At 42.6% G+C, this 72,089-nt stretch overlaps 1 protein-coding gene across 2 annotated transcripts; it reads left to right on the forward strand.

Moving 5' to 3' along the window:
- The first annotated feature begins 15,173 nt into the window (after nucleotides 1-15,173).
- Nucleotides 15,174-45,767, forward strand: LOC148030697 (uncharacterized). Of its 2 annotated transcripts, none has more exons than XM_087687044.1 (9): nucleotides 15,174-15,319; nucleotides 15,397-15,531; nucleotides 15,629-15,685; nucleotides 44,456-44,581; nucleotides 44,681-44,759; nucleotides 44,849-44,941; nucleotides 45,031-45,144; nucleotides 45,234-45,293; nucleotides 45,389-45,767. In XM_087687044.1, exons 1-8 carry the CDS (start codon nucleotides 15,306-15,308, stop codon nucleotides 45,282-45,284), a joined length of 669 nt encoding a protein of 222 aa, XP_087543170.1. In that variant the 5' UTR covers nucleotides 15,174-15,305; the 3' UTR covers nucleotides 45,285-45,293; nucleotides 45,389-45,767. The 2 variants fall into 2 exon arrangements, with proteins under 2 accessions (XP_087543170.1, XP_087543171.1); XM_087687045.1 differs by having other exon boundaries at nucleotides 45,396-45,767.
- Nucleotides 45,768-72,089: the final 26,322 nt, after the last annotated feature.

Raw genomic sequence — 72,089 nt, forward strand, 5'->3', positions numbered from 1 at the left:
TAGGGTATCACAGTCTTCATTGTGTCACCTTCATCAACATTTAAAGCTTGGCGAACTTCTACCGGAGTGTCCATCTCTTCATTCTTTAATCCAAGCTCTTTAGCTAATTGCAAGGAAATAATATTTTCATTCGCCCCAAGATCTATCAAGAATAGTGCTTGCTTACCTTGCAACTGTCCCCAAGCTTTTAATAATTTGCGCGTCTCTGGAGTGTGAGTTGTGTTTGCAACCACATCACTGATAGCATTGATTTTCACTGGTGACTTAGGCTTGTTGTCAGAAACCTTGCTTTGTCCCTTGTTTGGACATTGCTTCGCTATGTGGCCTGTTTGTCCACATTTAAAGCACTTCCCTTTTTTCATGAAGCGTTGCTTTTCTTCTTCAGAAAATTGCTTTGCTTGTGGGTATAGATTGGAGCGAAATTGAGGAGCATTAGGAGGTGCATAAGGCTTCATCTTCTTTTGATTTGATGGCTGCTTTTGCCACTGTTTTTGTCCTTCATTTGGGGCTGAATACTCCTCATCATCAGCTACTCTCTTCTTATCATTCTTTTGGAATGATTTGTTGCCATTGTGCTCCATTTCCCATGTCTCAGCATGGTCAATGAGTTCCCTGAGACTAGAACAATGATAATGATTAAGAGCAGTACGAAGTTTAAAATGCAAACCTCCTTGAAACTTCCTAAGCTTTTCCGAACTGCTGATCTTCTTGAAATGTTGGACCTTCAAAAGTAGCTCCCAAAATCTCTTGGTATAGTCACCAAGTGACTAATTTTTCCTTTGCCAAAGCCGATCCCATTCCATTTTTACATCTCTTTTGAAATGAATAGGAAGAAATTGGCTTTGTATCAGGCGAACAAAGGACCGCCATGATTTTGGGGCAGCATGATCATATTCCAACCCCGTCCACCAAGTATGGGCTAAGTCGGTTAAATGTAAAGCTGCAAACTTAATCTTTTCTTTTTCTTTATACTTGTCACGACCATACAAAATTTGAAGTTGACGAATAAACTTCAGAAGAAGATCAGGATTTCGGGAACCATCATACATACTGAACTTGATCTTCTTTTCAAGTTGAGATAGTGACTTAGTCTTCTTCTTCTTCTTATTCCTTCGTCCATGCTCGGATCTTGAGGTTGAAGATGATGAAGTGCTTGATGGGGATGAAGATGGAGACGAGGGTGAAGAATGTCGACGCCTTTGACGATGATGAGGTCTTCCACGAGAAGGGTGTGACTCTTCATTACTAGAAGAGGATCCATCAGAATAGGCGCCAAATGACTTTGAAGAAGAGGATGAGCTTCGACGCGATCTCTTTCTTTGTCTTGAAGTAGAATGGGACTGCCTCTTAGAAGTAGTTGGACTTCTTGATCGGCTCCTTTCATTGGTATGGCTTTGTCTCCTTGAAGTAGATGGGCTCCTTTCCTTGAATTCTTTGGGATTCTCAACTTTTTCTAGTTTGAGAAGTTGCTCACGAATTTGCTGATTCTCCTCTCTAAGACTTTGAATGGCTTGAAGGATAGCACTCGATTGATCCATTGAGACTAAAGAAAAAAATATGCTCAAGCACTCAATGCAAGGGCTGAAACAAACAAACTTATAGTTGTAAGCACTACCAGTGTTGGGGGTGAGGACCGAGCCAAAGCTCTGATACCACTGTAAACGCCCCGAACAACGTAGTATGCTTAACAATTATGATATTTGCTTGTTTTCGAGATTTAATAGAAAAGAGAATGAACACTTAAAGCTGAAAATGAAAATTACTCACAAAATTACAGCCATAAAAATGTAAAAGTAATGGAGACAAGATTGAGGGTTGAAGATGGACAACCCCCCCCCCCCCCCCCCCCCCCGGAAGGAATGTATTTCTGCTCAATCCAAGTCCCTTAGGGAAGAGCTCAGTTACAATCAACCTGAGAGTGAGAAGAAGTAATTCTCACTCTCACAAGATCATGCAAAGATGTACAAACACACATGCATTATCTATTATGCAATGATAAGAACTGATTTCTTTACAATATGAGAGAAGAAAAAGGGGAATTCAGTCTTTCTGCATCGTTGATCAGCAGTACAGGGATAGAGCTTGCTTCTTATAGCTAAAATGGAAGAAAGAGCTCAAGAAGGAGGTGCTGTAATGAATTTACAGGCTTGTTGTCTTGTAAAACAGCAGTGATAGAAGAGGGAATATGGAGGAATTTGATAATGGAGAAGTGGGGGATGATGATGGGGATGGATGGGGCCAGTTTCTGGCTATCTGTGGGTGCTGTACATGAGTTTACAGCAAAGAAAAATGATACTCAATGAAGAAAAACGAGCTCTTATTTATAGGAGAGGGGAGAGGTAGTACAAAAGGGGAAAGTGGAGTAGCACAAGACAAGTGTCCAGCCACATGTCATGAGATGTGACAAGTGGTGGGACACTTGGAAACTTGTGTGACAAGTGTCTTGACACTTGTCTCTTCTTTATGGCCTTCCTTTTTGGGTTGAATACTGTCAAGAATAGAAACAACCAAATTTAGTAAGCACAGTCAGAGTACAGAACTTACTATTTTTAGAATGACATCCCTATTTTTTAGGACTAGCATTTTTAGGCTAATTCGAGGCTCCTAAAATTTAGGGACCTCCTAAAATTTAGGAATCTCCTAGAATTTAGGGACCCCCCCAATATGGGTATCATATGAAAGCTTTTTCCGTGTACATCGCAAAAATGGTATCCGAATCTTCATGTGACTTTCCTATGCAAAGAAATGTGCATTTCAAGCTTTCAGCCCACACATGCACATTATACAAGCATTTCATGATCATGCCATCTTGTTGATTGTAACTGTCTGTTCTGGTGGATCTAGCCCACACTTCAAGGCATCAATCCTTTCTGTGTGCGAGTCTAACCCTGATATGCGTGAGTTCTAGTCATAGGCGCCCAATCGGGTCATATAGGTGGAAGTGTGAACTATCTTTTCTCTAACCCACCGTGTGGGTCCACCATAACCTGTGACCACTCATCAGTGGCCAACTCCAATGCACTTTTCTTTATATCTAATTAGGGTAGTTAGATGAGATGTGCCGTAGGTTACCATAAGTCCAGTATGCAATGAGTTCTTAGTTTTTTTCTCCTAGACCTCTACCTCTTCCCCTACCTAATGCCATCACCAACATTGGTCTAAAATCCATCAAGATGGGGTTACCATTTTCATCATATGAGACATAAAGGTTTATGTATGCTTCATCCTCATTCGGCTCCTCTATATAACGTATCAGAGTTTCGCTTAGTGGATGGGTCACAATAGGTCCAAGTGGTCTGGGCATCCCTATAGGGTTGATATCCATCCTAGGAATGACTTGCTTTGAGTCACTAGGTGCTAGGAGAGCTAATGGATCTCCCCTTCCAAAGTTTGATAGCCTATTTCCTAAGTAATACGATTGATTGTGCGTCTACAAGTATGGGAATCATCTCGACAATCTGCAATGCATCACATCATGACCAAACCTACCGTAGTTAGCACATGGTCTCGATCTAGGATCCAAACACTGGATTAGAAGGTGATTTCCTCCACAATACACACATTGCATATGAGGTCATGTAAGCCTTCTCATCATCTCTTGAAGCTTAGCCAACTCTCTGCCAACTCCTGGCTCTGATCAATACTCTTTCCCTTGTCTTGTGTGCTCTCGCTGGATCTTTCACTAATGGTCATAGCTCTCTCTAAGGATATAGAGGCAATGATATCTCGAGTTGTGACTCTTAAGCTTCTCTCCTTGAGCAGATCATCCACATGTATGGGTTCTTTGAAGACCCTAGCTAGTACGTCCCTTTGTAGGTTCAAGTTACTCACCAAGGCCTTGTAAAGCTCTTCGCTTCGGATTCTGTTTATGAATATAATGGATACCACTTGTTCGTTAGGTCATTTTACATGCCTGGGATTCTCTTAAAGAAACTCCGTACATAAGTGATGTAGTCTCGGATATCCTCCTTGTCCCTTTGGGTGACATTCATCAACCTGAGGTTGTCAGAATATCACACTTTAGAGAATCTCTTGATGAATAGATTCTGGAGGTTATTTACATTTTGCATTATCTAAACTAATATACCACATCCGCCATCCTTTGTCTCCTAGGTAAAGTCTAAAAGCTTGTGCGTGTTGAGCAAGGTCTGTGAGGCCATTTGCCTTGCATACTTACTCAAACTGCTCTACGAAGTTGTACGGATAATTGTTGGGTTGATACTTGTCGAGTTGCTTAGTAACCGCAAGTACCTTGCATACTTACTCAAATTTCTCTACAAATCTATACAGATCATTGCTGGGTTGATACTTGTCGAGTTGCTTAGCAACGACAAGTGAATCGGATATCTATTCTTGAAAGTAATCTTGTTTAGGGCACGATAATCAATACATGAATCGGATATCTATTCTTGAAAGCAATCTTGTTTAGGGCACGATAATCAATACGCATCCTATAGGTGTTACTTTTCTTTTTAACTAATAGGACAGGTGCACCAAAAGGAGAACTACTGGGCCGGCCTAATGAGTCCTCGGGTTAACAATTCTTTAACTTGGGTTTGAATTTCTTTCTATTCAATTTGATTATGTCGATAAGGTTCTTTACATGGTGGTTGAGAGCCTGGAATTAAGACTATTTTATGATCTTCAGGATGTGTAGGTGGTAAGCCATGTGGTAAGTCAGTAGCAAAACAATCTTTAAATTGTGAAAGAAATTGTGCGTGCCTAGAATGCATCTGATTTTCATTAGCTTCAATTTCATTCACCCATACTAAGTGTGATTTGCTATCTTTTCTTAATGCACGTTTAGCTTATGTGTGACTAAGCAATGAAAAATTATCTAAGGTGTGTGTACCATGCAATGTGATTTGTTTCCCATTAGAATGAATCTTCATTGAATGCATGGAATAATCTATATCAAGATTATATTTATGACGCCAAGGCATTTCTAAAATAATGTCACTAGATTGCAAAGGCACAACCAAGAAATTTCTGCGCTCAACATAATCGCCAATTTTAATTTCTAAGTCATAAACTTATTGTGTACCATTGTATCTAGTACCTAAGAATGTAGCCTTGATGCGATAATGAGTTGAAACAGTATGTAAATTCAATCCTTTGACCAATTTTGCATAAATAAAATCGTGTGTGCTCCCATCATCATGTAAAACAATATTTTCTTTACCGTGCACAAGACATTTCATCGTTAATAAAGAATGAGGATTTGGCATACTTGGTAAAGTATCTGAAGTAGTACCGATATCGTCATCGTCTTCCATAAATCTAGAATTTGTTCATGGCCTTCATCTTCAGTTTCTCCCAGTAGTTGATGTGAACAATTGGCTTTTTGGATTGACAATTCACTGCTAGATGTCCAAGTTCATGGCACTTGAGCAGACTATGGGTTTGGCTTTGGAAACATTATTGGTAATAGCTAGGAGTTTAGGTATGTTGGGATTTGGTTGGAAAGATGGCTTAGGATTTGGATTTGTGTTTGATGGTAAAGCAGGGGGTCGCATCCAGGATTTACGAAAAGAAGATAATAAGATAAAACAAAGCGATTTTGATTGAATCTTTGAAAGTTAGAATTGAATTGCTTTGTACCAAAGTTACTGTTAGTTGGGAATTGTTGTGGTCACTTCTCTCATCCTCGAATTTTGTCTTCAACGTCATGGGCCAAAGAAATCGCATCCTCGAGAGTCGTTGGCTTGAACATATTCACCTCAGTATAAAAGTGACCAAGTAAACTAGACATAAACTTGTGCTTGTGGATTGCCTCAAGTACATCTTCGAGCATTCGAAGTTGCAATAAGGCATTCCAGAAATGCTTACTGTATTGCGAAATAGGCTCACAATCTCTTTGTTGCAGAAGATCCCACTATTTGATTGCTTTTTCATGGAATTGAGGTCAAAGAAAATTTTGCAAAAAATTCTTTTGAAAAGCATCCCAAGTAGTAGGACAATCAATACTTTTGCGAACAACAATCCACCATAGCGATGCTCTATCCACTAAATGGTTAGTGACACACTTGAGTTTATCTTTTTCAACATGTTGTTCTTCATGGAAATAATCATCAAACTGATTGATGAAAGTGAGAACAGTCTTTCCATCACATAACCCATTAAAAGTACGAAATTTGAATTTTTTTAAACTTATCTTGGCTTCTTTCCTTATAGATTGTGCTTCGAGTGTCGCATTGATCGTACATCATATAACATTTTCGGGTTGCGGTCCATCTTGTTCGACAGCAGATCGTTGAAGAATGGCTAATTGAGCGTGCAAAATTTGATGTGCTCTTTGTTCCTCTTGAACCTGCATCATAATTAGGTCCAGTTTTTGCTCCACCGTTCGTTTCGGTAAATCACCTTCGGCCATAAAATCTTCCATATTTTGATCGGACATTCTGCAAAATTTCAAACAACCTCACACACTCGAAATCTTATTAGCGGGATGAGTGTAGCTCAAGGTTGGATTTACAAGGCTTGCTTTTTTTTTAAAAATTGCTTTTTGTAGTCTTTCTTCTTTTTGCGGGTACTGAAATTGATGAAGGTCTTCTTCCAATGAATACTTTGTCCGTGTAGACTGCATATAGCAATCTATTTGTTGGAAATTGGCTCTGTTAGAGTGCAGGTACGAACAGGAGCTTGCTAAAGGTTGAAGGCCGGTTTGAAAACATGGCAATAGGAACAACTGTTATGTAGGAGGTTATTAATGAAACTTCTAAGCTTTAATAAAGCTTAGTATTAAGCTTTTTGATTAAAAGCTTATATAAATTGTCAACAAACGTGGAAGACGAGAGGACGTTGATGCCAGATTCGACGCCATCCAAAACGTGCTGTCGCCATGGTTGCTTGAAATTATAGGCTTAAGCTTCTTTTTAAAAGCTCATTAAGCTTTTAAGCTTCAATTAACTTATCTCTCTTCTTTGCTACTCTAAGGAAAAAACGTGTTGATGAATGAGCTTTGGAAGTGGTCCTCTGCCATCTGGAAGTGGTCCTTTGCAATCTGATAGCACAGCAGGGGTTTCTTCACCGCCAGGAACACGCTGGTATTGATGGTTTGATTGTAGAGCCCGTTCGTTCCAAGAGCTTCGCCTTCGCGCGAGATGGTAAGCAATTGGAAGCCCTTGATCTCAGCTTTGCTTTGATACCACTAATGCACAAATCGGATGCTGGATGCATACGTAGTGAGCGTGGGAAGGTCTCCAAAGAACTCTACTTAAGCTCAAAAAGCAAGAAGATAGACTTGCATGACATGAAGAAAAGTGACAAATTGGGTATAATCTCCCCCCATGTCTTGTGTGAGTGCTTCACAAGGCATGTATTTATACATTTATTCATCTCAAAGCTAAAAAATAGCCCAAATTTTACAATAAGGATGCTTTAGCTTTTGTATTTGCTTTTGTCCAAATAAAGAATAAAGCGGTTGGGTGGCCCAAAAGTCGGGCTGTCCCCAAATACAATGTCCAATAATGAAATATTTAAATCATGCGTCCATGCACATACAAAATAATAAATATTTATCAAGTGCTTCAATAAATAAGTGTGTCTAAATAAATATTAGCGCCACTCCTTTAATAATAAGATGCACGTCCATCAAAAATGATAATTTGTTCTAGATAATTTGAATACACGCTATCGCCCAGTGCTTCCCAACACCATCGTTGCCTGCTCTACACATCAACTGAATTACTAGAAAATAATAAATTAAACTAACAAAAGTAAATACCTAGCAATCTTTAGCTACAAAATAAATAAGTAGGTTGGAACTCTGTCCTAACCTTAATTTAATATGAGTGCACTCTAAACTCATAAACGTCCATTAATTTAAATATGCATTTTGCAAAATCACCCGCTGTGGAGTCACCCATGTGCACATTAAATTAACATGACACTTGAAAAGGGCAAGCGTCCCCGTTAACTTCTTGCACAAGGAATCCACCTTGTGTACGAGCCCTGACAAATAAATATAGTTTTACGAAATCCATCGCAAAAACTCACGGAATCCACCATGGAATAAAAACTCGTGGAATCCACCGTGGAATATGCCTCCTTCCATCACATCCAACGTTGCACAATGGTACATGCTTAGAATGGAATCTCTCAAACTATAGGTCCCATTCAATTGGTTGATCACTAAACTGTGAGTCAACTTTCACCAATAACCAACAAATACCACCACATCTGGCTAGATTTAACCCCATAAACAAGGCATTGATTCTTCCGTGTTATTTGTAAACATTGTGCCTAAATACACTCCCATTTTTAAAACCACTTGATGACGGGGATCTTTTATGGCAACCCCTCCACTCGCATGCTTGGCAGTTCCTTGAGAAGCTCCATCAAGATATAATGTATAAGCCCAAGCTTCATTGATGTACCTTGCCATAATGATCAATCTACTCATACTTATGATAATCAAAGTCTAATCAAGAGAGAGGACATAGGACAAGTACAATCTCTCTTTCTTTACCGAACTCAATAGGGATGCCAGTAAGAACTTGATGGCAGTGGTGGCAATAGACTAGAATATCCCACGTAAAAGTCTTGGTACCCTTGCAAATTTAAGTTAGATCATAAAGGACCTACAAAGGCACCAAGTCCAACGTTAGCCTCTATACATAATATGACTTCAGTTTATTGAAATTTACTTTAGTTTTGAACTCTACCCCCTGCAAGTTTGCTAACATGGCTGTAGAGCCATTCTTTCCTATACAAACAATATTATAATAAGGACCATTCCATTTGGGTTTTAATTTGCCTAGAAATAGCTCATGACATGCATCATAATATAGGATCAATTGACCCTCGGCAAATTTATACTTCTCAACTTGAAGGTCATTAAGTATTTCATTTGCTTCTTCCCTACTTCTTGATGTAATAAGGCTTGTAATCTAATCTTGTCAAGATGTGTAAGGGAAATTAACCTTTCTTATAACTCTTCCTCTTCACCCAAAGAATGGTTTAGAGCAAACCTTACTGTAGACAGCTCAATCTCCAAAGGTAAAACTTATTATCGCAATCATGCTTACCTTCAGATACAATTTTGGATAAAATCCCCACAAGCTACTTATTAGTACTTGCTACTTGCCCATTAGTTTGGCGGTTGTAAGGTGAGGTATTATTATGTTTAATCTTTAGAGCTTCCGTCAAAGCCTTAATCACTTTCAAAAAATGTGTTCCATGGTCAAACACAAGGTTCTTAGGTGGACCACAATGGTAAACAATCTACTTCAAAATAAAACTAGTCGTTTCCTTAGTATTATCCTTCATCCTATCGCCCAGACCACTTCGTGAAATAGTCTATCGCCACAATGATATAATGCTTTTGTGTAGTTGATGAAGGATGTATGATCCAATAAAATCAATACCCCACTTTTCAAATGGTAGTATAGCTATGATATCGACCCCCTGTCAATATTGTATTCATACAAAATCAAAGCAAATTTCAAGGCTTGCTACCTAATTTTTCTCTTTTCATCCTTCGACAAAGCAGCTCTAGCCTCTCTTGTGGATCGATAGTGCATTATGACAGTATACCAAGATGGAATGTAAGTCGTATCCATTTTGAATAGACCCTCAAAGTCATTACCTCCAATCAAGTCAACTCCTTGAAATCCAAAAGGCATTCAATGATGCCCTGCAACTTTGAAAGCTTACTCCTAATTTCGTAATCAAACTCTTGCAAAGTGATCAGACACTTTGCTCGCGGTTAGGTGGCTACAACTTATTCAACAATAGCCTTAGCCCTTCTACCTTCGTAAAAAATACTACCTTTTCACACTCTGTGTGTGTGTGTGTGTGTGTGTGTGTGTGTGTGTGTGTGATTAATTTGTCTCACATGTACCTAATAGAGGAGAGAGAATTAAGCCATACATGATTTCTGGAAAGACAATTAGAATGAATGCCATGTCAACTTGTGTCAAGTTTGGTATTTTCCTTGATAGATATCAAAATGAGAAGTAGTAGAGATATAATTTATTTCCTCTCATACTCCTCTCTCTCTCTCTCTTTCTCTCTCTCTCTCTCTCTATCTCTCTCTCTCTCTCTCTATGTATGTATGAATGTATGTTTGCCTATTTCCTAACCCCTCACACACCCTGACTTCTATTTCTATTGCCACCATCATTACTATCAGGTTGCCACCCACCACCATACCAACCACTACCATTGCTGCCACCTCTCACTCTTACCTTATCATTATCCCCAGGGCAAACCTTGATGTCCCATTTGTCAACCTGCTCACACACACACACACACACACACACACACACACACACACACACACACACACACACACACACACACACACACACACACACACACACACACACACACACACACACACACACACACACACACACACACACACACACACACACACACACACACACACACACATTTTTGTTATAGGGAGAGAGATAGAGCTATTCACATCTTATCTTGTTCCTCAAACCATGACATCTTGTTTACTGGCCTACTCTTAATAAGAGAGAGAGAGAAAGAATGAGAGAAAGAAAGTTACATTAATTTCTACAAAATGCCAAATCAGCCTATGAGACCAAAACATTACAATTGAAAGTCATGGAATTTTCCCAAGTCCCAAAATAGCCGTCACCTAATGCTATGACAATGTAGAATAAGCAATACATAATTGATGAGTACAAAATAATGTCAAAAGTAGATGGATTGTGGAACTACTTTGGAGGTACTCTCATCCCAAGATATCTCTCAAGGGTCTATCTAACATAGAGAGGCTAAAGCAGTAAGGCGAGTTCCCCATAATGATGTAAAATCCTCTATATTTGTAGATGATACCTCTTGTGGGAGCATGGACTAGTTGGGCATGGACAGTGGGCTCTGTATCTCTTAGCGATTGTGTCTAGGGTGACTCCTTGGGTTGGGGCCACCAGTTGGTCCGTCAACGGGGCCTATATGGTAGAGGGAGCAATTGATGATTTATAGAACTCTATGAGTATATAATGGTGTGTTTCCATGTGCCTACTCCTGAGTCTGTAAGAGATGTCCTCTATGTCAATGCAGCTCCAATTAGAAGAGTTCAAGACATCTTTGATCCCAAAAATCCATCACCTTGGATAATGGCATAGATCCCTCTCTAAATAGGAAATGGAAGGGTCCTCTAATCTCATAATACACTAGGCATCCACATCTGTGGTGCTCCTTTGTCTTTGACTCGAGCTGACAGAGCTAGCAAATCCTGTCCTCTAGGGGGAGGGAGTCTGCACCGTATCTACTTGTCTCGATCCGTAGTTGGTGTGAGAATGTATGTCCCTATCCAATAGAGCATCGTAAACCATGAGATAAGTGTGCATCCATGTGTATCGAATCGGTAGCATGTGAGATATGTGCAAAAGATGTTTTCGGTAGAAAGCCATCTTTGTCCCCAAATCCTTAGTAGGTGTCACCTATATCTTAACTATGTGTAGCTAAATAATATCCATCCTGATGATGCAGTCCAACTCCTCTCAATTGAGATCTAAGTGAGGGCATTCCAAGATTATTGTAGGGGTGGGAGGTGATCCATGTGTAATCCATGTAATCGTAACCATGCCTTTGTTCGAGCATACTAGCACTTAGTATCCCCTATAATGCTAGCTATCTAGATGACTCTAATATAAGCCAGGAGTATCTTTATCTCGAAAAGCTCCAAAGTCTATGCAAGAAAGCCATGGTTTGGAAAAGGGCCTCTACCACTATGGGTGGTGCTCCCATCTCCGATCTAACAATCTCACGTGGTACTACTATAGGGGGCTTGCTTCAGATCATTTGTGAAATCATCATCAGTCCTAGATGTCTCTCCATTTGCTTCCATCCCTCATATAAGTGGTTGATCCTATGTGGCTCTCCTTGTATGATAGAGGCTCAATCCCCATATGGGGAGTTGATACATAGGTGCTCATATGATCAAAGTGTCCAAGAGCTAGAGCTTCATCCGCGCTCATGAACTTGTACATGTGCACACTAGCTCTCCATCGACCCTAGGGCTACATAGCCTTGTGTCAAGCTATCCTCTACTAGTCTCCTCAAAGCGAGTCTCGGCCTTTAGAATGTAATCCCCAAGCAAACATATCTATGGACCACCTCCACTTTCTCCTCTCCATATGTGAATGGGGGCATTGATCATCGATCCTCTACTACCCTCCTCAAAGTGAATCTCAACCCTAAAAATGTAATCCCCAAGTAAACATATGTGTGGATCACCTCTATTGTCTCCTCTTCATATGTGAAAGGGAACACTAATGATCATTGAATCCACTAGTGGAGGTATTAAACACATAACCATGGTCCTCCCAAGGTTCACTCTGAAGGCATATAGTGCATCTAGATGGCACTACAATCCCTCTGCTATGTTGGAGATGAGGAGAATATCATTTGCATACAATAATATAGGCATTAGTGCCTCTCCTAGGCTAAATCCCTCCCCTCAAAATCTATTTATGTAATTTGATATCTCATCAATATAAAGCCTAAACACAGTAGGTGAGAGTGGAATCCCTGTTTCACTCTAATGGTATTGGTGACTTCGTCCTGACAACCCTCCTAGTGCTCATATCTGTCTTGTGATGTGACAAACCCATATAGTGCTAGTATCTCCCATCTCATCCTAGTCCACACGCGCGCGCGCGCGCACACACACACACACACACACACACTCTCTCTCTCTCTCTCTCTCTCTCTCTCTCTCTCTCTCTCTTAGAGTGAGAGAGAAAGGTGTTTTAATTCATATCACTTCTTGTAGATATTAGAGAAGAGAGAATTAAGTCATACATACTTTTGGAAAGACCACTCTTGGAATGCATGCCATATTAGCTTGTGTCAACTTTGGTATTTGCCTTGATAGATGTGAAAATAAGTAGTAGTATATATGATTGTCGCTTCCACCATAGCTAACGACTACCACAGTCACCACCTTGCATGTCCCACCTTGTCATTATTATCCCTAAGGTGAACCTTGATGTTCCATTTGCTGACCCACTCTTAGAGAGAGAGAGAGAGAGAGAGAGAGAGAGAGAGAGAGAGAGAGAGAGTCTTTTGAGAGGTGATTTGATTCATATGACTTGTAGTTGACAATGGAGAGAGAATTAAATCGTACACGCTTTTTGAAAAGACTCTTGGAAATAATGCCATGTAAGGTTGTGTTAAGTTTGAAAGTAGTATAGATATAGATTATTTTCTCTCATACTCTTTTTCTCACTCTTTTATTCTCTCTATGCATGTGTGTATATGCATGTGCACATGCCCACCCATTGCTCGCCAGCTCATATCGCTGTCGGAGCATGTAGGGTTCCATAGGGGTATGAAACAAAAGGGTGTGGGGAGATTCAAGGATGGAATGAGAAGAAAGAGAAGTGATTTAGAAGAAAGAAAGAATCACATGAAACAAATAGAGGTGAATCCCAATCATTCCATTTCATATGTTCAGTAAAACAGACATCTTGCAATACATCTGATACATCTCATAAAACTACCATGACAAGTGCAAATTTATACACTTGGGATGATGGCCCAACACATTTGAGACTATAGCTCAGAATCCACATTGATAAATACCAATGAACATAATCCATATAAAATAGGAAACACCTCATAAGCTCACATACACTTAGTATTGTAGGTAGTCCTGTCAAAACCATGAAGGGGCCTTCAAATGTACTTTAGCCATGTTATTCTAGTTTATTACATCAGTGAATAATGAGGCATATGCATCCCCAAATCCAAGACCTTGTTGGAGCTTCCAAATCCTCTACTATAGCAATCTACCTTGTTTATGATAGTCTTTCATAGTTGACATCAACCCACAAGATGAGCTTAATCACACAAAACTCTCCTTCAATGAGATCAATAGTGGTTTCTATGATGGTAGATGGCAAGAAATCAAGCCCAAAAGCAAGTAGAATCCTCTATAAGAGAAGCCAAAGAGTCGAAGAATCCTTGCTGCCTTGAAATTCCCTATTTCAGACCTATGTATACAACAACACAAAATGAAGAAAATGTTGCTCAATGTCACTCAAAACGATCTCTTCCAAGTCCTGCCTATGTCTAACATCAATGGAAGTCAAGAATCAAGCTTGAATCCACTTGGAAAGTTGAAAAAGAGAGCAAGAACATCTATTACAACATTCAGCCCTATTTTCCCTATTCTGAACAATCCAAGACAACCACACCCTTCCCTTTTGATAGTTGAGAGCTTGCCCACTTGAGTTGCATGATCTCCTAGCCTCTCCTTTCTCCCCTTCAATGCCACATTTCTAATTAGGTAGATCAGCCTGTGTTGCGCCTGAAATTGCACTGAAACAACCCCTTTGTCTTCATGTTTTTTTTCCCTCACCACAAGCTACAACCTAAGTCACTTAGTTGACTATCAAGTCCTGTACAAGATCCTATGAGAATTATCTTTCATAACTCCAATAGTGTCATTGTAACTAATATGAGTTCTCATGATAATGATACGTGAATTGTAGATGCAACTTGTCACTCTATCACTGAGTAGTCAAATCATGAATCCCATCACATGCTAGGACAACTCCCACTTTCACACTCTAAGCCATTAATCCCATGACATCGCTATCATTATCACCATGATTACCTTGTAGCCATATGCCGCCATAGCTGCTACCAACACTACCACCTCACATGCTCCTACCTTTAAGTCATACATGCTTATTGGAAAAACTCTTGGAATTAGTGCCATGTCAACTTGTGTCAAGTTTGGTATTTGCCTTGGTAGATGAGAAAACTAGTATACATAATTGCTGTGTAGTCACTCGCCACCATAGGCAGCTATATACTACCATTGTCACCACCTCACGTGTTCGCACCTTGTCATTGTTATCCCCAAGGCGAATCACGATGCCCTACTTGCCAACCTTTTCTGAGAGAGAGAGAGAGAGAGAGAGAGAGAGAGAGAGAGAGAGAGAGAGAGAGAGAGAGAGAGAGAGAGAGAGAGAGAGAGAGAGAGAGAATCTTTTGAGAGGCAACTTAATTCATATCCCTGGTAGTATAGCAAATAGAGGAGAGAGAATGAAGTCATACATACTTTTTGGAATGAGTGCCATGTTAGCTTGTGTCAAGTTTGGTATTTGACTTGGTAGATGTGAAAATAAGGAGTAGAGATATATCTTTTAAGAAGTTGTGAACTTTGAAAGAACGCTTAAAGGATGCCTTGGGGCTACAACCCCATTGGCAACAGGCCATATCTTGGCATTCAAATCTTGCACATGCAAAGATCTACATTTCGGGAGTCTTATCAATAGAAGGCAATACCACCACGTAATAGTATCACATCCATGGCTTCGAGGAGGTGATGCATCTTCATTTTGGTTTCCTGCACAACTGAAAGACTTCTTTCTCATTCACTAATTTGTTTTGTGCGAGCAGCTTCTTCTTCGCCCCTTCACACCCCGCATTGTTGGGCGTTTCTGCCTCGAAAGTCTCTTCCAGAGAAGGCTCCCGCGTCATCTTGTGCCAGCAGCAAAGGGACGAGGACAGACAAGGCCCGATAGCCACACGCAGGTAGACCTTATCTTCACCTTCCCAAGTGGACTTATCTTTTTGCCATCTCTGCCTTATCCGCCGGAATCCGTGACATTTCAAAGCACTCCCTTTGCAGGGAAATTGTTCTTAGAAGCAGCAGTGCAGCTGTTCTGATAGCCATCTTCCAATTCAGGTAACCTATGGGCTTTTCAAATTATAAATCATCTCTCGACTTTACTGTGTGTGCTTGCATTATTCATATATGATTGCGAACACTCTTCCAATTCAAACCCTACAAGGCCGTGTTGTTAAAGCAATGGCAATGCACATTAGATCGTAATGATGTGATGATGGATCAACTTCGACGTTGTATTGGCTGTGAATAAGAGGATCGGATTCGAATGTAGCTAGCATAGCACCTGGCTAGTGCCTGTCACCAGTTGATGCCAGTGCCATGCCAACATGGTGTGTCCGCATGCTGGAACCTGGCAGCCATCAGCTTTCCCATCATATTTTTAAAGATTGGCTTCGGCTATTTGGCCCGGCACAACATCAATAGTTCTGATTGCTGCATGTTGCTGCTGAGCGTCTCTCTACTGCCTCTTGCTCTGCTGCAGTACTCTGACTTGCGGGCAAGCATTGTCTGCATTCTGTTGTCCATGTTCAATAGGGTGAATGTGGCAGGATCCAGACTCCTTCAAAACTGGGCTGCTCAGGTTTTTGAGGCTGTAGGCAGCTCACATGCAATGCTCTTGGTGCATGCAAGGTTGATAATTTTATCTGAACATGAAAACTGTTACAAGCCTGCCAAGGAGATGTTTCCTGATTTAGGGCATTGTTTTGCTCCCATCGATTCCATTACAAAGAATTTCAGTGTGCAGAAGCTTCTCTATGTCCAAGCTGCTTCTCACTAAGTAGTTTCAGACATCCTTCTTTTAGTGCAGCAGTCCATTTGCCCACCTTGAATCTAACATGGCTGCTGGTTTTGTCCACACCAATTATAAACTCCTCTCTAGGTGCTGGTATAGTAGTTGAGGGCTTCACCTTAGGCCACAGACTAATGGGCAAATTTATTCCTTTGAGACTAGCCCCATAAAGGCCAAATCATTAACTTTAAAAGTTCTCGTAGGGTATTCTCATGACTGCTGTGGAAACATTATGCACTGCTGGGTGCTGTCAAAAACACAGCTCCTACTACCCCTACCTGCTGCAAATGCAGTAATGACTGCAAACACAATCATTACTGCCTGGAATTCTGTTTCTACATGAAGTGCAGCAGCCTGCACCATGGTTGAGTGAAACTTTGGAACGGGAATAGGGATGGGAATAGGAACAGGAATTTTCAAAAGGGGTGAAACGGGAATAGGAACGCCAGATCATCAAGGGAAGATGACGATTACATGATATCCTAGTTAATAAGATCTAAAGACTTACTTTAAAAACTTAAATTTATCAATATGCAAGGACTTACACTTCTAAGTTGAAAGATGTTAATGAAGCTATCAGTTGGAAGAAGTTATGAGAGAGAGAGAGAGAGAGAGAGAGAGAGAGAGAGAGAGAGAGAGAGAGAGAGAGAGAGAGAGAGAGAGAGAGAAACATGAGCTTCGACCAAAATTTAACCGCATGGCCCGTCTGGGGGTGACTTCCGTTGCGGACGCCACCCTTGCCAGTCGTAATGTCTTCGCATCGTTTCGTACGGCCAGGAGACTTTTCAGAATCCCGCGTGGCTACCATGACTTATGGGAGTAGCTTTTGCTGGTACTTCAGGCCAGGCAACCTTTTCCTGCCCTTGCGGTGGATCGTCCTTGGCAGGACTGGGACCTTGCCGGCCGGTTGAGTCTGGAAAAAGCCTCTGCTAATCAGGTGTATCATTTTCTGATGAAAGATCATCAATGGCTGGCTGTTGAAGCTAATTCTATATGGGGTTTGCGGAAATCTCAGTCATGGTGGAAGGCAACGGTGATGGAGGGCTGGTTGAATAAGACACCGTTTAAATGCAAGGTCTTTCTTTGGCGGGTGATGATTGGTGGTCTTCCTCTTGCCTCAGCCCTCTCCAAGCGTCGAATCTCGAATGGAAATTGTTTCTTCTGTACTACTACTGTGGAATCGGCCCGGCATCGATTTATTTCTTGCCCACTGGCCAAAAGGATCTGGTCGCTCTTGTCACAGGTTTGGCGTACAGTGGTGGGGTCCTCGCTCACCCCGTTCGATTGGGTTTTTGTGCGACCAAAATACCCCACACCGCCACAGTTGCATATGAAGATCTTGTTTCACTTCTTCAGATTCTGGGGATGCTGGCACAATTGGACCACTCGGAATGCCTTTCTTTTTGATTCCGCCTCTAATGTTCCGAAATACATTGCCCGGCTTAAAGGTCTCTTGCATTGGCAGATAGATCTCATTCGACACTCAGACTTGCTCCCTCGGGAGGACTTGCTTACCTGGCATATGGCAATTTCCTCTGCGTCTTTGCCATCGCTTGTGTGACTTTTGTGTGGCTTAGTACTGGGATCTTACACGTCGGCTTAGAGCCCTCGTGTATCTTGTAATCATGAAAACTTGTACTCTTTTTTCGTAATTAATCCAATTACCTTTTACGAAGAGAGAGAGAGAGAGAGAGAGAGAGAGAGAGAGAGAGAGAGAGAGAGAGAGAGAGAGAGAGAGAGAGAGAGAGAGAGAGAGAGAGAGAGAGAGAGAGAGAGAGAGAGAGAGAGAGAGAGAGAGGGGTCGCCCTGGTTCGCAAGCGAGAGAGAGTGCGAGCTTGCGCTTGCGCGTGTGCTGCTCGTGTGACGAAGGCCTGCGTGCGTAACGCTGCGCCCTTGTGGGACTGTGACCTGTGAGCCACCCGTTTGCATCTCAGCTGCCTGCCGCCTATTTCTGCAGCGATTGGCAGAGAGAGTTCTTGGTGCGCACAGAGAGAGAGAGAGAGAGAGAGAGAGAGAGAGAGAGAGAGAGAGAGAGAGAGAGAGAGAGAGAGAGAGAGAGAGAGAGAGAGAGAGAACCTGGCAGCACCCTGCACAGCTCAGAGAGCTGACCTGCTCCGAGAGAGAGAGAGAGAGAGAGAGAGAGAGAGAGAGAGAGAGAGAGAGAGAGAGAGAGAGAGAGAGAGAGAGAGAGAGAAGCGATGCTGCTCCTGCTCCGTGCCGCCCTGCCATCGCTAGGTCAGGCCCGCCCTGCGGTTGCTTTCATCAGCGCCGTTGCTGCCTGAAGCCCTACCTGGTGGCACTCCCTGTTCGCCTCAGCCTCGTTCGTCGGGCGTTTGCGTGCCGTCACCATAGTCGAGGGAGAGCGCGACCCTGTTACCTGTCCGCCATCGCCATCGCCTGCGCCCCGCCGCCCTCGCCTGCAGGCCCCGCTGCCGTCGCCTGCAGGCCCCGCCGAAAACTCCTCGCCCGCGTACCCTCCCTGCCCCAGTCCCGCCCGCACATCCTGCAGAGGTGCGCCTTGCCAGATTCCAGCCCCTTCACAAGTCGCGTCGGTCCGCCATCGTCGAGGGCTGCATCGACGCCTGTTGCTGACTGTCGCGCCTGCTCCCGGAGTTGTCTTGACGCCCTGTTTCTGCCGCCCTACCCACGCCGCCCTGTCAACTTCACCTCTGCCGCGGTTCGAGGCGCCGCCTGCGTGTGCCCCTCCTTTCGTGCAGAGGCGCCCAGCTCCTGTGAAACCCTAAACTTGACCTTCGTCAGAGAGGCAGCGTCCGGGATCGCGTGCCCTCTGCTCTGTACACAGAAAGAGAGAGAGAGAGAGAGAGTGTGTCGGTCAGTCCTTCTGTGAGATCAGTTCGTCACACACGATGGCTGGTTTGGATCTGGATTTCCTAGACCAAACGGTGGCAGCACTTGGCCCAGACTCTGATGCTGAGGAACCCGAGGATATGGTTCCGTGCACGGAAGAATTGCCCCCGGGTCCTGATATCCAGCCTGCGGGCAAACGTACCAAGCACACCCCGGAAGAGACAGGCATTACTCCGGATCGTTTCTATGCGCAGGTTGCTTCGGATCCGGTGGACTCTCAGGAGGTGGATTGGGAGCATCTGTTGGAATTTGCCAACACTCTGCTTGGTGAATATGTTCAACACAACCAGGAAGCCTTCTCTGCCTCTGCTCCAGACGATGTTCTGGAAGCTACCGTTGAGCCAAAAACTGTCCTACGCTCCTTTTCGGTATTTTATGATCGCGCGGTCATACTCTTCTTCACTGGTCGCATCCCGCTGCTTTCCTGTATTCGCCAATGGCTGCAGAGTCTGCTACAAGGGGAATGTGTTGAAGAGATTTTTGTTGGCTCCCAGGGTTTTTTTGAGGTTCTTTTGAAAATAGAGACGCACCGTGCTGCTATTCTGGCTAACTGCCTTTGTTTTTTGATCGTCGGCTGGTTCATGTGGTTCCATGGCGCCCGATGGCAGATTTCCAGCGCCTCCTGCAACGTGAATGCCCTGTGTGGGTAGAAGTGGAAAATTGTCCGGCTGTTTATTGGCCGCTATTAAAGGATGCTATGGCCGCTGTGGGCACGGTTCTGGTCCCTCCCAGTCTCAGGGCTGTGAATCGCAACCGCTTGTGCATGTTATGGGATACTGCACGGAAACGGCCTGCATGGTTACGCCTCAATTGCGCCGGCATGCATCCGTTACACTTTCGTTTGAAATGGGGCAATTTTGCTGGCCATTGTTTTTCTTGTAGACAGTTGGGGCACTTTATGGCTGAATGCCCCGAGCAACAACACGTTTCAGATACAGCCCATGTTGCTCCGCCCATGGAAGATATGGTGTGTGATGCTCCGTCGCTGGATCCTACCCACCCGCCCCAAGTTCTGGCTAAAGGTAAACAACAGGTTTCGGGTATGGATTCCCGTGCTACTGATTGGGTTGAAGTACGCGCCAAAAAAGGCAACAGGATTGGTGCTGGCATGGAGAGTACTGGGCCTTCTACCTCACACGATTCCATGCGAACATATATGCGCAGGAAGGAAATGATGTCGTCAGAGCGCTCTGCTCCTGCTATGGTTTCTTCAGCTCCTCGCCATCAGCCCGCTAGGAAAATGTATTCGGATCGTCTCAAGGGTCCACCTGCACAGCTGGCTTTTGATACCAGAGGCAACGTCATTACTCCGTGGGACCGTCGTTACCACGTTCCAACCTCAAGCAAGCCAATATGCCGTCAACTTCCAAATCTGGTCCTCAGAACTCTTTTGCGGTGTTGGCAGATTTCTTGGATGAGGGAGTCCTGGACATTCTCGCCGACAAAGTCAAATCGAGGCAAGCTGTGCCTCGTACCTGATTGTGTTTTGTATACACATGAAAATTGCCACGTGGAATGTGCGAGGAAATTGTTCTCGTCACAAGCAACATGCCATGTGGACGGCATTGTATGAGAATCAGTGGGATGTCCTGTGTGCTCTTGAGCACAAGAGTCACAGTGACGCCGGTAAAGTTGTGGATTGCCATGGCTTTCGTTTGTTCTATGCAGGAACACAGGCCATGCGTTATTCGGGTGTGCTCATGATTGTACATGCCAAATATCAGCCGGTTCTTATTAAAAATGATGTTCATGGCCGGTTTTTGGTGGTTGAAATCTTATTCGAAGGGGAAATCCTATGGTTACTTGGCCTCTATGCTCCGAATGATTCGTTATCTCGCCGGGAGCTTTGGCAGACTTTACAGACCTCCTTGTCACTTGGCAGACGCGGCTTCTTCATGGGGGATTTCAATATGTGTGTTGATTCTTCTCAGTCTACATCGGAGCACTCGGTCATGGATGCGCCGGAAAGTCGTATGTGGTACGACTTGGCTCTTGCTGTTCTTAAGCAAGATCTTTGGTCCTGGCTACACCCGTCTTCTCCAGGCTTTACTTTCCATTCGGCTCAGTATGCCACAACATGGTCGCGGTTGGACCGCATATATATCATGCAGAATGATGATTTTCTGCCTGAGATGCTCGAAATAAAAGTGTTGCAGCAATATGTCTTGTCGGACCATTTCCCTCTGCAGTTTGAGTTGCTTGCACAACCCATTGCCCCCTTCAAGCAATTTCTGGAGAGACTCCCTTTGCGTTTCAACTCCTCCTACTTAAAGCATACAATTTTTCAGGGCTATATGCAGCAAATGCTTGACAGATTCTCCTTGGACTTTTCCTCTCAGGGCACTGCGTCATTTGACCGATTGCTCTCTAATGTGCAGCGGGTTGCTCGGCAATATGGGATCTATCATGCCTCTCTTTGTCGGCGCCGTCGACAGGCAGCGGAGGACTTGCTGCTTTTGGTTCGCTCCTTGCTGATGGACACTCCGGATGATGCATTTCTGCTTGCACTGGCCTTGCGGGTGGCCGATCTTATTAAAGAATTCCAGTTAAAATCGTATCAGCAGGCCAAATTGCAACATCTAACAGAGACCTTGCAAGATAGTGCATGTCAGACCCATAAGTTCTTTCGAGCTCTCCATGCCTCTCTTGCTCGAGAGAATTTGACCAGACTCGAGGATACACAAGGCCACCTTATCCTGGATCCACAGACTATTGTGCATATGTGCAGGAATAATTTCCGTGACCTTCTCGGTTCTGCTTCTCCTCCCTCAGCCCAAATTACTCAGGCCCGTTCGGTCTTTTATGACCTGGTCCGCAATCAGTTACCGCAGGACATGCAAGCTACTCTGGAGTCAGATATTGGTGAAGCAGAGGTTATGGATGTCTTGTTACACTTGCCCAAAGATAAAAGTCCGGGTTGGGATGGTCTCACCAATGAGTTCTTTGAAGCTTTCGCTACCCAACTGGCGAAACCATTGCAGGCTCTGTTTCAGCAGGTGTGGGAAACGGGGATCATGCCTCCCTCTTGGAAACAAGGTCTTATTAAACTGCTTCCAAAAGTTCCTTCGCCATCTAAGTTGACACACTGGCGCCCCATTTCTTTGATGGGTTCCATGTACAAAATCTTTTCCAAAGTAATGGCGAATCAGCTCCATAAGCATCTCCCTGCCCTTGTGCACCCTCTCCAGTACGGTTTCATTAAGGGCCGAAATATTCTACACAATGTCTTGAATGCCCAATTGGCCATTGATTATGCCTGGCATTCTAATCAGGAGGTGGTGTTGGTTCAACTGGACCTGGAAAAGGCTTTTGACTATCTGGACTGGTCTTTTGTTGCTGACCTTATGTCCGCTATGGGCTTTGGTGCTCGGATGTCTCGTCTGATCTACACCATTAGTGCTGCGGCGTCTTCGCGAGTCATGCTGAACGGAGGTGTTACTGAGCCTTTTGTCCTTGCCCGTTCTGTCAGACAGGGGTGCCCTTTGAGCCCTTTATTCTTTGCCCTTGCGACACATCCAGTTCTTTCCATGTTATCACATATGGCCGCCTCTTCCCAGTTGGCCGGACTGTCGCTTCCTACAGGGCAACATTTCATTAGCCAATCCCTGGCGGATGATACTTTTATGATTTTGCGTGCGGACAAGGATAACCTTCGAAAAGCATTGGATGTTTGGGGTCTCTTTGGCCAGGCGTCAGGCCTTCGTATCAATCCGCTCAAATCAGCCATTCTAAGCTGCACGGAGTCGGATTTGCAGTCCTTGGACTGGCAAGGTCTGGTTGTTCCTCGAGGTTCCATTGTCAGGCATCTTGGATACCCATTGGGGGTTGATGTTCCCCCAAAGCAGTTCCTGCAGTGGATTTCTCAGAAGATGATGGCCAAGTTTATGTACTGGAAGTCTCAGGCCTGGCCTTTTCATGTTCGCCTCAAAGTAGCCCAGATAATTATGTTGCCAATGATCACATATTTCTTGCCATTGTTGCCCTGGACTCCTACGACTCTGAATGCTCTCACTCAGTCTATTCGCTTCATGCTCTGGAAGAAGGACTCATTGAATGCAGGTATTTCCTGGATCTCGTGGTCGCATGCGTGCACCCCCAAAAGCATGGGTGGCGGAGCTATATTAGATGCCCAAACTCACATGCAGGCACTCCGTTGGTCCCTTTTCCGCGCCATGTGCTCGGATGATCAGCATCCCTGGGTCGCTATCGCCCGTTCTTTCCTTGAGGGTCATGGGCTTCGGCATGGCAATACCCGACTCCGGAGTTCTTGGTGGCACGTTCTTAATGCGGATTCGCGGTTTTCCAGTTCTTCTTCATCGTTGCTTACTCATTTGATGTGTTCCTGGAAACACGTCCTTCGAAAGGCTCAGTGGCACCCAACGGAGGATCGCCTGGCTGCTAACTCTTTTCAATTGGAATTACTGGCAGTCTCGCGTCTACTTTCGTGGAAAGGTAAACATGAGCTTAGACCACAATTCAACCGGATGGCACGGTTGGGCTTGTCTTCAGTTGCGGATGCCACCCTTGCCAGTCGCAATGTGCTTATCTCGTTTCGTACTGCTAGGAGGATTTTCCGGATCCCCCGTGGATATAGGCCTTTATGGGAACAGCTCGTGACGGTGCTCCAAAACAGACAACCCTTTCCTGCTCTTGCTTTGGATCATCCCTGGCAGGATTGGGACCTACAAGGCCGGCTGCCTTTCAGCAAAGCTTCTGCTAATCAAGTGTATCATCTCTTGATTAAAGATAATCAATGGCTAGTTACTAAAGCGAATGCTTTATGGGGATTGCGTAAATCCCGCTCGTGGTGGAGGGTCACTGTGATGGAGGGCTGGGTCAACAAGACACCCTTTAAATACAAAGTCTTTCTTTGGAGAGTGATAATTGGGGGTCTTCCGCTTGCTTCGGCTCTTTCCAAGCGACGAATCTCCAATGGCACCTGTTTCTTTTGCACCACTACAATGGAATCCGCCCGCCACCGATTTATTTCCTGCCCCGTCGCTAAGAAGGTCTGGTTATTTTTGTCGGCCGTTTGGCGAGGGGTGGTTGGTATCACACTGCGCCCCTTTGATTGGGTTTTGGGCCAGCCCAAATACCCTTCTCCCGCATAGCCACATATGAAGCTCATGTATCACTTTCTTCGATACTGGGGCTGTTGGCATAACTGGACCATTCGGAATGCTTTTCTGTTTGACTCCGCCCATAATGTTCAGCGACATATTGTGAGGCTTAAGGGCCTCTTGTATTGGCAGTTAGCTCTTCTCCATCGTTCTGATTTGCTCTCTACGGAGGACTTCCGTCCTTGGCATATGGCAATTTCCTCCGCATCCTTGCCATGAAATTGTAACTTGTAGTACTTAGCACCTCTTCGCATGATGACTTGTATTGTCGTCATGTATCTTGTAATCAAGTAATCTTGTATTTTTTTCGTAATTAATACAATTACCTTTTACGAAAAAAAAAAGAGAGAGCAGAGGTGCAGATTTCTATCACAGCAGACAGTGAGCTGTGATACAGCAGACACAGAGAGAGAGAGAGAGACAGAGAGAGAGATGCCGGTGCTGTTTCTGTCCTCTGTGAGCTCCTGGTTCAGCATCCAACCTGCACAAGTGGTGATACAATATGGCCGGTTTGGATATGGCCTTTCTCGACCAAACGGTGGTAGCCCTTGGCCTGGATTCTGATACAGAGGAACTAGAGGATATGGTTCCTTGTACAGAGGAGATGCCCCCTGGTTTTGACTTCCAGCCTGCGGGCAAACGCACCAAGCATACTTCAGAAGAGACAATGGATCATCAAGAACGTTCTTATGCGCAGGTTGCTTCTGATTCTGTGGATTCTCGGGATGTTGATTGGGAGCATTTCTTGGAGTTTGCCAACACTCTGCTTGGCGATTATGTTCAACATAATCATGAAGCGTTTTCCGACTTTGGAATTGAAGATGTTTTGGAAGCCACTGTGGACCCGAAAAATGTCCTGCGCTCCTTCTCGGTGTTTTATGAACGCGCTGTTATACTCTTCTTCACTGGCAGGATTCCAGTGCTTTCTCATATTTGCCAGTGGCTGCAAAGTCTACTACAAGGGGAGTGTGTTGAAGAGATTTTTGTTGGGCCCCGAGGCTTTTATGAGGTGCTGTTGAAATCCGAGAAGCATCGTGCTGATCTGTTGTCTAAACTGCCATTGTTCTTTGATCGCCGTTTGGTCCATGTTGTGCCATGGCGCCCAATGGTAGATTTTCAGCGCTTGCTTCTACAGGAATGCCCAGTGTGGGTTGAGGTGGAAAACTGTCCGGCTGTCTATTGGCCACTGTTAAAGGATGCCATGGCCGTTGTGGGCACTGTTTTGGTCCCTCTGAGCCTAAGGGCCACAAACTGTAACCGTTTGTGTATGTTATGGGACACTGCTCGGAAAAGGCCTGCTTGGTTACGTCTTAACTGCTCTGGCATGCATCCTTTGCACTTTCGTCTAAAATGGGGTAACTTTGCAGGTCATTGTTTTTCGTGTGGTAAATTGGGGCATTTTATGGCCGAATGCCCAGCAAAGCAACCGACTTCAGAAGCGGAGCATGTTTTGCCTCCCAGGGAAGATATGGTGCTTGATGCTCCGTCGCAAGATGCGACCCAGCCCCCTAAAGTTTTGGATAAAGGCAAACAATATGTTTTGGGCTTGGATTCTCGTGACAATGATTGGGTGGATGTACGTGCCAAAAAAGATAAAAGGTTTGATGCTGGCATGGCAGATACTGTGCCTAATGCTTCACAAGATTCCTTGCGTATTTATACGCGCAGGAAAGACATGTTGTCGTCAGGGCACCCTTCTCAGGCTATGGTTTCGTCTGTTCCTCACAATCAGCCCATGAGGAAAGTATATTCGGATGGTCTGAAGGGCCCACCTGCTAAGTTGGCTTTTGATGCTAGAGGTAATGTGATTAACCCATGGGATTGGCGTTATCCCCGTTCCATCCCCAAGTCAGTGGACATACCGTCTACCTCTAAATCTGCCCGTCGGAACTCTTTTGCCGTGTTGGCTGATTTTTTGGATGAGGGGGTCCTTGACATTCTAGCAGAGAAGGTTAAATCGAGGCAAGTGTTGCCTTGTTCCTGATCCTCTTTTTGAATATACATGAAGATCGCCACGTGGAATGTGAGAGGCATTTGCTCTCGCAATAAGCAGCATGCCATGTGGAGTTTATTGCATGAGAATCAGTGGGATGTCTTGTGTGCTATTGAGCACAAGAGTCACAACGAAGCAGGAAAAGTTGTGGATTGCCATGGCTTTCGCTTGTTTTATGCAGGGACCCATGCCATGCATTATTCTGGTGTGCTTATGATTGTCCATGAGAAATATCAACCTGTTCTTATAAAGAATGATGTACATGGTCGTTTTGTGGTGATTGAAGTTTTATTTGAAGGAGAGATCTTATGGTTACTTGGGCTCTATGCTCCAAATGACCCTTCATCCGGCCGGGATCTTTGGAATACTTTGCAGACCTCCTTGTCACTTGGCAGACGTGGTTTCTTGATGGGGGATTTTAATGTGTGTTGATCCTTCGCAGTCCACATTAGAGCATTCGGTGATGGATACTCCGGAAAGCCGTGTGTGGAATGCCTTTGCTCTTGCTGTACTTAAGCAAGATCTCTAGTCATGGCTACACTCTTCTTCTACAAGATTTACGTTTCATTCTGCGCAGTATACATCTACATGGTCACGGTTGGACCGCATGTACATAATGCAGGATGATGCTTTTCTGCCTGAGATGTTGGAAATGAAAGTGTTGTAGCACTACGCCTTGTCGGACCATTTTCCTCTACAGCTTGAAATGCTTGCTCAACCCATTGAACCTTTTAAGCAATTTCTGGATAGACTCCCTTTGCGTTTCAACTCGTCTTATTTGAAGCATTCCATCTTTCAGGGTTATATACAGCAATTGATTGATAGATTTTTATTGGATTTCCCTTCTGAGGGCAATGCTTCTTTTGAACGATTGCTCTCTAACGTGCAGCGGGTTGCATGGCAGTATGGGATCCATCATGCCTCTCTTTGTCAGCAACGTCGACACGCAGCGGAGGAATTACTAGTTTTGGTTCGTTCTCTACTGATGGAGACTCCAGATGATGTATTTCTGCTGCCATTGGCTATGCGTTTGGTTGATCTTCTTAAATAGTTTCAGTTGAAATCTTATCAACAGGCCAAATTGCAAAATTTGACAGAGAATTTGCAAGATAGTGCTTGTCAGACTCATAAGTTCTTTTGTGCTCTTCATGCATCTCCCGCTCGAGAGAATATGACTAGACTCCAGGATGCAGAAGGTCAAATGGTCACTGATCCTCAGACTATTGTGAATATGTGTAGGAATTATTTTCTAGACCTTCTTGGTTCTACTCCTCCACCTTCGGACCAAACTACTCATGCTCGCTTAGTTTTCTATGATTTGGTTCGCAATCAGGTTCCACAGGACATGCAAACTACTTTGGAGACGATATTTGTGAGACAGAGATTATGGATGTCTTGTTACACTTGCCCAAGGATAAAAGTCCCGGTTGGGATGGTCTCACCAATGAATTCTTTGAGGTTTTTGCTACAAGTCTAGTGAAACCATTGACGGCTATGTTTCAGCAGGTTTGTGACACGGGGTTTATGCCTTCCTCATGGAAAGAAGGACTTATCAAACTGCTTCCAAAACTTCCGTCGCTGTCTATGTTGACACATTGGCGACCAATTTCTTTGATGGGTTCAATGTACAAAATCTTTTCCAAAGTAATGGCGAATCGGCTTCATAAGCATCTCCCTGCCATTATACATCCTCTTCAATATGGTTTCATTAAGGGCCGAAACATTTTTCATAATGTCTTGAATGTACAACTGGCTATTGACTATGCAAGGCACTCTAATTAGGAGGTGGTATTGATTCAATTGGACCTGGAAAAGGCTTTTGATTAGTTGGACTGGTTCTTCATTGCAGACCTTATGTCTACTATGGGCTTTGGTACTCGGATGGCTTGTTTGATTTACATCATTAGTGTTGCGGCGTCTTCGCGAGTTATGCTGAATGGTGGTGTCACCGAGCCTTTTGTCCTTGCACGCTCTATGAGACAGGGTTGCCCTTTGAGTCCTCTCTTTTTTGCCCTTGCGACTCATCCGGTTCTCTCGATGTTATCTCAGATGGCAGCTTCTACTCAGTTGGCTGGATTGTCTCTTCTTTTTGGATAGCACTTTATTACTCAATCCTTGGCTGATGACAGCTTTATGATTTTGCGTGCGGATAAGGATAATCTTCACAAAGCATTAGATGTTTGGACTCTCTTTGGTCAAGCTTTTGGTCTTCATATCAATGCTTTGAAATCAGCCATTCTCAGTTCCATGGAGTCAGATTTGTAGTCACTGGACTGGCAGGGAATGGTTGTTCCTCGTGGTTCCATTGTCAGGCATCTTGGGTACCCTTTGGGTGTTGATGTTCGGCCGAAACAACTACTAGAGTGGATTTCACAGAAATTGACAGCTAAGTTTTTGTATTGGAAGTCACAGGCTTGGCCTTTCCATGTTCGCCTCAAAGTCGCTTAGTCAATTATGTTGCCAATCCTCACATATTTCTTGCCATTGCTGCCTTGGACTACCACTACATTGAATGCTCTTACTCAGTGCATTCGTTTCATGTTATGGAAGACTCCTTACATGCAGGTATTTCATGGATCTCTTGGTCGCATGCATACACTCCTAAACGCATGGGTGGTGGGGCTATTTTGGATGCCGAAACTCATATGCTGGCACTCCGTTGGTCTCTTTTTCGTGCCATGTGCTTGGATCATCACCCGTGGGTCTTGATAGCCCGTTTTTTTCTTGAGAATCACGGACTAGTGCATGGTAATACTCAAATTCGAAGCTCTTGGTGGCATGTTCTTAATGCAGACTCTCGGTTTTCTAGTCTTGCATCATCCCTGCTTGCTCACTTGGTAGGTTCTTGGAAATTGGTTCTCAAGAAGGCTCAATGGCATCCAGCCAAGGATCGCTTAGCCACTAACTCTTTTCAACAGGAACTGTTGGCAGCCTCGCGACTACTTTCTTGGGAAGGCAAACATGAGCTTAGACCAAAATTTAATCGTATGGCACGTTTGGGCTTGACTTCAGTTTTGCAGATGCCACCCTTGCTAGTCGCAACGTGTTTGTATCGTTTCGTACAGCCAGAAGGCTTTTCAGGATCCCTCGTGGATATCGTGATTTATGGGGACAGATTTTGATGGTGCTCCAGAGCAGACAACCCTTTCCTACCCTTGCTATGGATCGTCCCTGGCAGGACTGGGACTTTGCAGGCCGCCTGAATTTGGAAAAGGCCTGAGCTAACCAGGTGTATCATCTTCTAACTAAAGATCATCAATGGCTGGTTACTAAAGCCAATACTGTATGGGGATTGTGTAAATCTCGGTCATGGTGGAAGGCAACTGTGATGGAGGGTTGGATGAACAAGACACCTTTCAAATGCAAGGTCTTTCTATGGAAGGTGATGATCGGTGGCCTTCCTCTTGCTTCAGTCCTTTCCAAGCGTCGAATCTCCAACGGCAATTGTTTCTTTTGCACCACCAGTGTGGAATCGGCCCGTCATCGATTCATTTCTTGCCCTCTTGCTAAGAAAATTTGGTCACTCTTGTCGGCAGTTTGGCGAGCAATGGTTGGTTTCTCGCTAAGCCCTTTGGACTGGGTCTTTGCGCGGCCCAAATACCCCACATCAGCGTAGTCGCATATGAAGATATTGTTTCACTTTCTTAGATACTGGGCTGTTGGCACAATTGGACCATTCGGAATGCTTTTCTTTTTGATTCAGCCTATAATGTTCAAGGACATATTACTAGGCTTAAAGGCCTCTTGCATTGGCAGATAGATCTTATTTGACACTTTGATTTACTCCCGCGGGAGGACTTACTTCCCTGGCATAGGGCAATTTCCTCTGCATCGTTGCCATGACTTTTTGTAACTCTTTTGTAGTCTAGTGCTTTAGAGAGAGAGAGATTTACACACGATCGCTTAGAGCCATCGTGTATCTTGTAATCATGTAAACTTGTACCTTTTTGTAATTAATACAATTACCTTTTATGGAGAGAGAGAGAGAGAGAGAGAGAGAGAGAGAGAGAGAGAGAGAGAGAGAGAGAGAGAGATCAGATTCTCTCTTGTTCATAATTGATGGTCATAAGTGTTGGTATTGATTGGCAGACCATAGTTGGAACCAAATCATGGCCACAATCCTCATTTTAGTTGTTCACTTTTAATGTTCACATGTTGAAAAATAAAAATTTTTCTTTTACAAAAGGTCATGATTGAAAGGGCGGATCCCTTTTTGCTTGTCATGGATTGTATTGAAATGGCTGATCCGATTTCACTTGATCAACACTCATTACAACACATTTGTGGCCCAAAATACATTATGTTTTCTTAAAAGGCTCCAAACTTTCAACTTTTGACCATAAACATTGTATCCTATTCCATGTAGACTTTTTATGTCCTCAAACCGTTTCAGGTTTGGCTTGAAATGCCACGTGGCGCTGTTTGTGAAGCTTTTTGGTCTACGAAACACGTTTTAGGAGACTTTGACCTTGTTTGACGTTTCGCCCTTGCTTAAGTGCCATTTCAAGTTTTCGCATAACTATGGTCTACACCCAAAATGTAGCTCTTCTTGCTCATGATGTTGGCTAGAGCCAACACACTAGAAACAAACACAAATATTTTCTTGCAGTTTGGTATCAATATAGTGCTGGTATTGCTCACATTTAGGATCTGTACGAGTAATGTACACTCTATCCTTGTTGTCCTTGGCGTCATCCAACTATACCCTTTGCACCACACAACTTGTATTACCTCTTTGAGTACCTGTGATCCCTATGTGGCCTTACTACTGCCCCTTGCTTTGAGCGCTACAACAGTTGGTATCGTCACTACTACTTGTACTATGTAATATTGTATCTTACATCTTAGTAGAGCTTCATTGTATGTGTTGCTTTATTTTCATCTTCAATGTACATTTTCCTTTGTTATTATGTAGAGCCGAGCATTCATTTGTTATTCAAGTTCATTTAGTTTGTGTACTTGATTACCCCACTTGTGTTGATGTGGTATTCGAGCTAGTTGCTTACCTATCATTTGAGCTATCGTGAGCATAGGTGAACTAACACTTGATGTCTCATGCCTCCACCATCATCGAGACAAATATATATTGTTATTTGTCATTGGAGTAATTATCACCACTATTGCAACATAGGAATGTGGGAGTTGAATCTTGCCACTAGGATGTGAAATTTCAATGCTTTGCTTAGCATTTGATTAACAGTTAATCAAATGTGCAAATGTAACTCGCACTTGTGAGGTGTAGGTTAGCTATTTCACAATGTGGGACCTAGGACCCCGAGATATTAGTTCTGATGCCAAAGGAAGAGGTTGTAATAAGTCATGCTTGATGGGTACAATCTGATACCTAACGTTAGATTTTGACATAAATCAATTTATTGGCCATTAATGTTAGTGTTGACATGAAAGACTAGGCATTAATCAATTAATTAATTAATGTCGGTCTAGGAACTAATAATTGCTTAGGATACTTGGGAGACAAATTAGCCTAGCTAATTTAATTATTGGATGATGGAATTATTTTCATGTGCAAGAATTTAATTTTTAGAATTAATATTCTGAAATTTAAGTTAATAAGTTGGATAATGGTGGAAAACGGGATTAGAAGGCTGCCACTTGGTAAATCTTCCCATGCAAACTGGGTGAGAATTGTTTTGGGGTTGGTTGAGGATCATTATAGCCATTGAGAGGCTTATGGAGGTTGGAGATAGAGGAGAGAGTGTTGTTGCTGCAGTCACCATTGTTTTTGGCCATTTTCAGCCACCTTGGCAAGCTCTATAGGTAGGTGATAGCATCCAACCAATGGGCAGTAGTAGGTGATGTCAACAGGGAGGGGCTTTGGCAATGATACCATGTGAGAGGGCGAAATAGAAGAGGAAACACAAGCACAGAGAGAGAAGGGAAGAGAAAGATTACAATGGAAGAAGAAAATCTGCATTAAATTTGTTGGGAATAAAGGCCTTGTGCCTTTTAAATGTGCTCGGGTGTGAACACACCCTTAGCACTTGTACTTACACATATATATCTATCTAAAAACCTAAAGGTACACTCGTCATTGTTCCTAAAAACGTGCTCACTCTCTACTTTGCTCTCTCGTACTCTCTCTCTCTCTCTCTCACTACTCATAACGATTGTCTGCCTCGATCTCCGTGCCTAATCAGTCCCTACAAACTAGTATTAGAGCTGTGGTTGAGGTGTTCGTGCCTCTCGGAGTTGGAACAGGATAGACGAGCAAGTTGTGAGCTGCAAGCATCGTGGGTGGTCAAAGGCGAGCAGGAGAGTCGACAGACAGGCCACGACAGGCAGCGGACAGGTCACAACAGGCAGCATTTGACGTGAGCGGCAGTCGTCGCCAGGCCTCGCAGCAGTCACTAGGCCACGCAGCAGTTGACGGGACACACAACAGACGTGACGGGCAGCAGTCACGACCAGTCGCCAGACGACATACGCGACCAGTGGGGCTCACGACGCATGACTGGCGGGGCTCACGACGCATGTCTAACAGGCCAATGGACTTGTCATATTTTTTTTTTCTCTCTTCTTCTTCAAAATTTGTTGAAAATCCTCTTTCTCTAACCAAGGTTCGTGCATGCAAGCAGAAAATCTCAGATCTATGCAAAATTGGCCCAGAAATTTGGGGCTTTTCTCGAATTTGGGGATCTCAACGTAGAATTGGACAATCTCACTCAGAAATTGTAAAGTCGATTTACCCGGGAATTTTGGGGCTTTTCACATTTTAGTGAAATTCTTTCAATTTCACTAAAATTAGTGCACGCAGGACTTGGAAAATTTGGGGATTTGTCCAGATTTGGTGCGAGCAAGATGCAACAGTGATATCTGTCTTGGAAATTGTAGGAATTTGTGACATTTTGTCCTCGAGATTTGGGGCTTTTGCACAAATTGGGCTGAAATTAATCCAATTTCTTGACATTGAGGCACATTGGACCCGTGCAATCTGGGGCTTTTGCAGTTTGGGCAAAAATTGTGCAGCATTTGGTCATTTTATGTACATGCAGGTTGAATTCCACGCAATTTTGACATCGACACTTCGTAAAATTTGGGGGTTTTGCTGAAATTGCTCTATTTTGGCAAAATTGGACTGTCCTATGCATGACAGAGGAAATGCAGATGCGTGTTTGATGCTTTGAGCACAAAATTTTGGGACTTTTGACCATTCATGTCAAATTTTATGCTCGTGGGTACATGTACAACAGAAATTGCAGCTGAAATTTTGGGATTTCTCATGTAATGTGGTGCATATGCCCTTGGAACAGCTGTAATCAGTTGGATAATGCTATAGCACATGGTTTGGTGCTCCTAAAAATTTAATTACAGATCTGAAATCTGTACTTCTGCGTGGTCATTTATTGCTGATTGGTACTTGTTTGTACCTTGGTCACTTGGGTGACAGTTTGGGCCTGCATTTGCTGGTTTTTTGGTCACATTTGGGCTGAAAATCATTGTTGGCAGCAATGACAGCAGTAATCTGATGCACATAAAGAAGCTTGAAGGCTCATATAATTTTGCAGTTTCGCAAAAGCAGTGCTACAATATCTTGTTACAAAAGAAGCAGGCAAAGCCAATCAAAACCAAAGGGGCAAAGCCTCGGACATGGATCAGGACTATTGGGATGAGTTGAATGAGCTTGCATGCTCAACCATAGAGCTATCGATTTCTGATGCCTTGCTCTTCAACATTGAAGGTTTGGATTTTGCATATGCTATATGGACTAGACTGGAAGAACTATATGCACAGAAGAGTGCTGCAAGCAAAGTGTATTGGCTGAAAAAGCTTATGGATTTGTGTATGAAAGAGGGTACAGCAATGTCTACTCACTTGAGTAAGTTTAACTCCATTTTCAGCTAGCTGGTTGCCTTGAAGTTCATGATTGATGAGGAATTTAAGGCTACTTTTTTGCTTTGCACTCTACCAAAGAGTTGGGATACATTTAGGACTGCTATGAGCAATTCTAATGTAATCCTGTTGTATGCTGATGTAGAGAGTGCTCTACTTATGGAAGAGATGAATCGGCAGAACAATGCATCCAGCAAGTCTTTCAGTGCTTTGCATTCTAGGGGCAGTCATAGCAAAAGGGCAAATACGATGGCAAGGGACGTAGTAAATCACGTGGCAAAGATGTTGAATGCCATCATTGTGGAAAGAAGGGTCGCTTTAAACATGACTGCTACAAATGGAAGAAAGAGAAAGGAAAAGGCAAGAAGACAGATGATAGCAAGGAAGAGAAGAATGACAGTTAACCTAAGAAGAGCAGTGTAAAAATTGAAGAGGTGAATGTAGTCACTCATGACAGTGATAGTGGGAGTGATGTACTCTTTGTCTCTTCACACTTTGGTGCACATGCTTTACTTGCAGATACAGATGATGTCATGCATACCTGGATTCTTGATTTAGGTGCTTCCTTTTATATCACCCCTCATCGTGAGTGTTTTTTCGCCTATACAGGGGGTCGACATGGTGTTGTCCATCTTGGGGACAACTATGCATGTGAGATTGCAGGTATTGGCAATGTGCAGTTACAGTTTCAGCATGGCTCTGTCTTTACACTTCAGCATGTACGGCATATACCTTAGCTCAATAAGAGCTTGATTAGCACAGGGCAGCTAGATGATGATGGCTTTCATGCTACCTTTGGTGATGGAAAATGAAAGATCTGTAAGGGATCTAGGGTTATTGCCAGAGGTTGCAAGAGTGATACTTTGTATCCACTTCATATATCTAGTGTGCGTGACCATGTTGTTGCCATAACCAAGCAGCCAAGCGTTTCTTTGTGGCATGGCCGGTTAGGACACATGAGTCAAACATGAATGAAAGTGCTTTCTCGTTTGAGTTACTTGCCTTGTCTTCGTTGTGATGATTTTGAGTATTGTGATCATTGCATTTATGGCAAACATGCACAGACGTCTCACAAAAAGTCTCTTTCTTTGAAATCTTCTCCTCTAGAGTTAGTACATTCGGATATATGTTAAATGCCAGGATTATCTTTAGGGGGAAAGAAATATTTTGTCACCTTTGTCGATGATGCTACACGCAAGGTATGGGTCTATCCCATTCGTAGCAAGGATGAAGTGCTTAATAAGTTTAAAAAATTCTTGGCATTGGCTGAAAATCAGACATACAAGACACTTAAGTGTCTTCGCTCTGACAATGGTGGGGAATATGTGTCCAAGGCTTTTGAGGCATTTTGTGACAGTAAAGGGATAAAGAGGGAGCTCATTGTCCCTCATAATCCGCCCCAAAATGGAGTTGTGGAGCGTATGAATCGGACCATACAGGATAAGGTCCGTATGATGCTATCTCATGCTGCATTACCCCATGGTTTTTGGGCAGAGGCTGTTATGACAGCCGTTCACTTAATTAATCGGTCTCCAAACAGGTCTTTGGGGGGGGGGGGGGAGTTCCCCAAGAAGCGTGGTCGGGCAAGCCGTCTTCATATGCTCATCTGAAAGTGTTTGGCTATGAGACTTTTGTGCACATTCGTAAAGAAAAACGCATCAAACTTGAGCCAAAGTCCTGTTAATGCATTTTCCTAGGATATGGTGACGAGGGTGAAATGGGTTATAGATTGTGGGATCCCGAGAAAAGGAAAGTAGTATGTAGCAATGATGTTATCTTCCGGGAAGATCGCATGCACAAACAGCCCGAAAAGACTGAGGAGGTCCGTAGGGTTGTATTCCGAGAAGAAATACCTTTTGGACATCAAAATGTGCCCGCTGTACAGCAGCAAATACCTGCTGTAAATGAACCTATAAATGCAAGAAATGATGCTGGAAATGATCAGCTAGCTATTGCCCATGAAAATGAGCCATTACTTATGCGGGAACAGCCAGGACAGTAAGCTGTTAATACTGATTTGCAGGCTGAAATGCCAGGACAATATGCTGAAAATGGAAATTTGTAGGAACAGCCAGTAAACAATGACCATTGGGCTAGGAGATCGTCTAGGGCTACTAGACAACATGACAGGTTTGTTCCTGGTGTAATTAATGTGGTTGAGTATGTCATGCTAACAGACTGTGGTGAACCGTCTTGCTTCAAGAAAGCAATGGATAGACATGACAGCAAGAAATGATATTAAGACATGCTGTCAGAGATGGAATCTCTTGAAAAAAATGGCACTTGGAACTTGGTGCAGTTGCCTAAAGGGCAGAAAACCCTTCCATGCAAATGGGTTTACAAGATGAAGGTCACTTCTGGTTCCTCACCAAAGTACAAAGTAAGATTGGTTGCAAAGGGGTATAAGTAGGAGCATGGAATTGACTTTGATGAGATTTTCTCTCTTGTAGTCAATATGACTACATTGAGAACCATTTTGGGCTTGGTTGCAGTTGAGGATATGGAGCTCATACAAATGGATGTAAAGACTACGTTTTTACATGGTGATCTATATGAAGACTTATATATGCAGAATCTTGAAGGGTTTGTTGAACAAGGGAAATAAAAAATGGTATGTAAACTCAAAAGGAGTTTGTATGGGCTGAAACAATCACCAAGAGAATAGTGTCATAAGTTTGATACATTCATGCAATCCCAAGGCTTTCATAGAGGTCAAGTGTATCACTGCTAGTACACCAAGAAGGCAGAAGATGGCAGCATGATTATCTTGGTTTTGTATGTTGATGACATGCTAATTGCTGGCAGGGATACTCATGCCTTGGATTCATTGAAGCAATTTTTTTATGGCAGCTTTGACATGAAGGATCTGGGTGATGCAAATCACATTCTTGGCATGCGAATACTCAGAAATAGATCGAAAGGCTTACTCTATCTATCTCAACAGGAGTATATCTCCAAAGTTTTGCAGCGTTTCAATATGGAGGGGGGGAAAACAATTAGGGTTCCATTGCCTCCATATGTGAAACTCAGTGCAGAGGACAGCCCTACATCTGATGATGAGAAGGCTGAAATGGCCAAGATACCATATGCTTCAGTTGTTGGTAGTTTGATGTATGCCATGGTTGCTACACGTCTTGACATTGTCTTTGCAGTGGGAGTGGTTAGCAGATATATGGAAACCCCTGGCAAGAAGCATTGGGATGCAGTGAAAGGTATTATGAGATACCTCAAAGGCACATAGGAATTGTGCATCTGCTTTGGAAAGCAGAAGGCATTTGTTGTTGGCTTTACGGATGCAGACTATGCTAGTCATGCGGACTGCAGGAAGTCCACTTCTGGGTATGTGTTTACATTCATAGGAGGAGCAGTCTCTTGGATCTCCAGGCTACAAAAGTGTGTTGCATTGTCTACTACAGAGGCAGAATATGTGGCTGCCACTAAGGCATGCAAGGAGGCTTTATGGCTTTCACGTCTGGTGGGAGAGCTCGGCATCACAGAGTTACATGTTCTCCATTGTGATAGTCAAAGTGCTATCATGCTAGCACGGAATCCTGTCTTTCATGCAAAGACAAAGCACATACAAGTGAAGTACCACTTCATTAGAGATGTACTTGACAGCAAGAGCATTGAGCTTGCCAAAGTGCATACGGATAATAACCTTGCAAACCTTCTCACGAAGGGTCTTCCAGCAGAGCGGTTTGCTCATTGCCGACAGATGATGGGAGTTGGATAGATATATGTACTTCAGCTTTGTACATACCAAGACTTAGCTGAGTCTTTTCTCCTCTTAAGGCACATTGCCTTTAGGTGGGAGGTTGTTAGGAATAAAGGCCTCGTGCCTTTTAAATGTGCTCGGGTGTGAACACACCCTTAGCATTTGTACTTACACATATATATCTATCTAAAAACCGAAAGGTACACTCATCATTGTACCTGAAAACGTGCTCACTCTCTACTCTGCTCTCTCACACTCTTTGTCTCTCACGCGCGTAACGGCTGTCTGCCTCGATCTCCGTGCCTAATCGGTCCCTACAAAATTCTGAAAAGAAGTTTGAATACAATGAGGACTGATCAATGCTTGCATGCAGCCCAAGGCATTAGTGAGGGTACTGGATCAGGCTGATGACAGATGGTTGGATTTGAAGATGGAGACGAGACCTTGTACGTCAGAGTGTGCTAAAATCTACAAAGATGAATGATCAACCAATTGAGAGGGTAGACTATGTATAGCCAAATAACCCAAAAATTGGTCAATTGCTGTGTAGGAGTGCTAAAAGTCTAGCCAACTTTATAAAATAATGGAGAAAATGTAGTTGCCTATGGTATGAGCTGATGGTCACAAAAAATAGATGTGAATATACCCTCCAATCATTGAAAAAGAAATGCAAGGTTGGAAATAAACCTTAGCCAATGTGAATACACTTAAAATAGATTGAAAAAGAAATGCACTATAACTCATGCTCTAGAAAGAGTTGTCTCTTCCGTAAAAACATATGACAATTGAATGTCAGAGCTCCTAATGTCCCTGTTTGACATAGATTGAAGCTCATAGGTAGGAGATGAGAGTGCATGACATATGTGACTACTAACATCTTCATCAATGATAGATTCTCAGTACCCGTTCGCGGCATGTGAGAGATTTAGATCATCCCAATTGAATGTCAGAGCTCCTAATGTCCCTGTTTGACATAGATTGAAGCTCATAGGTAGGAGATGAGAGTGCATGACATATGTGACTACTAACATCTTCATCAATGATAGATTCTCAGTACCCGTTCGTGGCATGTGAGAGATTTAGATCATCCCAAATGGACATGGTGGTGCACATCAATAGTGCTTTATAGGCTAGGTCTTGGCTTCCACCCGTTGTCGGCAAGGAAGATTTGTAGCTTGGGGTTGCTATTGGGGTTTGATGTTGACTCTTAGGATTTGAGGTGGCTAGACACATGCAATGTTGTATCATGGATGCAAATTTAAAAACATAGTGGCTCTTTTCCATTATCTCCTCTCTTCTTTTTCCTAGATTGAGTTGTGGCACGCTCAATTTTGTCACCTTACCACAAGTACTTTAGAAGGTGGCTCGTGATAAATGGTTCGTGGCTTAATAGCAGCTAGGATGAGTTAGATACCTTGTATATCTTGTGTCAAAGGGAAGTTATAGTAAGATTCCATCCCTAACAATGCGTTTTGTAGGGCTTAAAATCCATTGGAGTTGGTCCACATGCATTATGTGGGCTCATGCCACAAGATTTGCTGAAAGGGAATACATATACATTCTCATTCTCGACTTCTTCCTCAATCCAATTTGATGAGAGTCATCGATTGTTGAATTGCTCTTAACTTTGAGCATTATGTATGCTCACAAGTTCTCATCAACATTAGTCAGTTAGTTTCATTTTCATTCTTGTCTAAGCTATTGTGTTTGAGTTGTGGCCATACATTTTTTTGTTATCTTAGTCCAAACCCTAGCATATCTTCACAGGCCTAAGTCTCCTTCTTCACTTCCTAGCTTTAGAACACCCACCATCATATATAGTAGGCTATCATTTTGAGCCATTGCTATTTTTAGAAACTACTATTTTTGACTCTAGGTTGCTTTCTTCTTTGGCGGGTGGCCTTTGTTGACTCCTTTTGACATAGTTTTGACTACCTTTGATGAGCTTTGGTTGCTTCCTTATCTTTTATCTTGTTGACATTGTGGTTTAGGATTAACAAATGTAGAGATTGGTTCATTGGATGAGAATCTAGAGATTGCTTTATTGGTGAGGTCACTTCTATTCTTGACATGATAAAAGAAGATGTTATTGAGAATTTTTCTTACCCATGCATGAGATATTTCTTTTCATTGTTATCATGGAAGAGTCCACTTAGAGGGGATATTTAAGGGATATATTATAGATTTGTAGGACTCTATAGAGAAGTTTGTTGGATATTTCGGTCTCACAAGGATAGATTCCAATGCCCAAAGGGGTCATTACTTGGAGGGCATCCAAGTTTTTATAGGAGCCAATCTACTTCAAGGTCATAGTTGCCAAGGTTAGGAAACTCATTTCATACCTAGTCATTTCATAAATATATAAAACACCTATTTTAAACTTTCACAAATGCCATATCCTAAATGTCTCGGGACTTTTGTAATCATCATTTATCATCGATTTATTTAACACGTTGACATGGGTATTGGCACTGGTTGCCAGAGTTTTGTTTTGAGTTTTTATCCATGATGATTGCATATATTGATGACTTGTTTTACAACCAAAGTTGATGCTGGGCATAGATAGTTGACCATGATGCATGCAAATATTGATGATATGTTGAATGTTCATTTGCATAGAATAATGAATAATGTCAATCTGTGTTCTCTTCGTCGCATGGATAATATAGTATATGTATATAAAACATTTATACTTTTTTTCATCTCAACAAATGAAACCTGTTTTTAACATTTTACAAAACTTGTATGAAACCTATGAAATGCATTTCATGCCTTGCATTTCAGAAAACCTTGGCAACTATGTTTGAGGTCCTTGAGGGACCATCCTAGTTTCATTTGGGGCTACCTTAATTTTGCAAGGCTTATGTTTTGACCATATCTTTGTAGGTTCTAGACACAGTCGAGCTCGGCAGTCGAGATTTTGGAGGAGCAATTGTTGATCTTTTAGGAGGAGATTCAAGGAGAGTTTGGGCATAGCTATTTTTTGTGTCTAGAGTGCCCAATATTTCACCTTCAATGCACTTTGAATTGTCATCTCTTTTTGTTTATGTCACTCAACTTTTGAGTTATGCTATAGTTAATAATACTTCATTTAGTTGAGAGGGTAGTTGACACCACACGGTGTGAATAAATACTTGAGCTCAGAAGATAAACACGAAGTGTACGATTAAACACAATGATAGAACATTAGGACTCAAAGGTGAAGAGAAATTTAGAGTAAAAGAAGAATGAATGGTGTAAACACATTATGCAAGAGTGAATATGAAACCTTGAGCCTCGTGTCTCACAGAATGGACCAGGGCAGAGATGAACTATAGAGTGTACCATATTTTAAATGACAAGAAAAAGTAGTGCAGCTTGCGCTGTCGCAAAAACGCATGTTTGAACCTGATGTTGATTGATTTGATGAGTGCGCAACAGTTCTGAGGTAGGCAGCAGCTTCTAGAGGTAGTATAGAAGTTGTTAGCAGTCTTGTTAGCTCATGGGTGAGTTTGGCATGTGATTTATAGATGTTTTTAGGTATTTTATATTGGTCATTTCTATGGTTATTTAGGCATTTATTGCTTGCTGATTGGCATTAAATGCTGGTCGACGTGATCACTTGTATAGCCCTCCCACTCCTCTTCTTGTTGATTGGGACCAGGACAACCATGAAGAAGCTGTGCTTACATGGGATTTCGATGATGCTTGTGCATGTTCTGCTCTCCTTTTGCTTTATATCTAAAGAGGTTCTTTTGATAGTCACCTCTTGTTGGATAGCTTTAGCGATATGGGTGAAGCTTTAGATGTTGTACAAGGCTCCCTCGACTATGTGTGTAGTTACCCTCTATGGCGAGCTCCAGCAAATGAAGTTTAAGCCTAAGGATACTATTAAGTCATTCTTACTTCATGTTACATAGGATCAACTTCCTCATATGCAATCTACCCTTCTAGAGACCCATCTTGTGGGGATTGCTTTTCAAGCTCCCTCCGGAGTTTGGAGTAGCCAATGCTTTGCGAGCCTAGACATCATTGATGCAAGTGAGCTTTATACATATGTCCTCAATGCTCCTTGAGTACGAGGCATCTTTGGGGTCACAAGGGAGGCTTCCATCTCAGTATGGTGACTCCAATGAGGCATTTGTAGCTTTTGAGAGGGATGACGAGAAGAAATCAAAGGCCCAATGCTATCACTTTGGTAAGAGGGGACATTTGCGCAAGGATTGCAAAGAGTTAGCAGCTTCAAGGAAGAAGAAGGAGAAGAAGAAGACGATGAAGAAGAAGCAGGATACAAGCTCCTTTGTCGAGTCACCCTTCTTCTTTGACTTCGAGTCGGATCCTTTGACCAAGGCCAAGGTCAAGGCGTGAAAGGGATCATCTTCTTCAAATCAAGGAAAGGGCTTGGCATCCCCTTTTTCCATTGCTTTTTAGTACAACTGATGTGGTCATCCCTCACGACTCTTCAGTGCTAGAGAGGAAGTGTGAGATGTTGGTGAGATAGGGTAGGTGTATCTCATCTATACAGGTATATTGGTGCACAGATTCCAAAGAGGGACTTTCTTGATGCATCGATTGAATTCTAGGAGGTTTTGAAATCATGGAGCTAGGATTGACATCCATGTTCATAATGGGCCGTTTCTCGACAGAGGGCGGGATTGGCTCCTAGTTTGAGCTAACATGAGGGGACAATTTGGTTGTCTAGACGAAGGCAGCAAATCCATTGTCACGTATGCTTATAGGTATTTTTGACAGGATGGTCATGGATGCTACTATGAGGCATGATTGACAAACATAAAGAGCTGTTATGCTTCTTCTCTATTTTCAGACTTTGGTACAATCGACATCGACATCAGGTTATCTTTGAGGTGTCTTGGTGGTGGCTCGATCACCCATTGCTTGGGTATCCATTGTCCTATTCTGATGGTCTTTGTTGCTTGGACTATGATGAGTCATTATCATTGTATCATTTTATTGTATTAGATCACCCATGATTTGAGAGAGGGTGTTAGGAGTCTAGTTAGCTCATGAGTGAGTTTGGGCATATGATTTATAGATGTTTTTAGGTATTTTTTATGGGTCATTTCTATGTGGATTTAGGTGTTTATTGCTGGCTAACCTGATCATCTGTATGGCATATTTTTGGCCTATTTATTTGGCTCCCTCCTCCACAGTCATTCATCATCTGGAGATTCCATTGTAGGCCTTGTTGGAGAGATGAAGCTAGTACTAGTGTCCATGCAATAACTAGTGACTCACTGTTGTATGCAATTGTCTCGTGTTTGGTATATGGATTCCATTTCCTGAGCATATCTTTGAGTTCTCCCTTTGTGGTGTTCTTTTGTTTTCTTCTATTTTCTCTTTTCTCTCATGTTGGACAGTCTATTACAGCAGTCTTCTACGCTTCCATTGCTGCAACCACTTATGATAGAAGCAAGGCAGCAGATGTAGGCAGCGAATGCAGGATGCTGTAGATAAGGTGATAGAAAATCTGACGATGTTAGCATTGTATGGTAGGGGCTGAGCAGTAAATGCAGCCTCGGCTGCAGTTGCCACAGGCTGAAGGATGCTCCGAACAAGCTGAAGCAGGCCAAGATCAGCGAACACAGCAGTGTGGACAGGGTGCCTTGCTGATGGACCACATCACGAACTGAGGTATCCGCCAGCAGATGAGGGGTGTAGACAGCAGTGAAGAGGGCACCAAGTGGTGGAATAATCTGCAAAATACGTTCTACTGAGTGGCTTGGCAGCCTCCTATTTATAGATGTGGATCCTCCCAAAAGTTTGGGTGTTGGCTTATGGGACACAAAAACTTTGGTAATTTTGAGTTTTGGGGCTGTTTTAAAGAGTTAATTGAGGTCTAACTGGACCTTGTTTAGCTTAACACATGGTACATATTCATTTCTTTCTCCATTCTTGTGAGTCGATTGTGGTGAGTCTTGTGCATTTAGTTTTCCTTCATGCAGGCTGCCTAGTGCCATGGCATCACTTAGGCTGGCGTAACATCACTACAAGCTGCCATGTCATCATTGAGGACTGCCACATCATCAGGCAAAACTGCCACATCATCAAATGAATTCCCATGTATCAGCAGGTGAACTGCTATGTCATTTGCTGCTGCCTTGCAGATCACTTTCAGCCTTGCAGGCTGTCAGGAGACTGTTCTCTTCAGAGAGCAGCTGTTCTAAGGCTTTCTTATAGGAATCTGTTGTGAGAATTTCATTCCAAAAGTTGTCCTTCAAGAGTTTTCGGAGATTAAGGTATCTTTAGTAGAGGATCCCCGAGTCTCTACAGTCTACTGTTTAGATTATTTCCTTTTTCTTTATGTTAGAGATTAAGCGTGATGAAAAGGATTACATGTCTGTCACACAGTGATGCCCAATGTTCTGAACTGAACTGAGAGAAGTTAGTACAAGGGTTTGCTTTGGAATGGAGAACTTACTTTGAATAGAAGTTAGTACAAGGGTTTGCTTTGGAATGGAGAACTTACTTTGAAATGTTCTGCTTTTGGCAGTGGAACAAGGCCTAATTATCTTGGGGTGCAGAAAAATCCTCCTTCCTTAGCTCTTTGCCCCCCAACGCCAAACTGCATCTCAACGTCTGAAGAGCTTAATGATCCTAGCCATTATGTTCCACCTTGGTATGCTAACTAGAAACTCTTTCAACTTTGATTCCATAAAATATGCAAGTACTTTTGCAAATATGGAGGCCTTCATCATGCATGATGTTGCCAGCACAGGACTTACAACCCAGAGGATGGCAGAGGAAAGAAAAAGCCTGTGTCAAGAGAGCAAGCTATGAAAGAACTCCTTGATGTGGTACTAGTGCTTGCTAAAGGTTTTATGCTTTATGCCTGCTAAAAGTTGTTTTGGGGTTTGGTGTACTTAATCCTGTTCTCTGATGATAGATTAAATCAACCAAGCCAGACAATTTCACTCCTCGGATAGTGGAGCAAAAAGAGGATTATGTCTATGTTGAGTATGAAAGTCCAATCCTTGGAGTAAGCAATGGTTATGCTACTTGTCTTGTAAGTGGAAGAAAATAATGCCATCTGGTATATTGAGCAAGGTGATTTTCATGCATTTACAGTTTGTTGATGATGCGGAGTTCTGGTTTCCTCCTGGAAATCGTTCTTTAGTAGAGTACCGATCAGCTTCAAGAACTGGGAAGACGGACTTTGATATCAACCGCAAGCGGATTCGGGTATTGTAAACTCTTGATGTAGTTGCTCTTTGTCAGTTGATTAGATCCTTGGTTGGCTCTTTTGAGCTTCAACGCCATGCTTTGTGTAGGCCTTGCGCTTAGCATTGGAGAAGAAAGGCTGGGCATCAGTTGGCTACTAGACATGATGGGTGAGGTCTTAAGTTTACAATATCTAGGTGACATTTGCAGAGTGCCTTCATCTTTAAGCTTATCATCATTTATAATTCATGCTGGATTTTTGTAGTGTCCAGGGCATGCCGTGGAGAAACAGCATTGGGTGTCTACTAATTTCGGGTATTCAAAGTACAGGGTTCCAACTTTCCCAGTACTGCTAACAGCCAAGCGTTCGGTTTACTACAGGAAGCAGGATTAGTGAGCTTGATTCTTACAACTGAGTACTTGCTTACATGCCTTTACAGCTGTGCATGGAGGCACACGCTTTCCTTTCTAGTGCTTAAAGCTGTAGATTGGGTTCTTGTGAATTTGGAAGCAAGAGTATGAGCTATTATATGTAAGAATCCACCATGAAATGCTTTTGGCAGAACAAACACATTCGTTTATCTTGTTAAGGTGGTTGAAAGGAAGACCAATCTCAATATACATCTCTCTTTATATTCCAGTCACATCCGCCCTATCAATACATCTTTTTGTATGAACTTCGAGGTAAGCATACGATGATGTGGTTGAGAAGAGAGGATCATTGGGCGATCCTGTTCTATCACAAAGGATTCCATATGATTTTAGCATCTTGTGGAAGCTCAATTTGGCTTGTTTGCATTATAAACTTGCAATCGCCTTTTAGATAGAACACATTGGTACTCTCAAGCTGGCAAACTGCATCTCCACTGTGAATTCCGAAGCTCCGATCCTTCGATGTTCTACTATTGGCTCTCTTATCCTACTCAGATCGGTTTGGCAAAGCAAAGATTCGATGGTAGTGTAACGATAGGTTTTGTTTCACCCTCGGGTATAAAAAGCAGTCTCACCTTGAGCGTTTACAAATTATGCTCGATTGTATGATTTGTTCGCCTCGTTCTTCACCTCTTGGATTCGAGGATTTGCCATAGCTTAATCATCCTTGTTTCCCTCCACCCTCCGGTGGAGAAGTAATTGATCTTCTAACCACCGCCCTAGGGTCTTCGATATGCGATGACATGGATGGGTAGTGAGATGTTCTATTTGCTGTTGAAAAACCACAATTGTTATTATCATTACAACGTCTAAATGCTCTTACCGTTATTTGCCAACCAAATTTTTATACTATAGGAATCATGTTGATTGTACAATTCACTTGTCCATTGTATTAAACATTGGCATTATGACTTTTATAAGTTATAAAGTATTATAGCACTAGTAAATATATGCAAAGTGTACATAATACAATAAAATGCTTTTAAAGAAGTGAACAAATGCCACTTTGAGTAAAGTATATAACACTAACAAACTTTTATATAATGATTGTAAAATTTATGCAATATTAAAAAATGCATCTACAAAACATAAACATGATCAACAAGATTAACGTTCTATAGCAAAGTATAAAATTAATAAATTTGAGTGCAATGCTTTTCAAGCAACTTTGCATCAACTAGAAAAGAGTGCGAAAGATGATGATTGAACCACAAACCTCTTGGGTAGTGGTTGTGTGGGCAAATTCAATATTAAGTACAATCATGCAAAAGTTAGATTATATTAAAATGTTACAATTGTCCTTAGTCCCAAAGGAATTGTCCAACATTCTCTCAAGGTTGTAAATCCATGCATAAAGGAATATCAAAGAAATAACCTAAGAAAGTGTGAGCCCACTAGATGTTAGTGAGGAAGGGAAGGGCCTACAAGAAATTATGGGCTTATCATAGCCAATTTTAAGATTTCTAAGCTAGGTGACTATGATGTATTGTGTATTGCTAAGGCTAACACACAAACATGAAGTGTATGTGTAGTGCACGATTCCTATGTTGGCTTAGAGCTCCTTGCATAGATGAGGCTTTAATACATAAAAGGATAGGGGGGAGAGAGGGATCTTAAGCTCTTACAAGACACACACCACATATAAAATGCACTTAAGATAGGAAAATGAAAACACAAGTAGTCCATAGTGTGAACATGCTAAGTATAGTAAGATTGACTCAATAGAAATCTCATAACTCAGTTAGATGGATTAACTTGTTGATAGAAAGACTGCAAGAAACAAGGAAAAAGATACCAAGAAAAAGACAATAAGATCAAGCAAGATAAGAAAATTAGGCTGTATAAACTTTGACATAAATTTGAGAGACTAATTATTTTTTGTAACACTTGGTGTCATTATTTTATGAGAGTTGGGCCCCCTTCTGTGCAAATTGTACTTAGTACCTAACTTTTTACGTCCAATTTGTTTTTTCGAAAAGATTATAGCTTACTTAAGGCTATGAGTGGTTGAAAAAGGGCACAAAAGAGGCATGATGTCCAAGGGGGATGGGAAAACCCTCATCCTAGTCTTTTTATGTATAAAGGATAAGAAAGAATAGGACATGCTATTCATGTGTGTGCAAACATGGTGTACTTGCTTTCATTGAGAGAGAGAGAGAGAGAGAGAGAGAGAGAGAGAGAGAGAGAGAGAGAGAAGGTTTTATTTTCTCTTCGCACTTTTTCTTGCCATATCCATGATTCTCTTATGCACGAGGAGTAGAGGGTTGAGAACTAAAGGGCACTCACTTGAATCATGGAGTTTGCCATGTGTTACCATCATGCTCAATGGAAGGCTTAGCAAGCTCTCTATAAGTGAATCATTGTGTTGATGGATTGTGCACGAGGGTAGGTGAGAGATAGCCATTGTACGTCATGGCTAGCATCCAATGCAAAAAATTTACCTTTGTGTTGTCTTCTTGCAATCAATCTACTAGGTTTGCTATTTTTAAACTCCTTAATGAAACAACTATACTTATTAAACTTGACTTGCAAACCTTGATTAGCCATTTGATATCCAAAGTCCTATCGTTGGAGGGCTACATGCATGCCAACCCCAAAACATACACAAGTGGTTAGATGATTACATTTCATTGGTTAATATTAGGAAGTTTAGATTTTGATTTTTCCATTGAGTAAAATGCTATTTTGGGTTATGAATTATTGTAAATAATCTACTTGTGCGAAACGAGGGTTTCATGTGGCGAAGTTACAAGTAGACCAAGGAGACTACTAAGGTCCCACGGGAACAAGGGCGAGAGGCTTATTCTTAATTAATATTATTAAATTAAAAAAAGGTGGTATTGTGTTTCTTGGGGGGATTAACACCCGCCGTTGTCTCTGAAGGCCGCTACGATCTGCACTAATATTGTTGCCATGGCTGTAGAAAATCGCCATGGCGGCAGCGGTTGTATGATCTTCCGGGTGAGCTCCACGAGGGCAGTAGTAGCAAATTGCACGCTCTTCATCGCCACTATTGTTATCAACATCTGCGCCTGCTGCTGCTGCTGCTGCTGATAATGATCGGTCTCCTCGTGATGACCACTATCATCACCATCGTCCCCGCCACCATTGTCCCTTGCTGTTGCCCTACTGTTGGATGCCCAGTCCTCTGCGGCAGCTTGTCCTTCTAATTGTATTGCCTCATTGCCTCCATCACCAGCACCTTCATCGTCATCATCGTTGCCACGATTGGCAGAGTTTGTGTGCCTTGAACGGCCGCCTTACTATCGTGTTGCCGATCGTCTTCAGCACGACCTCGCCATGACCGTCACCAGCGTTGTCTCGTAGCTTTACTGTACCTGAGGTCGCCCACCAAGATCTGATATTACAGAAGATCGCTTGGGGGAGGCCACACCTTGTTTAACCCCACCATCTCCACCACATTAATACCCCTCTTCCACCTTCTTCTTCCGCCTTTCCCTCTCCCCCATGCCTACATCCTCTAAAATCTCTGTAGCCAGAATTTTTTTTACAAAGGGCAACCCTCAAAATTTTTCTAAGGCACTACGGTCAACATCATTGACGCTCCTAGGTGGCCCGTCATAAATGACAAACTTGGCACCAAGTTTTTTATCCTAACCCCTCTCTCGTGTCATCTTGTTGCCCTTCCACTACCATCAAGCCATTGCAACCACCACCATCCATCTGCCACAAGAGGAAAAGAAGATGCCACGGGAGAGAAGAAGTCGTTGCATAGAAGGAAAAGGTCATCATAAGAGAGAAGGGTTGCCATCATGAAGAGAGGACAACCACTGCAAAGACAAAGAGCCACCTGGCAACAAAAGTGGAGTCGCCATAAGAGAAGAAGAACCATCGCATAGAAAGAAGAACCACCACAAGTAGAGACAGAGAGGGGCCTCAAACAACCCTCAATTAAGAGGGAAGAGTTCATTATGTGCTTATGCCGGCCATTTAATGTGACTGATTGGGTGGAAGAGTTGGCTGCATCCAAGATTGAGAGAGAGGGGATGAAGGGCCACATGACACCTTGCAGTCCCTCTTTCCCACCCTACTTGCAAGGGAGGTAATAAAGGAGGATTAATAGGGGGAGGGTGATCCTCAATGTATCTACCTGCATGTGCTACATTAATTAATGTCAAAGTGTTGGTTGTTCTCATTTTTGAATTCCCTATAGGTCCAAACACATTCTTTTGCCTGTGTGTGCACTGCATAGTACACCCCACTGTGCACTACCTCAACTGTGTGCATTGGCACTATCACCAACATTGTCATTGTTACTATCACATGCACTGATATACGAGCACATTTGATGCTTGCATTGACACACGCACTATGTGCACTCGTGTGCCATGCACTTGCATTGTAGTGTAATCATTTGAAAATTACATACACGTCATCACAAACCATTGTGCACATGAATGACTTTAAGCACCCATTATTATGGACTTGGCTTATGACATGTTCCTCTTTCATTTTCTCTCTTTGGTTATGCACCCACCCTATTTGCAAGGGAGTGCCAACGGACAAAGAAGCAAAGGAGGCACATCGTAGTGCCCATATGTTGCTCTACCACTCACTAAGAAAGTAGTAAATCACTTTGCATCAAGTGCATTAGTATGCGTTTGTGTGCACTAGTGCGCGCTTGTGTGCGCATGTGTGCACTAGCAAGTGCTGGTGTGCACTCTTGTGTACTTTAATGCATTAGTACTACCATGGACTCACTTGTGTTGTGTACTTGTGTATACCTTTGTATACCTAGGTTGCATCTTGCACTACATTCACACCCCCAAGCACCTCCTGCACTTGCATAGAGGTCTTTGCACATTTGCACATTCATTGGCACTTTAGGACTCATCACAATGCATTACACCTTGCACTACTGCACTATCTCAACCACACTTGCACTATAATTGCACTCCAGAGCACTTCTTGTAGAGGCACTACTTCTAAACGACCCTAGTGCATAGATGACATGCCTCTCTCTCTTCCTTTATAACCCAATACCCACCTGTTCTCAAGGGAGGTTTGAAGGGGAGCAAGGGAAGATGGCAAGGCCTTGTACGTGCAATTGCCATACCTAATTGCACATCCTTGTGCATTTGCATACACTTGAGCGCACAAGCCTGGCATTGGCACATGCAAATGCACAAGGATGTGCAACTAGACCCATCCATTGACACAATTCATAGCACCCTTGCACATCATAGTGCATTAGTTTCACTCTATTAGACTTAGTGTAGTGCACTAGCACACTTATACTTTGTAACGTGTCCGCTTGTCCACTTGTGGGACACGTCTTAGCAGGCCATCGGGAGGGGAGTCTAGAAAGCGCCACTTGGCACTCACAAGGAATGTCACATGGTTTGCGATCTAGGTCTTCCCGAGTCTGCCCCCCGAAGCGGAAGTATTCGGCCATTCCCACTTAGGACCGATCTAAAGTTAGGGTTTCTTTCCTATCAGCCAAGTCTCTAGGAAGTAGCTAGCGTCGAGCTCCAAGATGAACCACTTTGCGTAGGAACAACAGAGTCAAAGCGGATTTATGCTGCACTTGGTTCATGGAGAATGGGAAACGAGAGGGATGCGAAGCTCAACCTCTCTGCCCATAAGGCATAGTCCCATTCCGCTTCCCTAAAACAACATAAATCAGGATTCTAACTCTACTGACTCTAGGTCTTCACAGTTTCGTTGTTACGTCTTTTGAGAAAAGTTTCCAGCTAACCGGGACCACCCTTCTATAGGACGGACCCAAGTCACGTCCACCGCACTTTCCTCGATAGCTTTAGTTGTCTAATTAGGTCCTACCACATTTATGTGCGACATTTAAAATCAACTTTATTAATTAAGCCTTTTAGGGCACAGAGTTCGTTCACGTAATTTACGTACACAAAAACAAAACAAGCAGTCCTTTTATCAAACAAGTTCCTTAACTTATATTTAAGTTAATCTTTGTCTCCTACCCATACATGAGAATTATGTATCCCTTCTGTCCAACAGAAGTACCCGGTCCAAATCCATGGCACCGAAATTTCCATCCTTTATCTAGAATAGGATCTTCCAACGTCCCAGACATTGGGCTCATGGGGATCTCCAACTTCATTTTGGACAGGCAAGGGGTGTCCAAAGCTCCACCTGACCCACAAGCGGTCTAGGAGTGAGATGCCATTTCCGTGGTTGGCCTTTTTACCACTCGACCATCGGCATGTGAATCGAGTAGTGCCCTCTCGGGATAATCCGCGATGTGATCTTGGAGATGATCCACGCGTGCAAAATATCCTTCCTTAATTAATCCAATTAAAATTCAAGCACAATCAAAGCAATCAGCCCTAATATCATATTCTAGAAAAACATTCCTTTATTCCCATGGCAACTTGTCATTACAGACCCCTGCCATGCGTTTGCGAACTTTAAACAATATTATCCTCGGTAAAGATTAATCAAAGACTCATCGATGCTCAATACTTTAGTGTCCCATATGTTGCTTATGCTATGCATGGATTCATCACATAGCAACTAGGTGCAATTTAACTCCCTTTGATACAAGCACTTCACAAACTTCATATTTGAATATTTGAGATGCGATTTATCCTTTTCAATGACCTATTCTAGCACCACAAGGTACGGAGCCTAATGTATCTCTTGTGAGCATTAAAACAAGCATCTATCAATTTGAAAATACATTACTTACGATCGCTACCACAATTGGATTGACAGTGATGCCTTCGCCCGAAGCTCTGTTGTGCTGGTTGTAGGATTGTCATCCGCACACGACATTCTTCGCTTAAAGGCCATCGTTCGCAGACTCAAGAGATTAAGAAGGTGGAATAGATTCGAGATGGGAGAGCGAAAGAGAAGATGGTTAAATCGAGGATCGAGATAGAGGGAAATTTTGCAGCCTCTCGGGGTAACTCTTCTCTCTCTCTCTCTCTCTCTCTCTCTCTCTCTCTCTCTCTCTCTCTCTTTCTCTCTCTCTCTCTCTCTCGCTCTTTCTCACAATCTCTTGGAGGGGTTTCTTTGTTCGAAGTGCTGTCTACTGCTTATAGACTGCGATCGCGGTGCGCGCGATTTCGCCAGTCACTTTTCTTTATTTCTCTTTTTATAAAATCTCCAAAACTAACTAAAATATCACTTGTCTTTTTATTTAAATAACTTTTAGTTCTATCTTTTTAGGATAATATCTAAAATATAATAGACTTCCCCCCTCCCCCCCCCAAGAATCTAATATTTTTGGACCATTCAAACTATACACATTAATACTAGTGATTAATATGGCTCATAAGTCCCGTTCACATTGTACTTTTCGTGAAGGGTGGCTACGGTCCTTATCAATTTGAGAAAAATGTCAGGTTTATGACTCTTGATTTTTTTAAATATATTTTTAATTGAATGAAAATTATTAGCTATTAATGCTAGTCAGTTTTTACCTTAGTTAGTCTTTAGTAATCTTACTAACTTATTAATTGACTAACTAACTTTCGAACTAACCAACTAACTTTTATTGCGTGGAAATATTACATACTTACATACAAACCTTCAACTCTAGTGCACTATTGTGCACTAAGCCTTATCCACCTCCACTAGTGCACTACCTTAGTACTCGTACACTTGTGCACTATCATGCCATTGCACATAACCTTTCATAACTACTTGCAATTAACTTATACACCTTGTGCACTCATTGTCACCTTGAAGTCATTTAAGATCCCAAGTGCACAAACAAGTACATAGTATCATGCCACACCTAGTGCAAGAGTCTCCTTCATCTCAACACCAACCCACACTCACCCTGTTCATAAGGGATGTTTGGAGGGAAGGAGGAGGGAAGAAGGTGATATCTTGTAGTGCACTGGTGTGCATCCATGTGCTTGTGTGCACTACTGCGCACACCTATATACTGGCACTGGTACTAGACTAGCACTACCACATGCCTGTGCACTTGAGTAGCATCCACACCCTCATCTACTTTAGGTCCACTACACTTGAGTGCACTTAGACACACTAGCATAGACATTGATACATATTGGCACTTGCACACTTTGGCGGTCCGTTTGAAGGCAGTGAATTCATTGTCACGTATGCTCATAGGCATTTTTGACAGGATGGTCATGTGTGCTACTACAAGGCATCATTGACAAAAATAGAGAGATGTTATGATTCTTCTCTACTTTCAGACTTTGGTACAATCGACATTGACATCATGTTATCTCTGAGGCGTCTTGGTGGTGGTTGGATCACCCATTGCTTTGGGTATTCATGGTCCTATTCTGATGGTCTTTGTTGCTTGGACTATGATGAGTCATGATCATTGTATCAGATCACCCACGATCTGAGAGAGGGTGTTAGGAATCTAGTTAGCTCATGAGTGAGTTTGGGCATATGATTTATAGATGTTCTTAGGTATTTTTATTGGTTATTTCTATGTTGATTTAGGCATTTATTGCTAGCAAACTTGATCATCTGTATGGCATATTTTTGGCCTATTTATTCACCTCCCTCCTCCACAGTCATTCATCATCTGCAGATTCCACTGTAGGCATTGCTAGAGAGAGGAAGCTAGTGCTAGTGTGTCCATGCAACCAGTGACTCACTGTTGTATGCGATTGTTGGCTTATAGGACACAAAAACTTTGGTGATTTTGAGTTTTGGGGCTGTTTTAAAGAGTTAGTTGAGGTCTTACCTTGTTTACCTCAACACATGGTATATATTCATTTCTTTCTCCATTCTTGTGAGTTGATTGTGGTGAGTCTTGTGCATATATTTTTCCTTCATGTGGGCTACCTAGCGCCATGGCATCACTTAGGCTACCGTAACATCACTACAAGCTACCATGTCATCATTCAAGGATGCTCCTATTTATTAAGCTCCTTATTTTTTATTGGATTTATCATGGAGTTCATTATGTGCTTATGTCAGCCATTTAATGTGATTGATTGGGTGGAAGAGTTGACTGCATTCAAGATAGAGAGAGAGGGGATGACGGGCCACATGACACCCTGCAATACCTCTTTCCGACCCTGCTTGCAAGGGAGGGAATAGAGGAGGATTAATAGGGGGAGGGTGAACCTCAATGTATCTATCTACATGTGCTACGTTAGTTAATGTCAAAGTGTTGGTTATTCTCATTTTTAAATTCCCTATAGGTCTAAACACTTTCTTTTTCCTTTGTGTGCACTGCCTAGTACAACCCACTGTGCACTACCTCAACCATGTGCATTGGCACTAACACTAGCATGTTAGCATGACATGTGCATATCAACCCCTGTGCACTAGCCTCGTGCACATAGCACTCACACTTGCGTGAATGCATAAAGCACTTCCCACATGCACTAGTGCATTGCACACATATGCACTTAAGCCTTGTCTTGTAAACCCTCCTAGTGTACCTACACTCACCTGTAACACACCACATACATGCATATACTAGTATACTACTAGTGCAAACACCTCATGAAACACACTAGTGCACTTTGAATAGTTGCACTAGCATAACCCGTGCAAACTATCATATCCTTAGTATACCTAGTATACACACGCACTGTCAAGATTGTGGGAGAGAAGGAAGGAGTCTCACTTGTAGCTTTCTTGCTTCACAATGGGGGAATACACACACAGGTGGAGGCTGAAAACAGTTTTCCTCTTCTTAGTTGTGTAAGCCAAAAGAACTCTCGTACATAGAAATAGAAGAACCCTATATATGGGTCTCAAACCAAACTCAACTAACTAAGGTGGCATACTATCTGAGCCACGAACTAGAGTAGATAAGGATAGCTGTCATCTAGCTATTATTCATGGGCAGTGTACCAACCGCATCTGCAACTGACAAGTCGGTGACATAAATGCACAATGGTCACCCTGGCATATCACGAGTGGAGCTCGATATCTCAACACTCCCCCTCGAGCTCAATCCCAATTCCTGCACACCAAGCAGGTCTCTGAACTTATACAGCTTCTCTGCGCCCAATGCCTTCGTGAATATGTCAGCTACCTGATCCTCTGTGCTGACATAAACTAGATCAATAAGACCTAGTAAAACCCTCTCCCGCACATAGTGATAATGCACCTCAATGTGCTTTGTTCTAGCATGATAGACTGGGTTATTTGCCAAGTGTATACTACTCATGTTGTCACAATAAATGACAGCTGGTCCATCTGTAGGCTGATGCATATCATAAAGTAGCTTATGCAACCAAGCTACCTCACATGCAGCCATTGCTGTACCCCTGTACTCAGCCTCTGTGCTCGACAAGGCAACTGTAGGCTGTTTCTTGCTGCTCCAAGTGACTGCAGCACTCCCAAAAGAGAACACATATCCACTGGTAGATCGTCTATCAGAAATACTACCAGCCCAATCAGCATCAGTGTATCCATGCAACTGTATCTGAACCCCAGTCTCATAAAATAGTCCACACTGCAATGTGGACTTCACATATCTGAATATGCGTCTGGCCGCATCCAAATGTGGTTTCCTTGGAGCCTACATAAACTGACTTGCCAATCCAACAGCATAGCTCAAATCTGGCCTGGTAATAGTCATATAAATCAAACTTCCTACTATGCGTCTGTACATAGTAGGGTCTTCCAGAAGCTCACCTGTATCTGCGCTCAGCTTCACATTCTGCTCCAAAGGAACTGAAATAGGCTTACAGCCTGTCATCCCATATTTGGACAGCATGTCCAATCCATACTGCCTCTGCAAGAGCTATATCCCACTTGGTGATCTAATCACCTCAATGCCCAAGAAATAACGCAGCTCTCCCAAATCCTTCATCTCAAACTTCTGCTTCAATAGCATTTTCACATGAAGGATGTCTTCATCACTATCACCTGTGATAATCAAATCATCAACATAAATGACAAGCAGCATAATACCTTTCTCTGTTTTTCTCACATAAAGTGAGAAATCTGCCTTGGAAATCTGAAAGCCAATAGTGACAAGATACTGTCCTATCTTGTCAGACCATGCTCTAGGTGCTTGCTTCAAGCCATACAATGCTTTCTTCAACCTGCAAACAAACTCAGGATGAACAGCATGCACATAACCTGGTGGCTGCTCCATATATACCTCTTCTTGCAAATCACCATGCAAGAAGGCATTCTTTACATCCATCTGATGTAAAGACCATTCCTTTGATGCAGCCATAGCAATGACTGCTCTTACGGTTGCCATCCTTGCAACTGGACTGAATGTTTCTATAATCAATGCCATATGTTTGTGCATACCCCTTGACTACTAATCTTGCCTTGTATCTGTTCACAGAACCATCTGCATTGTGCTTCACCTTATAAACCCACTTACAGCCAATTGCATTCTTACCTTTAGGCAAAGGTACCAATTCCCATGTAGCATTTGCTTCCAAGGCATCCATTTCTTCATCCATGGCTTTCTCCCATTTTTCTTTTCCCATAGCTTGCTCAAAAGAAGTGGGTTCTGGCTCCTGTATCACTTTGACCATATATGCATAGTGAATGGCTGTAAATCCATCATATTTCAGCCTATCCACAGGATACCTAGCTCTCGTAGACTTGCGCAAAGTAGGTTCATGTTGAGTGTTGAAATGACTTGTTTTTTGGCTGATTTTTGTTGTTTTTGAGAGCTGAATGGTTGATTTTATGAGATGATTGATTGGTTTGGAAGTGGTTTGAGAGTGTTTTGGATGATATTGATTGTGTTTTGGAAGTTCATGATGTTTATTAGTGGTTCTATGATGTTCTGATAGGTTCTGATTGGTTCTATATACCTTCTATTTTGCTCTGTTTTGGTCTGTTTTGGTCTATTTTGTTCTGATTGTCTTCTGTAAAGAGGGATGGAGTATTGATTGATGAAGATTGAGATATTGTGAAAGTTTATTGAATAGTTTTTGAGAGTTTAGATTGGTTTGAGAATGAGTTATGAGGTTTTGATGACCTTCTGTAACCTTCTGTAGGTCTTCTGTAGAGCTTCTGTCTCTGTTCTGTTCTGTTCTGTACTGTAGCTGTTCTGGTACTGTTCTGTAGACTGTTCTGTATGCTTCTGTAAGTGTTCTGTGGAATGTATGTGTGACTTTGGGAAAGTTTTCTAGCCTTGGAAAGAGGTGAATACAAGTGCAAAAGAGCTGAAGGAAGTGGAAGAAGTAGCTGCCAAAGACTCAAGTGAAGACTAGAGTGAAGTGACAGTAGTGAGCTATGAAAGGACACTGTAGTGGCTCTGGTGACTTTTCATATCAGACATACCTCTTGGGAGGGGTATCCACGACCTAAGAAGGATTATTGAGGGTGATTTTTGAGAGATTGTAGTGAGGATATGATGTATTATTGATGGAGAGAGAGAGAGAGAGTCAGAGATAGCCAATTCTACTCAAACAAAGTGATTGTATATGAGAGATTGAGAGAGAAGACTATGAAGACATTGAAGATGAATACTATGTGATGTATTTCCATTCAAAGATGGTGTATTCCTTTGCTTTCTTTGTTCTATAGATGGATTTTATGAAGATATTGAAGAATATGGTTGATTCTATTAAATCCGTGGGAGGTCTACATGACGCTGCATGAAGATTTGTTGTGCCTGGTGTTCTTTTCTTCATTGTGATCATATGAAACATGATAAATAAGCTTGTTGATGTTACAAGATAGATTTTCTTGCAAGAGAATTCCCTTTTCCTTGGTGTTCCTCTCGGGGCTCCTTCGCAGGGTCTGTTGATATCCCTTGTGCAGAGACAATGTGGCCCAACAGGACTCCAGAAGAGACCCCAAAGATGTATTTGTCGGGGTTAAGGGAAATCCCATACTCCCAGCATCGTTCAAAGCATTGTTCCAGGTGTTCCCAGTGTTCATTGATCAAACTATAGACACAGAAGTCATCCAAATATACCTCAATAAAGTCGTGCAGATGATTTTGAAATGCGGCCATCATGACTCATTGGAAAGTAGCAGGGGCATTGCAGAGCCCAAATGGCATCACTCGGTAAGTGTAGGTCTCCCATTCTGTGGTGAAGGTTGTTTTGGATTGGTCCTCTTCTGCGATTTGGACTTGGTTGTATCTGCTGAATCCATCCAGAAGAGAATAAAGCTCATGTCCTGCCACTGTGTCCAACAGTTGGTCTGTGAAAGGGATAGGAAAGTGATCCTTCTTTGTTTTAGAATTGAGCTTTCGGAAATCCACACATATTTGCAATTTGCCATTCTTCTTGGGTACAACCACAATGGGTAAAACCCATTCACTGTTTTCCACTGGATAGATGAACTCGGCTTCCAGAAGCTTCAGCAGCTCCGCTTTCACCAATGTGGAATAATTCAGGTTCATTCGCCTCTGTCGTTGCCGTACTGGCTTGGCATCAGGCTCCAAGTCAATATGATGTTGACATATTGTGGGATCAATCCCCTTTAGGTCTTTGTAAGACCACGCAAACACGTCCAAATTTTCTTTCAACAAGTTATACAAGGTTGACAACTCCTCTTTTGGGAGGCTGCTACCCACCTTCAAGTGGCGTTCAATGCCTTCAGCATCCACAAGGGTTAACTGCCTTTCACCTTCTACTTCACGGATGAAGGTTCCACGGACTGCTTCTGGATACAGATCCGACTCCTTCAAGGGAATGGTATCCTCTTCTGATGTCCCACTAGAACTCACTTCTTCTTTTGGTGGAGACTTAGGTTGCTCTTTAAGATATTGGAATGGGATTAAAGCTGTTTCGGGTTTGGTTTCAAGAGTAATTACCTCTTGGCTTGAAGACTCATCTTCTGATGATACATCCAGGAACGTCACATAACAGGGACCCTCTGATGCCTGTTGGGTTTGTGGGACTGGTGCTTGTTGGCACGGTGCATCATCATCATCTTTCTTTGGCAAGGATGGGTTAGGATGGCATGAGCCACTGTTGAAAGACGGCTTGTTCTTCTTAATCCATTTCTTATAAAGGTTTTGCATATGAGAAGATCCATTTACTAGACCAAATGGTACCATCACCATGCTGTCCCGTAGCATGAGGTCGTCTGTTTCTGATGCTTCTGGAACTTCTTCTTCAAATGTATCCTCTTCTGGTGGGATAGACTCTTCTGGCTCACTTTCATCACCTTCTTCGTCCATATCATATTCATCCTCTTCTGTCTCTGTCTCTGTCTCTGCTTCTGCTTCTGTCTCTGCTTCTGCTTCTGCGTCTGTCTCTGCTTCTGCTTCTGCGTCTGTCTTTGTAGGCGCTCTGTAACAGAAGAACAGATTCTCTGTTTCCTCTCCTGCCTCTGTCTCTGCTGTGGCCATGTAACAGGGAGAGCAGTACATCCATGCTTCTATCTCACTGTCAGAAGTGATTTCAGAAGTCATTCCTGGTTCAGGCAAAAAGTATTCACCCATTGATAATGGCTTGGCATCTTTTGGAAGTCGGCCTACAGTATCCACTGTTAAGGAATGTGCCACTGTTTTCTTGGGAAGGATCTGTTTGACAGCATCTTTGTCTGCTGATGTTCCATCTGTAGCCTCATTAGGGGAGTCAGAAGATAATTCCAAGGAGGTGGATCCATGTCCTTTTTGAGAACCATACAGTTTCAACACCACTTTGTTGGGTCCTCTACCCAAGGTCAAGGTTCCTTTGAACCAATCCGTCCTTGCTCTGGCTTCAAAAAGCCATGGTCTGCCCAGTAACAGAGGATAGGATATACCATAAGAGTTTGGCTTCACCACCAGATAGGTTAGCCAATAATCTTTTCCAGCCACTGTAGTCTTCACATATGGGAGAATGCCCAAGGGCTTGATTCTACTTTGATCCGCCAGTCTGATGAGCCATTGGGTGGGTTGCACACCTTGTAGGCCTAGATCCTTCATTGTCAAATCCGTCATAATGTTCACTGATGAACCACCATCAATCAGTGCATTTGCAATGAAGCAGCCTTCTATCCACACGCCAGTCTCTGGGGTACCCGGATCTAGGAAAGCATTAGCCACATCCACTTCTTTGACAGGCTCTGGAGCCTTGTTGGACTTTGTCACTGTTGAGGGAGCAATCCTTAAACCACGTCTTCTTGTCAGTATACTTTTGAACCTTTTCCGGCAACTGGGAGACAACATCAATAATTGTCGGAATGTGAGGTTTGGTTTAAAGGTATCTAGATCTCTAACCAGATCGTATTCCTTAATAGGATCCACTGGCTTCTCTAACCGGTTAGGGAATGGGGCAACACCCATTTTCATTTTTCCTCTTTCTTCCAATAGAGGAATTACAGGAACTTCTTCTGCCACTTGTGGCACCTCCTCCTCTTCTATATCCTGGACCTTTGGTCCTGTCTCTGTAGGTGTCTCTGTAACTCTCTGTGGCACTGTAGGGCTCTGTACGGCACTGTTAGGCTCTGTTCTGTTCTGTTCTTCTGGTGGAAGACTGAACTTCACTGTTCTGGCAGGAGGGTTATTTTCTTTCTGGATAGGTGGTTCCTTCTGCTTTGCACGTGTGATGGCAGCAACTTCCAATTCCACCAAATTGGAGGTAGGCTCTTGGGCCTTGGCCGGACTATCAGTAACACTGTTTTTCACTGGGGCTGGGCTTGGACAGTCCTTTGCAGTGTGGCCTTCTCCTTTGCATCGACTGCATAAGGGCTTGTAATCCACTGACCTTCGAGGATTTGGACAATTTGGTGAGATATGTCTCTTTTCTCCGCATCTGTAACATTCCACTTGTGATCTCTGACCACCGCCAGACTGTCTTCCTCTGTAACTTTGAGAGGGAAATCTTCTGGGTCCGAAATTAGGACCAAACTCTCTAGGCTTGGGTCCAATATCTTGTGTTGTCATTTTGGATTCCAACAAGTTGAATCTTGCATCTTCTTCCTTCCTTCTCCTATCATGCATCTCCTTCAGAGAGCAAATGTCCTCTGTATGGTTCTTCCGCAAACAGTAGGAACAGAAGGCTCCAGGGATGGTTGGTTTTCGTGTACATTCAGTGGCTAAATGGCCTGCTTGATGACACTTACCACACCAAGTGTTTGACCGCATCACATCTCTTCCTGCTCCTGCAACGTTGGATATGCTAGCGGTATTCACTTTCAGCGTCTGTAGTTGTTCTGTAATCACATCCATCAACTCCTTTTTGATGTTTGCAACTGAATTGGATAAATAATCCTTCAAGCTTTCTCCTCCTGACGTACTGGCAGGGGGGTTTTGAGGAGTTTCTGTAATCACTGCATAAACTGGTTGGGCTGGTACAGAGGGGTCTCTGTTCTGGTTCTGATTCAGTGCTCCGGTTTGAACTGTTGGCTGTTGGCTCCAGTTGGTAGGATTCCACTGTTGCTGCTGATTTGGCATTGAGGAAATTGGTTGGGACCATTGATGTTGTGGTTGCACCATCATTTGAGGCATGGATTGTGGCCACTGTGGATTTGGTGCACTGTACTGTGATATTGGAGGCATCTGTTGGAAGGGATAGGAAACAGTCCATGGAACTGCATTTGGTGGATACATCATTCCTGGCATCAGGGGAGGTAGGACTCCTCTTCCTGTATTCATCGCCAATCTAGCTTCCACTTCATCGTACAGTCTTGCACCTTCTGTTGCAGCTTGCAGGGTGGCTGGTCTTTGCAGCTCCACAAACTTACGGACTTCTGGTTGTAATCCTCTGAGAAACACCCCCTTCTGAATGCCATCATCTAGATTATGGTTAGTCCATCTCTTCAGGATGGATTCCATTCGTGAGACATAAGCTTCCACTCTTTCTCCAGAAGACTGACTTAGGTTCATAAATTCCTCTCTCATCCGCTCTTCAAAACCTTCACGCCTGAATTTAGTGAGGAAGGCCAACTTCAGGTCGTCCCATGTGCCAAAAGTTCCTGCTGCTTGTCTCTCATACCACTGAAACGCCGCGCCCTTGAAAGTGGCGGGGAATATTGCTAACCAATGCTCAGGGGTTCTGGCATTGTTAGCCACACATGCTACCATAAACTCTGCTATATGAAGATCGGGGTCTTCATTGTACTCTCCCTTAAAAACTGGCAATGGGACTACATTCGCTGGCCTGTCATCAATATTTCCAGGACGAATCTGGCTTGGAAGTGGACCTCCAGCAGGAGGAGGAAGGGCTTGATGTGCCATTGGGACTTCTGTAAAGAGTTCTGCAAGGGCGTCAAAGGCGGCTTCTGCTGCGAGCTCGCTCTCGGCTCTGATTCTTGCTTTCTCTCTTCTCACGTACCTCTGGACTCGTTCTAATGCTTGCCTCTTTATTGCGTCATTCATCAGGGGGTTGGCTCCACTATGTTGTTAGTGCTCCATAGAGGGTTAACAGAAGACTTCAGTCTCTGTAGGACTCTCTTGCCAACATTTCTTCTACTTCTTTCTTTTCAACGTCCCTGAATTCTGCTTTCATGCCACTGCACAGAGGAAGGTATTCGGTTTTGAAGGTGTCAAAATGCATACGTCTGAGCATTGTGGTGGTGCCATCATCATAGTAATGCCAGCTTCTGATGGTTTCAATAGTGTATGTTGTGAAAAACACTCTGTCTACCAACTTCCAGTGGGTTGCTAATTGAACAAACAGAAGATTATCAGTACACCAAGCATCCCATGTATCTTGCTGTTGAGCGTCCACGAACAAATTCCAACTCTTTTCCTTCTTGTCCCTGTGAACCTCTACAGACCAAGACTCCTGAAGCTTCTTCACAATCTCCCACTTGATGTTGTCTGGAAACTTCTCAATGAATGCCAAATCTTCCATGGATGGTCATTCTCTCTGTTTTTGCTCTTCAGTTTATTCCCAAACAATTTGCCACCAAGGTGCAAGTTTCTGCTGCTTCAACAGGAAGAGGAAACTGTCCACCACATAGAGCATGCATCATGATGGTGATGTGTTTCCGCCATTGTGGGATGAACTTCTTGTGGAAAGTGGCTTTGATTATGAGAAATTCCAACTCTTCAGTGGAAGAAGGAACTTTACAAACATCCGTTGAATTCTTCTCTTCTTGGCAATGCCATTTCCTTCATTTTCAGCCTCTTCTGGTGCTTGTTGATGGCAAGATTCCCCGGCTGCGCACCAAAAACATGGAGCCCCAAGAGGAACACCAAGGAAAAGGGAATTCTCTTGCAAGAAAATCTATCTTGTAACATCAACAAGCTTGTTTATCATGTTTCATATGATCACAATGAAGAAAAGAACACCAGGCACAACAAATCTTCATGTAGCGTCATGTAGACCTCCCACGGATTTAATAGAATCAACCATATTCTTCAATATCTTCATAAAATCCATCTATAGAATAAAGAAAGCAAAGGAATACACCATCTTTGAATGGAAATACATAACATAGTATTCATCTTCAATATCTTCATAGTCTTCTCTCTCAATCTCTCACATACAATCACTCTGTTTGAGTAGAATTGGCTATCTCTGACTCTCTCTCTCTCTCCACCAATAATACATCATATCCTCACTACAATCTCTCAAAAATCACCCTCAATAATCCTTCTTAGGTCGTGGATACCCCTCCCAAGAGGTATGTCTGATATGAAAAGTCACCAGAGCCACTACAATGTCCTTTCATAGCTCACTACTGTCACTTCACTCTAGTCTTCACTTGAGTCTTTGGCAGCTACTTCTTCCACTTCCTTCAGCTCTTTTGCACTTGTATTCACCTCTTTCCAAGGCTAGAAAACTTTCCCAAAGTCACACATACATTCCACAGAACACTTACAGAAGCATACAGGACAGTCTACAGAACAGTACCAGAACAGCTACAGTACAGAACAGAACAGAACAGAGACAGAAGCTCTACAGAAGACCTACAGAAGGTTACAGAAGGTCATCAAAACCTCATAACTCATTCTCAAACCAATCTAAACTCTCAAAAACTATTCAATAAACTTTCACAATATCTCAATCTTCATCAATCAATACTCCATCCCTCTTTACAGAAGACAATCAGAACAAAATAGACCAAAACAGAGCAAAACAGAACAAAACAGAAGGTATACAGAACCAATCAGAACCTATCAGAATATCACAAAACCACCAACAAACATCATGATCTTCCAAAACACAATCATTATCATCTAAAACATTCTCAAACCACTTTCAAATCAATCAATCATCTCATAAAATCAACCATTCAGCTCTCAAAAACAACAAAAATCAGCCAAAAAACAAGTCATTTCAACACTCAACAGTTCACTCCCAGGTGCTCTCAAAACATCCATGGTCTTCCTTACTCCAGGTGTAACAATAGAAGGAATACCCAACTCATCATCAATGCTCTGTTCTGAGCCACTGGATTCACCATCCACATAAGAGTGACCTGCATTCACATCAAACATGGGCTGATCAACCTTCTCTTTTCCTTTTCGTGATACCTGCATACCACTATCTGCATTGCTTTGAGAAGATTCTCCTGATCTCAATCTGCCTGTCCATGGCGAAGAATATGAACCACTGCTAGAGGACACTCCAGGTCCACTAATATTTTGTGACTGATGCTGTGAATTCTGTGCAGCATTACCATTTTGTGCATCTACATCATCAATCACATTTACTGGTTTATACCAGCTGCTCATCTCATAAAAAATAATATCTCTGCTCACTGTAAACTTACGAGTAGAAGGGTTATAGCATCTATACCCTTTCTGCTCTACAGAGAGTAACCAATAAAGATGCACTTCTCAGCTTTTGGATCCAACTTGGATCTCAACTCATCTGGCACATGAACATAGGCAATGCAACCAAAAATTTTCAAATGAGAAATATTTGGTTTCCTACCAGTATACCTCTCCTCTGGAGTTATCCCATGTATTGTTGCAGTGGGAGTCCTGTTCATTATGTAGACTGCTGTAGCAACTGTCTCAGTCCAATAAAAATCTGGCAGGTCTTTTTCATTGAGCATGGCACGAGATACCTCTCCAATATGCCTGTTTTTCCTTTCTGCAATTCCATTTTATTGTGGGGTATGACTGCATGAATATTGCTGCTTTATGCCATGCTCCTGCAGGAACCTTGCAAACTCATTTGAGAGGTACTCTCTCCCTCCATCTAACCTTAGGCATTTTATTTGCAGGCCTGTTTCTTTTTCAACCATAGCTTTAAGAGTTTTGAAATGCCCAAAAACTTCACTTTTCTTTTTCATAAAATACACCCAAACTTTTCTGCTATAGTCATCAATAAAAGTGACAAAATAATGACAGCCTCCAAGAGATGCAGCTTTAGTAGTCCACACATCAGAGTGGATTAATTCCAATGGCTTCTCACTCTCTTGAACATGTCTAGGAAATGGTTTCCTTGCATGTTTTCCAAATTGACAGGCTTCACATACCTTATGCATTTCTGCAACCTTGAATTTAGGCAATCCTGCAACAATATTTTGGGCCTGCATTGATTTAAGTCGCTGTACATTAACATGACCAATGCGTTTATGCCAGATATCAATATCTGCAACTACACCGGTCCCATGTGCAAACATTGCTGCACTTAATTCAGGCATGTCTGCATCCAATGTAAACATTCTGCCCTTCTTCTTTCCTTTTGCTATCAAGCGACCTTTATTTTTCATATCCTCAACAAAGCATCCATGAGGATTAAATCTGACCTGCAAGCTCTGCTCAACCATTTGACCAACAGAAACCAGATTCTTGGTGATATTCGGGACATGAAATACATCGGACAGGTATTTCTTTTTCCCATCCTGCATAAATAAAGGAATTTTTCCAATCTGCACAATAGGATGTGCAGTATCATCACCAGTCTCCACAAATCCTAGTTTTTCCATTTTCCTTGCATCCTCCATCCATTCTGCATGACCTGTCATGTAGTTTGATGCACCTGAGTCAACATACCACACATCGTTGCTTTCTTCTGCACTTGTCACAGAATTGTTCATGTGCTGCACCATAAACAAATGCTCATTTCTGTCATCACCCTGTCTACTAGAAGATGCATAATTCCCTTGTTGCAATTTTCCATTCATGATGTCATTCTGCTTTTTATAGCAGTCTTTAGCCATATGACCCATTTTACCACAGTAGTAGTATTCAACATTGCTGTTTGCATTTTGGCCTCTTTGCCATCCACCACGACCTCTTTGGCTCCCCTTGCCTCTAGAGTTACCACGTCTTCCTCCATAGGATTGGTTTTCTTAAGTTTGCTGCATATTCTGATTTCTACCACGGCCTCCAAATCGGCCTCCTCTACCTCTGCCTCTACCTCTTCCAGCATTTGAGTAGAAGACAGCTTCTTTTGAAGTTCCTCCTGAAGAAGATGCACCACCATTTCTCTGCTCCTCAGAAATTAGAAGAGCAATCAACTCCTCAAAATCAGGAAATCTTTCACAGACGGAAATGGATGTTCGAAACTGTGCATAATCCTTTCCTAGACCATTCAAGGTCACAGAAACTAAATCATCATCTTTCACTAGCGACCCAATGGAAGCAAGTGCATCTGCAATCTTCTTCACCTTCATGTGGTAGTCATTGATGCTCATATTTTCTCTTTGCACATTATGCAACTCTTGCTTGAGCTGTATTTTCCTGGCTTGCGTATTTGTACTATACATTTTTGACAAAGTATCCCATGCCTCCTTTGGCGTACTTGCATCTTGAATATGCACAATCATAGAGTCTGAAATGCTGATAGACAGCCAGTACATAACTTTCCTGGCTCTCTCATGCCATGCTTTAAATGCATGCATTTGCTGTTGATTGGGAACATCAGGAAGAACTGGTTCTTCTTCATTTTCTGCAACAAATTCCCAATATCCTTTTCCCATAAGGAAATTTGTCATTCTAAACTTCCATGCTTGGAAGTTGTTCTTGTCAAGCTTTTCAGTTACAATCTGTGAAAGAGAATCAGACGCCATTACAGAACACTGCAAAAAATTCTGTCACTGCAAAAAACACAGCTTCACTCTCACAAGGGCAAATCTGCAAAACGGGCGAAAGTGGTATTTGACCACACAGTCACTTCCTAGTGACGATTTTGCATAAACAGGAACCAAGGATGATTCTGTAACTCCCAATGTCTCTGCACACAAGCATACGATGCAATTTCTGTGGTAACTTTTCACCGACATATAGAACAGTGGTCGCATAGCATAAAACTGGGCCTTTTCCTGAGTGTGTGCAGAAAACTTCCGCCTCCAAAACAGGCCCCGAAATGGCCTCAAATCAAAAAAATAAGGTCACGAAGGACTAGAGCCCTCTCCCGCAGCATATACTGCCCTCTTGCTTCACCGCGAAGGGCGTCTCAACCTGAGACAATGCACTCTTGCACTTTCCGGCTGTGCTACTTGTTGCAGAGACTTGCTCCCAAAACAAAAAATGAAAGCAACACTGCTCCTCTTACCAGAACACCGAGAGCTTGGCTTGCTTTCTTGAGCTCCTTACCACGAACAAGGCTTTGATACCATGTCAAGATTGTGGGAGAGAAGGAAGGAGTCTCACTTGTAGCTTTCTTGCTTCACAATGGGGGAATACACACACAGGTGGAGGTTGAAAACAGTTTTCCTCTTCTTAGTTATGTAAGCCAAAAGAACTCTAGTACATAGAAATAGAAGAACCCTATATATGGGTCTCAAACCAAACTTAACTAACTAAGGTGGCATACTAACTGAGCCACGAACTAGAGTAGATAAGGATAGCTGTCATCTAGCTATTATTCATGGGCGGTGTACCAACCGCATCTGCAATTGACAAGTCGGTGACATAAATGCACAACGGTCACCCTAGCATATCACGAGGTGGAGCTCGATATCTTAACACGCACTGCAACCGACCAGCTCCTTACATATTGGATGGTGTACATATTCCTTAGGGCCCATTACACAATTGCACACACTTGCCCCCACTTCATCTTAATGCACTACCACAATGCACTAGAGCACCCATTCTTCATATTAAGTGCACTCTTCCTTGCACAATCCATGAGTAGATAATTGCACAAAGAGTATACTACTTCACCCTAATTCATAGAAGGGCTAATACCCATATATGTGACCTAATTGATCAAGCTATCCACTAAGTTTACCTAGAAGTGAGAGAAACCATAAGGATGACACCAAGCATAATGGAGAGAACCGAGGGCCTAGGTGATTCTCAGATGACTTCTAGGCTTTAATCAATAGCTTCCAACAAGTTGCAAATTTTTATGTCTCCATTGTGAATCTTAAGGCTATGGAAAGGAAACTTTGAGAGTTGTAAGGCCAAGGAACAAACACTCTCAACCGACTACTGGATCTTAACAATGACACCAAACACCAGCTTGCGACTATGTAAATAGAGATGGAAAGTATTTGTAGAATGTTGTTGAATGCAAGAACAATAAGCTTGTCATAGGATTCCCTCTTGGATCTCATGAAATGGTGCCTATTTGAAAGCTTTGATATGATGCAAGATCCACATTTCACAAACCATCCTAAGTAGAATGGGAAACACTTTGGGCACTAGAGATTAGACAAAAATCCCCTTAGTTACAAAACAGTTATATAAGTACCACGTGGGGGATGAACCTTATACCTTTATTGAACAATTTGAATAAGTTTGTGAGGCCAATAACCTCTTAGGTGATGCTAAGCAAGGGCAAGACTTTAGACTTTTCTTATGAGAAAAGGGATGAACTTGGTATATTGGTCCTAATGCTGTTGAGAAGGCCTCCTTCATATTGCTTAAGGACCTATTCATTAAATGCTTCGTTGAAGTTGGCTATGATGACAAACTCATTGTTCAACTTATGAACATCAGGCAATCGGAGGATGAGAGCATGGGATATTACGTCTCTACCTACCATAGAGAGACCCACTACCAAGGTAGTCCTGAAAGCCTTCATCAAGGACATCCACAATGAAAGGATCTATGAGATCTTAGTTGGAAACTCTGAACTTGATTGCTCCAACATCAATGATGTTCTTGATGAGGCTATCTATGTGGATGACTTCCATCATGAATGTAGTAGAGATAAAAGGTCACATGGATTCCATCTGAATATACATGTAAGACAACACTACACAGAAACCAAGGAAGCCCAAGACTCAATTGCTGATATTAGGAAGCAGCAATAAGAACTACTTAAGATGGTAGAAGCACTCAAAATTTCTAGACCATATTGCTAGAATGCAATGCATTCATTGCGGTGGGGGGACTACCTACCTCTGGAAGGTCCCCGATCGCCCTCAACCATGCACAAATTGTGGACAATTTGACCATAAAGTAGCATGTTTTAGAGCCCCATGTAGACTCCCTACTCCTAACTTTGCCTACCAATAGTTTAACCATGGCATAAACTATCCTAGACAGCCTCCACTTTGCCTACCAATAGTTTAATTGCGGCCAAGCTATGCTAGATAGCCTCCACTGGCAACACAACAGAATTCTCTTGCCATAATTGCTGCGGTTCCATCTTCTTTTATTGCACAAGGTTCTCCTACAATTGGTGATAAAGAAGATGCAATGGTTGCTATCCCTATTATTTTAGCTTGAAGAATCTAGCCTATGGCTTAAAGAGAGTAGTATGGCCTTCAATACTTGAAAAGGAAGCTTGCAATGACCATTGACAAGGTGTAGAGGCACTACCAAGCTGAAAATTGTGAAGAAGGACATGTTGTTCCACTATTGTGACTATTCATGTGGTTGGAAGAGAGATGTTTATAGCTCAAAAGTTGAAATATGGTCGTCAATGTAAATGGAAGCTTGAAATGTTCTCTAGTGAAGTTTAAAGCCATCCCAAGGCTAAAATGATGGACATTACTGAAGATGTCTACTGCTAAATATATCATTGTGTCTATAGACTAGTGGATATAGACTATTATGAATGGCCTTGGCTCATAGGAAGATGAACTCCTTACTATGGTACTTGATCTATGGGTATTGATACCAAGAAGTTGGTGCTGACCCCTCTAGTGGCCTCCCTCTAATGGCCCAAGCTATGCTAGATAGCCTCCACTTGCTCCATAATTGGCAATGCTGACCCCTCTAGTGCCTGCACAATGTGCTGAGATTAATCCCTCAAGAATTTGTAGATCTCTAGTACCAATCATTACACAGCCGTCCAATGATGCCCTTTTCCATTTCATTGAAGAACCAACCAAAGAAGAGGAATATATTAAGCATTTTTTAAATTACGATGATACATGCCATCCAATCCTCATGGACTACTACCTTGTACCCATTACGATGCTTGGATGAGACTGTGGGTGAGGCATGCCTACAAATCAAGACCCCATTGCTTGTTGGAACTGTGGGTAGCTAGGTCACATTTTCATGAGGTGTCCATAGAAACAAGAGCAATCTAAGGTAGGTGATGTTGATTAGTGTTGCCCTAAATACGGAATCACACACATGTATCTGAATTGTCCATAGAAAGGCACTAGTTATTCCTTTGCACCTATTCATTATGGAGATGATCAATGATGAAGATAGCATTCCCATTTCCGTGCATGCCATCAGTCACATACAAAGTAAGGTTAGGGGAGTGAGCATTATAGACCCCATGACAAGGAATGGATTGGTCATTGGCAAAAAGAGTGCCAAGAAAAGGAGAAAGAGAGTTGAACTCAAACTTAAAAGTGAAGGACTCATGTCACCACCCAAACAATTGCCACCACCAGTGCAGAGAGTGCTACAATAGCAATGCAAACTACTAAAGAAACAATTGCAAAGGATAAGATATACATTTAACTAGTTCAACAACTAGTTGCAATTTTCAAGGTCAAGGAATGGGTAAAAACAACTCAAGATGCATTGCAAATGGGGTAGATCAATGAGATTTGAGCCTTCCAAGCCTATCCCACGCACCTCCTCAAGAGAAATCATGACAACTTGATAAAATCACAATCGAGCCCCCACATGAAATCACAACCCATAGAACACGAGATTTCTCTTGTACTTGATGAAATCACAATCAAGCCCTCGCATGAAATCATAACCCATAAAACATGAGACTTCTCTTGTACTTGATGTAAGCAAGCTATAATATGTTTGTGAGACGATTGAACACACAATTATTATAGCTTTTTCATCCATGAAAGATACCATTCCACTTGGAACTTTACTCAAAGATAGTTTTTTGATTTGGCAAGGATTAAAATATTAGATAGAAGGAATGAACCCTACGAGATCTCACCATATTCCATAGCATAGCTTTAGTGCACCCCCAACCCTAAGTGCTTTAGGCTTTACCATGTTTTAGGAAGGAGCTGAGAATGACATGTTGTTCTTCCCATGGAGACCCTTGGAGATACTATTGTTGAGAAATTGTAGATACTAGAGCTAGTGTCAGGATAGTTAATCAAGATGCACTCCAAGCACGGGAAAATTCTTGACTGAATGAGTACATCATAATAGCCTCTTTGCCTTGATGATGAAGGAATAAGGTGTATATGCTAAGGAAGTGAGTGACTTTGAGGACTACGAATAAGTTCAAGATAACGATGATATTGATATTGATATAGTAGATTATGACATTGATGGCCATACCATTAAGCAAATTAGTATGGACTCCAAATCCTCTCAGCTTGAGAGCTTGCTCATTGACTCGGAACTCTTCTAATTTTAAGGGTATACCACCTCAAGTTCTCACCCACACATGCCTAGCTTGTTAAGTAGTGATCATATC

This window comes from Lygodium microphyllum, chromosome 10 (genome assembly GCF_053477565.2).
Source record: "Lygodium microphyllum isolate KBCC chromosome 10, Lygodium_microphyllum_v1.1.10, whole genome shotgun sequence".
Lineage (NCBI taxonomy): Eukaryota > Viridiplantae > Streptophyta > Polypodiopsida > Schizaeales > Lygodiaceae > Lygodium > Lygodium microphyllum.

Excerpts from the sequence above, each read along its gene's own strand:
- LOC148030697 (XM_087687044.1), top strand. Across the intron at positions 15,686-44,455 it reads ATAGCCATCTTCCAATTCAG|TGGAACAAGGCCTAATTATC; the intron begins GTAACCTATGGG and ends TGCTTTTGGCAG. Across the intron at positions 44,582-44,680 it reads AGCCATTATGTTCCACCTTG|GACTTACAACCCAGAGGATG; the intron begins GTATGCTAACTA and ends TTGCCAGCACAG.